The sequence below is a fragment of the Amblyomma maculatum genome, chromosome 1 (assembly GCF_055883805.1).
Source record: "Amblyomma maculatum isolate TAMU_Amacu chromosome 1, ASM5588380v1, whole genome shotgun sequence".
Taxonomy (NCBI): domain Eukaryota; kingdom Metazoa; phylum Arthropoda; class Arachnida; order Ixodida; family Ixodidae; genus Amblyomma; species Amblyomma maculatum.
In genome coordinates, this window is record NC_139344.1 from 367,894,610 (window position 1) to 367,966,698 (window position 72,089).

The window sequence follows — 72,089 nt, forward strand, 5'->3', positions numbered from 1 at the left end:
GAAAACGTTTTCCTCATTCGAGTCGTACATATTAACGAGGGTCGTATTAACAAGGCACGACTGTATTTGTAAGGACGAATTTCCGATTAGAATGTCGCGGGACGATCTATAAACTGCGCCACGCGTACTTGTTCTTTTCCGTACGGCTTAGCCAACTGCAACTGCACTGGTAAGCCCTTCTTTTTTCTAGTACCACGTCTATGCTAAAGAAAGTTACGTCGATATCAGCAGCACAATAGAGAGCTCGTAGCTAATTCAAAGACTCGGGGTGGTCAAGTTAGAACGTTTAAGCTTCAGCCTGCATTATTTTAAAGCTCTCTCTACTCAAGCAGTACCAATGCAACGATAGTTTTAATCTTCTTCTTGATTGCTACTGTGTTCGCTTCCAGCCCATGCATAAGCACTACCCTTGAACTTATGGCAGTCGTATTAGAATGACTCCTTTCATATCAATGTCGACGTTTCCTATTACGTGCCGTGAAGGCAGACTCGTACAAACGAGAAGCCCATCAAATCGGGGGGGGGGGGGGGGGGGGGGGGGGGGGGGGGGGGGGGGCATCGAGGCCACGGTAAATCAACGCCTTCAAAGCCGAACCGATAGTGCCTTCAGAGAGAAGAGACAATCTACTTGGAGGGAAAAGTCTCTCTCTAGTTGGAAATGACGCTGTCGACGCGTGAGCACATGCCGTAAACATTGACGCGTTGCCACTCTTTGAGACCAAAGCGGTAATTGCTGTACGCAGAACCATTGCTAAGGCAAGATCAACAGTAAGCACCGACCTCACTTTTTCTATATATATCGAAGTAACCAAATAACCTAAGTCTACGTGAAGAACTTGAAGCAACGAAGAAGAAAAAAAACAGAGGGTTCAAAAATTTTCGGTGAGCAGGACACCACAAGCAGGTAGGGAGATATTCTTGCGATTAGACAAGCCGGCGCCAAATTTAATCAAGCAGCAAAAAACACCTGCAGATGGTTGATAAGATTGCGCTGATAGCTGGAATCGTGGATTGTTTTACGATGGCCACATGAAGAACGCTTTAAATAGAAAGGATATGAAGGCAGCGAATTATCTGCCCGCATGAAATGGCGCTCAATACTTTCAGGAATAACAATGCCAATGCAAGTAGTGAAATCAGTCTGAAAGTGGCTTTCACCATTTCCGTTCTTAACCAGACTTAAGCGCAGTGCTGTTGTTGCTGTGGTTTCTTTTGCCGCTCATACTGCTAAAGTTAACAGGCTTCGACACTTTGCTTCCACAATGAATCTTGCCCGTTCTTTTGGTGATGCTAGCCGTTATGTTCAGTATTCACCATCTATTTCTCACTACAATATTCGCTAAGCTTAATTATTGGCGCTTGGCCTTTATCACCTACTCTATTTTCATTTTATCATGCATTGTGCATTTTCACTCAACGATCTTGAAGAGCTGCTAACGAGTTTTTAGAAACTTTATTTCTGGTTTCAGCACACAAGTGACAAGTCACTTTGGCAGAACGTTCTTGTCGGAATGAGCACAGGCCTTTCTTCTCTGCTCGAGGTATTTCAACGTGGTGCACAAAAAAGAAGCCACTTTATCAGCGCGTATCGTTATTTTGCAGATAATGGCACGCGATCGGAAAGTTCCTAATTAAACTACGGATCTCATTGTTGTTTGCTTACCTTGAATGTGCTCATAATGTTTCTTATTTCGAGAGCATACATGGTTACTTTCAAATCAACTGTTATGGAATCGTTCTGCTCATATCTCTTTGCCGTTGTCAGATGGGGAGGGGGATTGGCACCCGGAGGTGCCGTGCCCCAGAGTCACACATAACTCATCAGCCCATCATCATCCATTCAACACCTCCGGCAAAGTCCCCCCCAGGGCCAAGTGGGGTCTGGGAGAGTTTTTTAGTTCGAGGTGAGGGTCCTACCCGGACAAGGGGGCCGCCGCGTGATGCCCTCACAGGAGTGAGTGTCATCAAACGCAAAGACGGCCTGCAGCGCCATCGTGGCATCGAGCCAACGAGGCGAACCTTCATGACAGCACAAGTGTCACTAAGGACAACCAATCCCTGTGAGAAAATCATAATGACACAGAGAGTGTTCCACCCTTAACCGAAAAAATCACAGACGGTCCGCACCAAACCTTCGAGAACCTCTGCTCGCCAAGAATGCGACGTTCCCGCTGCAGGCAGAACCAGACCTCTTTCCGTATTTTTGCAATTACTTCATGGAGGCCCGGAACTCTGCTGTTGTATGCGGCCGCGCAGCGTGCCAGCCATACTTGGTACGCGCACTCCACGAGCAAGAGGACGAACTGGTTAACGGCCACGCCTGGCAACGGGTTCAGGTATTGCACGGTCTGGTACGGTATACCCGGAAGCTGGAAAAGGTTAGCTACACGACGGAGAAGCGCTTCAGGAAGGAGACACTGCGAGAATATGTGCACAGTGTCCTCTCTACCACCACAAGTCGGACAAGTTGGTCGCAGGCTGGTCCGTGTAAACGCCGGCGCCTTAATGGGGAGGACTCCCCTGGCGAAGCGGTACATAAAGGACGCTCTGCTTGCTTCCAAAAAATCCGCTGTGATATACCGCCAACTGGGCTTAACATTAGCGAGGTCGTAAAGACGAAGGTGAGGGGGGAGACTGGGAGTCAGAAGCCTAACTAGTTCCTTTAGGGGAACCGAAACCACATCAATGTCCGCCTCCTCCTTACGCAGACGCTCAAGGCAGGTAGCTGCCTGAGCATAAAAGGGGGAAGGAGAGCCCGATCGTGGCACGCAATGAGAATATGTGCTCTGGGCGAAAAGGCGGAGTCGAGTACTCAGAAAAAACGAAGTCAGGCTTCGAGTCAGAGGCATGTCCGAGTTCAATGCCACTTCGGTCCACCTGACGTGCAAGGCTGAGGCTACGATGCCAAGGTCGGAGATGCCGAGGCCTCCCCTCTCCCTAGGCAGCTTCACCACAAGTCTTTTGACCTTGTCAGGAGCTCCACTCCACAAGAAACGGAAAAGGATCCGCTCCAGGTGAAGCTTCGTCCGTGCTGACAAAGGTGTTACGCCAGCGACATAGGTCAGCACCGAGAACAGGAGGGACCGAGTGATAGTGGCTCGAGCCGTAAGCGGACACAAGAGCTTCTCATACTCTCTTGCCCTCGATTCAATTTTCTCTTGAGCAGAGGACCAATTCCTATCTGAAAGGCCTTGTGAATTGAAATAAAAACCAAGGAGACGGACTTCAGCCTTCACGGGAAGACCATGAGCGGGCTGAGGGCTGGATGGTGCACACCCAAAATAGAGGGTGGCACTCTTCGACCTATTAACCTTAGCCCCACTCGCCTTACAGTACACCTCCATGACATCCAGAACGGAGGAGACAGAAGCCTCATCCGGGACGACAATGGTTAGGTCATCTGCATAGGCAAAGATGGGAGCTGGTGGAGAACCTGGCGGGAGCGGAAAGCGAGCTATGCGACTGTCTCGAGAGAGCCTTTGTAACAGGGGTTCGAATGCGAGCACGTAGAGGGCAGGAGATAGGGGGCATCCCTGCCTGACTCCACGGCCCACGTCAAAAACTTCAGAGGTGCGTCCTAGCACAGTAACGGCTGAAACTGGCCTGGTATATAGAGCTCTGACCATGCGCTGGTCTATACCAGCTTCCTCCAGGACTTGGAATAAGTAGGAATGACTAACAACATCAAAAGCCTTCTCCTGATCAAACGAACAAAGAATACCCTGAAGATTTCTATGTTGAGCCCAGAGGAAAAGGTCCCTAAGGGCAAAACCGTGAAGCTGAGTGGAACGACCAGGAACACTACAAGCCTGGTATGGACCTATAATGTCTGGAAGAAAGGAAGTTAACCGAGAGTACAGGCACTTGGCTATGAGCTTGTAGTCGACGTTCAGGAGCGTGATGGGACGCCAGGCTCGTAGGTCAGTGCGTCTCGACTCATCCTTACAAAGGAGAGTGATCCGCCCTTCCCTCTGAGTACCTGAGAGCGTCCCCTCACCCAGGAGCCTGTTTACAAGAGCGGTGAAAGGCTTCCCGAGCTGCTTCCAGAACTTGACATAAAACTCAACAGTCAGGCCGTCCGAACCTGGGCTACGATTTCTGTGGAACGACTTGAGCGCCGCTTCTAATTCTGTCTCATCCAAGGGAGCTCCTGATAGGTGAACTGGGTTGGAGGGGGATTCAAGTGGAAAAGTAGCTGTGGTTGGAGCTGGAGCCTGATATAGGACGGAATAAAACTGCCGTGCTGCTTTAAGAACAGCATCCGGAGTGTTGGAGATGGACCCCGTAACCGGGTCTACCAATTCAGTGAGGGAAGTCTCTGTGCGCGCTAAGCGGCGTCGGAGGAGGTGTCTGCTGCACCAATGTTCCCTCTCCCACCGCTCAGCTCGCGCCATAGCCCTAAGACCATCCCAGCGTTGCTGGAGCAATTTTCGGAGCCGGATGCGCTGCGAGGCGAGTGCTTCGGTGACCCCTTGGCCAGCAGAAAGAGGCTTCGAAAGCAGGAGGATGACATCAGAGACAATGGTGATCTCCTGTCGTTCCTCACGTGCCCGCCTCATTCCCGCTGCCTTGAAACAGTCACGCACATCTGCCTTAATGCCATCCCATCCGGCACCGTCTAAGCCTGAGTTGGACTGCAGAGAGTTTCTAAGAATACCAGAGACCTCCTTAACAACCTCCTGGTCCTCTAAAAGCCGCGAGTTGAGGCGCCAGGTCCCCTTCTCGCGAGGGACCAGGATCCCATCACTGAAGCGAAGGATGACACACTTGTGATCGCTCAACGCGGAGGGGACCGACCACATGGAGTGCATGCCGGGGGCTAGCGTTGGAGAGACGTAGAAGCGGTCTAGCCTACTCTGAAGGCGCCTCCCAGTCCAAGTCATCCCTGACTGTCCTGAGCGGAGCACCTTCCAGGCATCAACCAAATCTAGCTCCTCGACCAGCTCCCTAAGTGCACGCGCCCCCTGCCTATCCCGCTCCTTGGGCGGAGTGCCTCGAAAAGAGAGGCGATCCGCCCTGTCAAGGACACAGTTGAAATCACCCACTAGAACTATCTTGGATGGACCTATTAGCTGGGAGTCAAGGTGCTTGTAGAAGGCACCCAGATCACGACCTCTGTTCGGAGCATAAATGTTAACTATGCGAATGCCAGAATCAAGGTCTACAGACAGGACGCGGCCCTCAGCATCTCTGGAGTGGCGCAAAACCGAGCCGCGGAAGCGTGGCATCTGCTGGTCTTCTCGCAAATTAAATGACTAGCTTATTCTAAAGGATAATATTCCAGTTCCCGCCTAAATATAGTCCGGAAAGGAAGAATGATTTGCGAAGTAATTGTTCTAGCAGAAAGCGTACACAAAAGACGAGGGCTGAAAGGCCACAAAGTCCGATGCATGTTAGTCCTTTTCTTTTGCTTTACATTTTCCTATACTCCGAAAACCACGACAACACGTGATTTAAGTAATCTGACTCATGGGAACAATAATGTCGATTCCCCTAAGCATGCTTTTTTGTTTACATTCTCAAAGTTAAGTTTAGTGACACCCGATAAGCAAACATGCAGCCAGTCTAGTTTTTGTTCCAACAAAGAGATTACCGGACATTACCGGCACCTGTTCTGGAAGCCACTATACAGGGTGTACGAGTGAAACATTTATTGAGGCAGACCAAGGAATTCACTTGCATACAGCTGCCAGTCATCTTGCGCACCACGAGCAATTTTTCTTTTGCAATTAACTGATAAGTAATAAGTAATTAAGGTATTTTTCTAAATTATAAATATTGCGCTTAGACAATAAATGTGATTTGAAAAGCTGAAAAGCAATTTCAGCAACCCCGAATTCATTTTATTCGCGATAAAGAAAGCCTCATGTGTACCTTATTTTTTTTTTTTTTTCGAGCTCCGAAGAAAGCCCGCGAAATGCGAAAGCTGTCCCGTGAGACGCGCATTCGCCTCAGGCTGGTTGACGCGGACGAAGAAACCATCGCAGACGTGTCGGCCTGCCTTTGCAACCGGGCCGTGGAGCTAAGGCCGCAGCTGATTTTGTTCAGTCAAACCACTATTGAGAGCAGCACAATCACGGCGCGCAAATTCGCTCATCCCGTGTGTTTTTCTTTTTTTTTTTTTTTTTTGCATTTCACGGGCTGCCTTTAGAGCTCGGAAAAAAGATACACAGTAGGCTTTCTTCATCGTGAATAAAAGGAATGGGAGTTTCTGAAGGTGCTCTTCAACTTTGAAAATAACATTTCTTGTCTAAACGCAATATTTAGTAAATTAGAAAAATTACCTTATTTGCCAATTAATTAATATGTTGGAGAACAAAAATTTGCTTGTGCTGCGCAAGGCAGCTGGCAGCTCTATGCAACCGGTTTCCCTAGCCTACCTCAAATGTTTTATTTTTTAACCTTGTGCTAAATTTAGCTGGGACAAGCTGTATAACATACATATAGCATACCTGAAATCATATGCATGAACATTTTACATATTATTTCTGTGCAATAAAACTGAACAGATAACTGTACCTAACCATTTCATTTTATGTTCTAACTCTAGGTCGGGTGGTGCAAACGTGATTTCGAGGAGCAGTCATTCCAGGAGCCCGAGCAGGGTGACGTGGACTTCAGTAATAAGTAAATATAAAAATGATATTTCGAGCTTTACTGAAATTAAATTAATAAAACATCCGGCACACATCTCTTCTATTTACTTAAGAGATATAAGAGCTATAAGGGCTATAAGAACTCACTGGAGAATCCTCAGAGGCTGAATAGTTTCGGTGCGAGGAAATGCAGGGCAGCTTTCCTGATCGAACGTTTCGTAATTCGTGTATTTCGGCAGGAACAAGACGAACTTCGACTTATTTGTTACGTCTATTTACTCAGTTAAAGAATTCCTCGAACAATTTTAGAGCCGCCAGCTACAAGTCACTCAAGTAGTGTCTCTTGCGCAGTGCGTCACAAAATTGAAGCAGGTCTTAATATTCAAAACTCGGGTTTCTATGAAACTGGCGTATTGAGCCCTGGCTCTGATGCACAAACTGAAGGCAATTGGGGAATAGTTATTTATAGTAAAAGCAGTCGACATAGTTATCTCGCAACAGGAGTGGGAACCCAGGAGTCTCGCAAAAAACAAAAAACAAAAAATGCAAGATCCCCACCATGTCGCAGTCACGCCCGTGGAGATCTAGTTGCCCTGCAAAAGGAGGCTCAGAAAGTGCGTGGTCTTTTATGCAATCCCTGGTGCAATTGGAAAACCCCTAGTTGCAAGTATGCTATGGAACTCAACAATATTGTTTTTTTAAGAATTTCATATTTCGCTTATTTCGCTTCTGGATGCCAGCAGTGGCATGTTTTTCTCCTCGACAGGTAAGTAAAACAATTCTGATTATCCTTTTTTTTTTTTTTTGCAATCAATGTTGATTGTTGTTTGTAGTGTGAGCTGTATCCCTTAAGATTTTATAAGAGAACTTTTTTGCAGGCTAGTTGATGCATTACTGAAACTGATTTACAGCGCAGACAGACAAACACAGGAAAGAGTGAAATGGCAGGACAGAGCGCTAACTCGGTCATTTTAGTGACAGATCAGTCGCGTATATACAGCAGATGCTCATAACAGAACCAAATGGCAAAAAAGAGCATGAAGAAATCAAAACAACTGATATCCCGCCATCACACGGAGTAAAGGCGTACAACTGTAGCGAGATCCTTCAGTTGTTTTTGTTGTTGTTGTTGTTGTTGATTTTATAGCAAAATTGAGGGGTTACTGACACTTGAGTTACCGGACTTGGCAATCTCATCAGCTTCGATAATCTTTCTGCCTACCTGTGTCGTGCATCTGCGCTGCATCACTGTATTATCTAGCCTAGGAGCACAATTACAGCATTTCTTAACGTACTCAATCATTTTGCTGCCACAATTATTTTTAAATATTTTGCATGCTTCCTTAACCTCTCGTAAGCACCTCCAAGTTTAACCAATACATCGCTTACCACAGGTCAGCGCGGTATGAAGTATACGACGTTCTTCGAACATCCTACGAAGAGCTTTTGGTGGCGTTTTGACCAGGGTACGTGCAAGTCTTTCGCATTCATTATACGGCAAATTCTGGATAGTTTTTCAGACGCAGAAAAGGACCACATTGACGCTGGACTTGTCCCCAACCTTCTTAAGGTTATGCGAAATCCCGTGAAGGTACGGGATAACTGCCACTTTATTTTGATCAGCTTTATTTGGCCGCCTGCTTACCGGTTTTTTCAGCAGGTCTTCGGCAACAAGGATGGCTGGTAACCTGCGCTTGAGAGGCACTGCACATGACTCTTGAAGCTGCGTCCTTTCAAATGGGGGCAAGACTTGTTCAGCGCGTTCGATAAGCACGATTTCACGATGCCTCTTTTAACCAGTTTGGAGTGTGCCGAGCAGTAAGGGATCAATGTGTGTTGCCTGTTGGTTTGAAGGACCAACGTCTACTTGAAAAATGAAGTCCTAGATCTAAAAACCCCGATGAAATCGTCTTTCAGTAATTCGTGCGTCAACTCTAATGGTGCTCGACACTCTAAAAACGCGTTTAGATGCTTGGTCACACATGCAGAAAAAGGTTCCTAAGCGAGAAAGTCATCAAGGAATCTAAAATTTTGTAACACAGCGGTGTCACGAAAGCGGGCATGCAGCATCCGTACGTCACATGTTGACAAAAAGATGTCACTTGGGCATGGTGCTAGGAACGGGCCAATGCAAATTCCTTGATTCTGAATGATTGTAACGCCATTCCGTTGAGCATACGTCGACCTAATGTACATTGTCAGAATTTGAAAGAAATTGTTCGCGAATCCACAATGATATTGTGAGGCTATAGCACCATGCCTGTCAATACAATCGCGAACGCTCGTCAAAATAGATTCGTGTGGAATGGAATAGTATAGGTCCTTAATTTCAATTGAAGTTAAGGACCCCCCCGTCCCACCCGGAAGAGCAGAAATAAATGAGGTTTTTGTCACAATTGTGCGTGTCGGCTTCGTTCTACTCGCTTCAGCAACCCAACCCAGAGGATGGATGGTGCTGAACCTCAAGTAAACCGGCTGTGCACGGTTAACTTCGGCTATACTGCGGACATGGCAACCAGAACTTACACTCGATAAGTAGGTTCTATGCATGGTTAAACCATGCCCATAGGCCAAGATTTGATAACTACAACTACCTGGCTTTTGTGTTTCTTTTGCTATTGAAAAATTGTTTTACAAAGTAACGTTCGTTAGGTAACATTAGAGTCCGCGCCTACTTTTACCCGTTCAAGAACACACACACAAAAAAAATGGTTTCCTAACTGGGGCACCATGTCAAAAAAAAATAAATAAATAAAAAGATTGGAAGAATACGCACCTAACAGCAAGCCAACCATCCGAAGTGACTGGTGCAGCAACATTTTGAGAGGTATGTATGTTAACTCCGTCTCAACTATTAAAGGGCCAATAAAAACTTATTTACTAGAATTATAAAATGCGCACTAGCGATAGGTATTATATGAATCATCTCTGCAACGCAAAAACATTTAAGCCGCTGCATTAGCGCCGAGGATGGGGGCGATCAAAAATGCTGCTCCTCTTCTCCCCTCTCAACTCAACCCACGCAGGCGCGCAGGAAAAAAGGAAAAAAAGAAACAAGTCGCGACGGCGTCCCACCACACCCCGTCCCGCACGCTACTGTAGTGTACAGTGAGCAGGCGCGCCCAGCAGCCCCACTGGCGTCAATGGGGTGGTTGCACGCGGTGATGTGTCGCCCAAATCGGCTGCGGGCGGTCGCCAGGAACACTTTTCAAAAATTACTTGCAAATTATCAACTCCACGTAAAGCTTTCAAATCTGACTCGAATACTAAAGAGCACTTCTACGAATTGATTGCATTAAAATGTTATTCCAAATAGCATTTCAGTGGCCCTTTCCTTCTATTACTCCACACATGCTCATTAGGATACAGTCTTAAGGTACAACATTGTATGAAAGGCCGCCAGATATAAATATAAAGTACCGCTACCAAGCCGGACGAACTTAAAGCTAGAAGTAATATGAGAGGGAATACAGGAACGCGTGGCCCCCGCGCTTTGCAAAGCGCTGCCACCGACAAGTCATAAGAGCCAGCGATAAAGGTCCATGCAAAGTAAGCTTGGTCGGCTGCTCATTCCGAGCGTACCCCTGGTTCCCCCCATTGTCTTCTTCTGTTGGTTGCAGCGCTAGGCGAAATGCGAAGTCCACGCGCTCCCGTGTTCCCTCTCATATTGCTTCCAGCTGTACGTGCCTTCGTGGCCTGGGGGCAGCGTGTCTCGGTGTTCAAGGATCATGGCGGACTGGATTCTGATCTCGCACTCCCATCTCAAAAGCGAAGTCCACGTTGGTGGTAGCGCCTGCCAATTTGGCCATGCCACGTGACATCACACGACCGCACAGTGCAAGGCCAATGGGACCAGCCAGAGCTGTGTCCGGGATTTTTCGCACACAACGCCGAGAGAGACAGAGAAAAGAACTATATTTGTCATAGGTGTCGCGAATTAGGGCAGATGCATGGGTCCTGTTGTGGCCACCAGGTGAAGGCGACGTCGACGCCGAGAGCGGCGACTTCTAATTTTGTGGGGAGCGGGGAGGCTTAAGAATCCTTGATAAATGATGCGATAGCATTCGAGTTCTCAGCTGCATTCTCTTAGTGTGCTTGTGTCAGTTCCCTGGAGGCATTCGCCAGTACGTCCCCCACAACCATAGCTGATTGAGGCAGAACGCCATATTCACCGAGTGGGCCAAGGCCGATTTTTAAATCCCCCCTGTGGATGGTACTGTGTGTTTGGTTTTTCGAGATTACGTGACTTCTGTGACGGCCTCACTAATAAAGAAATTTCTTCTCGGACGGTGGCGGTGGTTTGGTATACATGGCGCAATTTGGCGGGGTTTTGGTACATGACGCTGCCCTGCGATTACGTTGGCCGCAATGTTCCTGCTTGCAAAGGCTTGCAGTTTAGTCGAATGTTTGCGGAAGCTGCACATGCATTTTAATGAATGAATGAATGAATGAACTTTATTCTCATCCTCATGGTGCCCACGGTCTGGGCGAAGTAACTAGTAGGTGGTGCTCCTCAGCCGGATCTCAACGTGCACCGCAGACCGTGGAGAAAACCTTGCAGTAAGCTGTCTCCGCCTGACGGATGATGAGTCTTTGCTGATCCAGGTCGTGGCTCCTGACCAGCACATCCCAGGTGTCAAGATCTGGGATATGCTATGTGATTTAACCCCAGGAGAATCCTGACACTCGCAAATTACGCGATTTTGCGAAGTCATTCTGTGGCGGCATATTTCACGCTGCCCAGTGTCTTCATCGTGTAATAAAGGCTTTTTTATAATGTATAAAGGAATGACTGAAACATCAAGACTGGATAAGAGAAGACTCACTTCCGGATAGGCCACTCACTCCAAAGGAGTGGCCTGGGAGAAGCTTCAGGTCAACATCCTTTCCGCTCATGCTTTTCTCTCGGACGCCAGGAAAGTCATAATAATAATGCCTCGAGGATCGCGGAGGTTGTGCCGCTTGTTGTCGGATGTGAAAATTCCAATCATTCAAATATATTGCTTCACGTAAGGCCTGGAGAAAATAAAAAGAATTAGTTGTTGTGTATAGAGTTGTTCAAACCGCGACAAAATCTTCTGTGGAACAAGTTTCCTGCCCGCCTTCAGGAACGGGAATGAAAGCAGCAATCACTTGTCTTCATTCGAAAACAAAAAAAGTGTAAGCTACACGAGTTGTGTTAGTTACAGCGTCACTTTGTCGTGCGGCTATGCAATATTAATAGCCGCGTTATGTGTACAAGTTAAGCATCATCAGTACATTCTGACTGCTGCTTTGATAGTCAATTGCATTCGAAAGGAAGTTGCACAAACATTTTACTTATCACAAGCATGTGTCGTTAACGCAGTGCTAATTTGTTAACGTGAACGTAACATCGATGACATCATATTTCACGCATGGCTTTGTACAGTCATGTACAGTTTGTGAACTCTTCGTGCAACTGTATATTTTGCACAGCCGGCTCTCTGCAGTTTTCAGTTAGTTATGGAATATCATTCGCTGGGTGTATTGGCGAACTCGGCACGCTGTAGCTCTCTTATTTGTGCAAATAACACTGTTTCTAGTAGACATGATGTTGGAATATTGGGCAACAACTTTGCGATTTTCGAGTGATAAGGTGTCACATATCTTCCTGCTGTGGATTAAGGTGACCTTACTTTACCTGCCGATTTGTATGTTATTGGCAAGCATTTGGTTGAAAAGTTATTTAAAAATTGTGATATAACATTCGCCTGGACTCATTTCATAGCTAAAGTCTCGTTGCCTGTTTGTTGACGCACGTTTGCTTTGCTTTCTTATAAAATTTTAAAGATGGCTGTTTTGGGGAAATAACAAAAAACCGCAGGCTCTGCCGCCATTATTTGTTAATGGCGAGAAATCAAGTGATGCCTAGAATTCTGATTTGTAGTGCCCAGTATACCTACCCACATTGTTTCTGGTACTTCACAGATGCATTAGGCCGAGAACTCTGAGCGGCATGCATCGAAGATAATTTTATTATTTTTGGCTTTCCTACCTTTCATTGTAGGTTTAGGTAATGCAAGGCAGGTATAATATTGCATGGTATGAAGTTTTCAAACAAATCTTCTGAGCTGTTGGCAGATGAGGCGAAAATACTGTGATGCCAGCCTTCTAACAAAAAAGAAAAAAAAAAAGAAAAATGTGTATGAAGTACAAAGTTTAACATGCAGGTTGAAGAAGTCAATAAGAATGTTTTGACGCATTCTTATCGTATTCGTAATACGCGTGTGAGAAAATACAGAGTAAACATTCTCCCTGACAAAAGTGGTATCTGTTGCTGTAGATAAGCTCGTTATCGCGCTATCTTCATGAGTTTGCATTCAAAAGTAGCAACAGATAGATCAACAGCTGTAACGTTGCGTGCGATTTTCACCCGCCATGCTGGCGGCCAGATTATGCGAAGCTCTGCACTATAGCGTCTCTCACACTACGTTTATCGAAACAGCGCTCGGGAGAGGACAGAAATTCCACATAAATTCTAGCACTACTTCAGAGTCCTGCCTATAAACGCTATAAACGGTTCTCTTGCTTGACCTTGACGAATTTCATTAAGGCGGTGCAAATTATTGCCCAGTAGAGTTCAGCACGTTCCTCTGTTCACAAGCGTGCCGTCAAACCATCTCTCCCGCGCGCTTGATCGGACACGCAAAGCAGGCCCCAGTTGCACTGCAGGAAATCAATTGGATTTGTCAGCTTTTTCTCCAGACACATTGCATAAACGCAGACATTGTTTTCAAAGCACAGAAAGAGGGAATGCCCTCGTGCATGGTAAGATCCACCGCGGTGTAGCCGGGCTTGGTGACATTTGTCTGCGGCAAGCACTTCGAACGAATGCAGATTGGGTCATCCCCCATAGCTGCGAAGTCGAATACATGTCCATTATTAAGTTCCCCTCCTTTTCGGACTGTCACTGCAGAAATAATCACCACGCGCCCTCACTTACGGCAAATTACGCGTGCGATCTTCTCTCACGCTTAATGCAGAAATGAGGCAGCCGGAGATGTATACCCCGTCCGTACTTCCTGCCGCCGCCGATAGGTGACTTTCAGTGGCGTCCCTACTTTCGGGTGCCTCGATGCACGGTTTAACGGCAAGAGTTTGAATACGAAGGCCCCGAGCACCGCCTGTAGGGGTAGCGGCGCTGGCCATCAAGAATGTAGTGGCTAGGGAGCCTACATTAATTTTGAAGATAGCGAAAAAAACATGGACCAATAGTAGAAGAGCACACCACGAGTGCTTTGGTGTGTCCTACTCTTGGTACTTGTTTTTTGCGCCTACATGTTGCACCGCTTAGGCCCCCTAGTAGGGTGCCTCGATACACGGACTTGCGTCGAGGTACCCTACCCCTACTAAGGAGCCTACGCACGCATCGAGGCACCCTACCCGTACCCCGTACTACACTATGCCCGTACTAGGCAGCCTACGCGGTGCAGCATGTAGGCTCCCTACCCTCTACATTCTCGATGGCCCGCGCCGCTACCCCTACAGGCGGTGCTCGGGGCCTTCGCACCAAACTCTTGCAGTTAAAGGAGTCAAGTAATATTGGTTAAAGGGTTCCTGAAACAGTACTTCAATATTCTAATGGAAGAAATCCATCGACGTCTTTGTGAAGTATCCGAACCAAATTTAAAAGCTTTGCGTGGAGCTTACAATGTACAAATAATTTTTAAAAAATGCTCCTAGCGACCGCTCGCAACCGATCGGGGCGACACGTTACCCAAGCACAAACCTCCCATATGACGCAAATCTCCCATGTGACGTCATCAGGGCTTGCTGGGTGCGCCGACTCATTGGGTGTGTATACCCAAGGAGGATAGCTGTACCCAAATGACGCTGGAGGACCGGAGTGTGGTGGGGCGCCGTCGCGGTCGTTTTCTTCATTTTTTATTCCGCGGCGGAGTGTTCAGTTGATGGGGAGATAAGGAGCGTCAGTTTCGGTCGCCGATTGACGCGCCTAAACATTTTTGCGTTGTGGAGAGGAGTGATGGCGTACCTGTTACTCGTGTGCGTTTACTATAGTTTTAGTAAATAACTTTTCATGGACTCTTTATATTCAGGAAGATATGACCACTATAACTAGAATGTGGACTGGACTATCCATGATTAATCATGCGCGGTAGACAATTGCAGCTGCTCACTCACACTCTATACATTTCAATGCAATGAAAATTGGCTGCCCGTTATCAGCCAGCCATGTAATTGCATTTCGCAAAAAGTACAGTCACGCTGCAATGCACGGAAATTACGGAACCCTGAATATTCCACCACAGCCGTCATCCCGCAATACTTTTGTTATCAGCCACGATGGACAGCTAGGTCACGGTAAGGGTGCTTGCATGGTTACAGAGACGATATAGGTTCAATCTGGCGTCCTCCACTACGGCGTCCTTGTATAATAGTATATCTATTAATATCATAGTTAATTAGTGTGTCGCATATATTTGCACGTCACTGCGTACAGCGTATGCCAGTACGATTCCATGCAGCGATGTGGTTGTGGCGGTGGTGCACGTGGTGGCCGGTATACCTTTAAATCTCCACAGGTACCGGATAGGCGTCAACTTATCCACCTACACGGCGGCTAGTAGTTCTTGAACCCGGGCGGCGTGTTCGGCCAGTCGGATTACACCTAGCTGAGTCTCGGGGTGTGAGCTCAACAGTAGAGCCTCCCAAAATTCTGTTTTTGTCTTTTGATTTATATTTTCGATTTCTGGACACGTCCATGTCATATATGTACCAGACCCGCCTTATCCTGACAGAGTTCGCATATATATGAGAACTGTTCCGGATACCACTGACTAAGAGTAGCTGCGTGGATTCGGAAAAGTCGTTGCTTTTTAACCACCTCCAGATGCTTTCTTGGCTCTTATTTAGTATCCTATCGGCCGGTGGGTATTCTACTCTGTGTAGCCAATAGTGCTAAGGAATCTTTTTATACTGAGTAGTACTAGAAAACCTACAAGATCTCGGCGTAAGTGAAAAACCTTACAACTACGTGAGGGACTTTCCCTCAAAGCGAGAAGCAACCATCCAAATTGAAGAACACACGTCGGACAAATTTATGCTGGGCAGCAGAGGAACACCCCAGGGCTCAGTCATTTCACCCCTCCTCTTCAATGTTGCACTCATCAAGCTTCCACCAATGCTAGAAGAATATAAAAGCCTAAAGCACAGCGTGTACGCGGATGCGGGAGGTAATTAATAATAATACGTAACCCGTAGAGGCCTCAAATGCTTTCCCGAAAAGTCCGAGATAGTAGTGTACCAGCCACCCCGCAGCAGATTGAAAAACAACAACCGAGAATCGAACAAAGGCAAAAGGAGTACCCATCCCTAGAGTGGACACGATCAGGCGAAGATGTCACGATCCATGCAACGAAGAAAATTCTGGCCATCGCAACACAACAAACGAAAACGAAACCAAAACTGAAATTTATATGACTGGTTTGTCATACAGGGTAGTAAAATAATAACTTTGTTCTGCGCTATAAATGCTTGAGCATTTGTTACTCTTTTGTCTGTATCTCTGTACTAACAGTAGTAGTTATGAGAGAAGCAGAAAGGTGATGACCATGCCGACGACGCTCACCATCAGCGCCTCAGCACTGGCCTCAGTTCAGAATCAGAAAGCACATTGCCCGGCAACGCCGGTGGTTGGTGTATGCGTGCTTCATCGAACTTTTGAGTCGTGCAGTTGTTTCGTTAGCTCACTTTAGTTTCGTGTAGTAGCCACAATGCCTGAATCTGATGTTGAGAAATTTGACGGTATGCTGCTTGCTTTGGCACAGCAGCATGAAGGCGGAGTGCAGCAGGTGAGCTGGTGCTCACGCATGCTCTGGTCGTGGAGGCGGTGTGCATCCCGTAGTTGTCACTAGGCCTAACGACATAAACGCCCACATGAGCTATGCAATTCGCCCCGCACGAGCACGCTCTCGATAACATAATAGCCTCGCGTCAGAATTGTATACTTCACAATCATTAAAGCAGCTTGTGTTTTGTAAAACGCGCCACGCTTGTAAGCTGATTTTAATCGCTTGGTTAGGTGTTTTGAGACGTGTCGGGCTACTGTTTCTTGTATTGATTCTAGAAAATTCCTGATTGTTGTTACGCTAAGGGCGGTCCTGTAAAATACTTTTTTCTTTGCTACCACACATGAAGAATAAAGTAGTTTTGGCTAAATAATCGAATATCTTGAGGCATGATAGCGTTAAGAAGAGACTGATGGCATATATGACGCACGCGTGTTCTGTATGACAGGTGCTGTCAGTTATTATTTGTAGTGCTTTTGTGCCTGAAGATCTAGGGGAATATCGATTCAATAGCGTCTTGAGGCCTCAAATGTGCATCGTATCTCTGGCCTTTCTCAAGTAACGCTGTGCTACGTCTTGTCACCCAGCTCCTGGACACAATCTTCAGTTTCCTCGCAAGAAAAACTGATTTTTACACTGGCGGTGAATCAGGCTCTGCCAAAAAGGTGGGTGCTGAGATTTTTTCTTCGTCATGGATTGGTAATTGAGGAGATTAGCTCCACATTTGGCTGTTTGAGCTTCAAATTATGCACTCTTTTTGGCGTAGTTAAGTTTAGCCGTTAATCTTTTAAAACTGGGGGAAAAAAACCCTGGCGCAAAAAAATCACACACACAAAAGAGAGACAAAGGGGCAAAGGACAGGCGCCAACTTCCAACTGTTCACTTCAGAATACAGGCACATGCATTTATAGCGTCAAGCTACGCCCACAGCTTTTAAAACGTGCATTATCAAAGCCGTAGCTTATCAAGCTACGCCCACTTAACAAAACGTGCATTATCAAAGCTGTGGCTTTGCACAGAAACTCATACTCGGCCCCATACAAATTCACTGACGCACAAGTCTGCCTTTTTCTTTATATGAAAAGCTTCCAATAATAGCCTGGCCTCTCGTTAGATTTAGTAGATTGTTTTAAAACGCATCCAGAAATTAGATCTGCTTTTTCTGTAGACATTGAGGATTTGTTTTATTCCGTACCGCATGCTGAGCTGCTGGCATCTGTACAATCGTGTATTGAAGGTACGAGTGAAATAGCCTTTTTGGGTGTCACCGGTATGTCTCTGGAGAGCTTTCTGAATTTATTGGAGCAGTATCTGAAGGTCACTTTTATCGTTTTTAATCAATAACCTTATATACAAAGGAAAGGCATTTGTATAGGTTCCTGTGTAGCCCCTATTTTATGCAACATTTTTTTAGCCTCTTTGGACAAGGAACTTGCCCAATTGTTTTTAACAGGATCTGTTTTTAAAATTTTTAGACATGTAGATGATTACCTTATTCTTTTATCTACTGATTTTGACAATTCTTTTGAAGCCAATATGTCCAGTATTTTAAGTGTTTTTAACCTCGAAGGTCGTGGCCTAGTTTTTACACATCAGCTCTCAAGTGAGAGAACACTACAGTTTTTGGACGTTAGATTGGCTTTCCGAAAGGACCATTTATGTTGGGGTTACGTTCCTCGAACTAGCAAGGGCTTGCTACCCTTCAATACAGCGGACTCTAAAACTGTTCAGCGCGCCATCACCTCTTTATGCCCCGAGTCCTCGCTTTCAAAGTCCTGTCCGCACCAAATGCATTCTAGTATGGAAAATCAGATTGGTTGCCTTTTGGCTGCTGGCTTCCCCTCGGTGGTGTTGACTGCCGTCGCCGAAACTCTCCTCCAAAAAACAAAACGCTGCACCAGTCCGATGAGCCCTGAAGGGCGGGGCCCCGCGGTAGTACCTGAAGTTATGCCCTATATATACAAAGTATCACACAATATGAAGAAGGTGGCTAACAGGCATAGGGTACTGCTAATCTTTTCAGCCCCTAACAAGTTGGGTAAACTTGTACCCCGGATTTCTGGCACTGAACGCCCAGGGTGCACAATAAAACATCAGCATACTTACACATCCATTGTGAAAGGAGTGGTATACGAAATACCCCTGACCTATGGAAGGTCCTATGTAGAGCAAACAGGCAGATGTATTGACAAACGCCTTGGGGAACATGGCAAAAAGGTAGATAGTAATAAAGATAAATATGCCTATTTGTTCAGGCATGGATGGATGGATGGAAACAACTTTATTTAATAATAAAAAAAAAAAGTCTTCCAGGGCGGTCCCCTACTAGTCCAGGAGTCCATGGGCTTTTGCTTCACATAGAGCCTGATCTACCAGCCTTTTCTGACCGGCGGGTTGAGCTGTCCGCAAAGCAGCCTCCCAGGAAGAAAAGGTGGGATGGGGGATGGGGGGCACTGCCTGGGGGGAAGGACATTCCCACAGGTAGTGGAAAAGTGAGGATTTCATCTCGCCACAGGTGTTGCAGTGACGGGGCAAGCCAGGGTGAAGGCATGAGAGACGGTAGGGGGAAATGAAACACTCAGTCTGCAATTGTCGCCATGTAGCACTGGATAAGGGTGACAAGGTGCTGTGGGGTGGTGGCAGTGTTATGCGCTTGTGTTTGTAGAATGTGGTGATTTGGTGGTATGTAGAAAGGACCGATGCGGCCTCCTGCGCAGAGTTGGGTGCCTGATCATCCGGGGCTCGGGTAGAGAGTTGTCAACATGTGCAAGTGTGAGCCTTGACTAGAAGAGGCGAGGATTCTTGGCAGGAGCAAAAACATAGATGCCAGGCTATTATTGGAAGCTTTTCATATAAAGAAAAAGGCAGACTTGTTTGCGTCAGTGAAACGTCTGTGAATTTTTATGCGGCTGAGTATGAGTTTCTGTGCAAAGGTAGTGCGCGGTGGTAAGTCACGGCTTTGATAATGCACGTTTTGTTCAGTGGGCGTAGCTTGACGCTATAAATGCATGCGCCTGTATTCTGAAATAAACAGTTGGAAGTTGGCTCCTGTCCATTGTCGCTTTGTCCCTCTCTTTAGTGTGTGTGAATTTTTTGCGGGTTTTTTTTCCCAGTTTTAAAAGATGTTAGACCAACTAGCCTTGCAATATGCTTTATTTAGCCGTTAATGTTGGCTGCCATTTAACTCTGAAATTTTTCCCGGAAAGCAGCCCATGGCATTTCTGGCGGCATGACTAAAGTGAAGTGAAGGAGCTGTTCCGTGCTGTTTCATGTTCTATTGTTCTATTACCAGCATGAAGTTGTGTTGCATTGCAACGTATAATACCAAGAATAATTGGAATAATGCACCACTTTGTGTCATAGCTGCATTTATATTATTAACTTGAGTACTGAAAATCACCCTTTGAAGCTAAAGAATCTGAGTGAGAAGCATGTTTCTTTACAAAACTGAACATTTGATACAGCAAGTTTGAAATGTGGATAGCATCTGTCTGAATGTGTGTCCCTCGTTGCACAGACTATACAACGAGGGGCAGTGCAGAAAATTACTGTCTGACCTGAGCATAGTAAAATACCATTTCTTAGTACTCAGCCAGGACTACGTTTTTTTTCCCATTGATTCCTGACCAGGTCCCTTGGTGAAAGCCCATGCACACAAACAGCGATTGCCTTAGTTGTGCACTACATGGCGCTTTCACAGTACTCTGGTCCCGAGTTCACAGCTTTGGTGTTCAATGGTGCCTTCTGAGAGCTAATGCAAAACTTGGTGGATTGCCTCCTGTCGTGCTTGTAAAGCCTTTCTTTCATTATGTCACTGTAAAAGCAATTGTTTTTCTTTTTTGCATGTTTTTTAGCTTATACTTGACAAGTTCTCCCAGTACGAGTCGGTGGCGCTAGCGGAAAAAGCAGAAAAGGAGAAGAAGTCGAGAGAAGCTGAGGAACGCCGTAAGGCCAAGCTCAAAAAGAGCAAGGAGGAGCAGCAGTGCAAGGTCCAAGAGCTCACAGAGGCAGAGGCGGAAGCACTTCAAAAAGAACTTGACAGGGTAGGTGTTGCCGTGGGATAGCAGTGGGAGAAAGAGGCAAGAGCTGGGAGCATATCCATGTTCTCGAGTGATTGCGATCATTAATATTTTTGTCCTACGAAATACACTGCACAATTGCTTCACTGCTGTGGAGAGCATTTGGCTGTGTCAAGTTTCAGGTTCAACTCTAAATCGCTTTAACTTGTTGGTTGAGCCAGACATGTAGGGGTCGCATCATTCTTGTAGACAGAGCCAGAGGGGGTGGGAGCATTTTCAGCCCAAAGTAGAAGGGTTACTTCGTTATTTCAATTAAACTCTGCAAAGAAATGCACGAAACCAACTCACTAAAAGTTGAAGAAAAAAGAAAGTGATAGCGGAATAGCAAATGCATAAAAATGAGGGCAGGACAGGAGCAAAAGTGGGACAGCTGCTTGCTGCTAATATTGCTGGCAGCATTACAGTTAGCTCCATGTAACTTGATTTGCCAAATATTCAGATGGCACACAGCATTGACGCAGCCACATACCACCGCGCGTACTTGCTTTCCTAGCTCCCTCTTTTCACATACGACAACACAGTGTAGCACTGGCCGTTTTGACACTAATGGCCATCACAACAGCTGCACCAGTGCGGCGCAAGCACAAAGCGGGTACTTGACCAGCAACTAACACACTAGCACAGCCAACAGCTACCTCAGCCCATTGGCCAGTATTATACCACTGTCACACGGTCACTTAGGATTGCTATCGGTAACGATCGTGATTGAAGTTTCAAGCGCGGTCGAGACAGATCGTGCCACACTTGCCCACTTGATTCTAATCGACAAAGTTAGACCGCTACGCAAGAGATGGCACTACGTGCGCTATGAACATTGTGATTTGTTTGTATTTACGTTCTGTGTTTAATAAATCTTTTGAGTAACCCTCAATTTAGTGGATATGTTTGATTAATTTCTGCGAACGAGGGTGGCAACGTCAGCTCAACCGCGGTCGAGATGGTAGAGCAGGTGATTACGATTGAATTCGCTGTGTAGCAATGCCGGAGCCACATCAAGCTCGATTTCGATCGACTTGATCATGATTATAAGTGCCCCTGTGACAGCGGTATTAAATGTACTGCCTTGCTCCACGGTGCACCAACTGCTCTCTAGACAAGACTGCTCATCTCTGTACTATTAATGCTTAAGGTACATATTAATGTTTGGGGCAACGTTTTGAGGGAAGTTTTGAAACAAGTGCAGCTGTGATGATGTTACATTGGACAACCACTTCAGCATTAGAATATCCGGGTATTAGTGTAGTTTAGTACCTTGTACTGCAGCTTTCTGCAAAAGGAGAAATTTCCAAGGAAGAGTTTTTGTTTAACGTGTCGATAGCTTATTGGATGTCATCCTAGGCGAAGGCTCTTTCAAGCCGAGTTTGTTGCATTTATCCATACAGTCGAACCCACTTACAGCAGCCACAGTTGCAACAAGCGCTTGGTTATTACGAACAATGGTGGTGCCATCACCAAAATATATGTTAGAGCGATAGCACTGCATGCAGCGCTGATTGGAGGTGCAGGTCCGGAAGGAGGATGAGGGAGCAAGGGGTGGCTAGCCGGTATACCGCACCAAGTTCCACCGGTGCGCTCCAAACTCTGTAACATATCAAAGCCACTTTAATGTGACCTAGTATATTTGGCCGCTCAGTGGGAAGCTTACTATGAACTTTGGATACAAGAAAAATTTTTCACAATTGTCAAGTTGCTAGTGGGCTTGACTGCACAGCCTGTGGACAAGCCTTTGTCGGAGCATGACTTACGATACTGTAATGAGTTGGGCTGATAGCAAAACTAGGATCTCTGCATAATTGTTAGCAACCTACTGTATCTCAGTTTGATGTGTAGTTAGCTAGATTGCTGCAATTGTTTCTTGTTAAACTGCCTACAAAGGAGTGAACAAGGAAAACAATAATGAGAAAGAAGCACGGACAGTGTACTGCAGTCATTAACATCTCGTAGTGACAGGCAGAACTTCCTCAAAAGGTACACTTAATTGACTGGCCATTTGTTGTTGAGAAACACACTGAAAATGAATGACAGCAATCCAAATTTCTCGGTGAGATTTGAGTCTTTTGCTGCCAGGCAAACATCAACGTACCCAGAAAGAACCACTTAATTGTTTTTTTTTTTGTTGGAGCACAAATTGGATAGAGTTATCCTCGTTCTTGTTTGCGAAAAGGCCCTTCAGTCAACCTCTCCTCAGGTGTGCTTCGCCGGTGCACACCTGAGGGAAAGCAGCGAGGAAACGTGCACATTCGCTAGTCTCTCTCTTTTTTTTACCCTTGTGGTGAGCTGCATTTTGCTAACCCTGTTGAGCCACTTTACCAAGGCCTCGACCCCTACAGTACAGAAGACTCATTAATTCGACTGACTTAATTTCAACATCCCGTGTTGTCTTAAATCTGACTCTGGCCTGTCGCCTCAGCATAATACATACAAGCTCTTATACCCCTGCCCCTCTTTCAAGTTCAAATTATATTGGTGGCATGTAATAAAGATACATTGGCCAGTAATATGTTTTGTTTCGCGGTTAGCAAGACTATACACTATGTTTAGAAAAAAGAAAGGTTCATTTGTTTGCTGCTTTGAGAATTTGCAGTGCTGCTGAAGCATTGAATTCTAGACATTTTCACCTGTCTGCATTGCTCCTTTCTCCATTGTTTCAGGAAAAGGAAGAGAAGGCAAGAAAGGCTGCAGAAAAGGAAAAAGAAAGCAAGGATGAGAAAAAGGTAATTAGAAAACATACAGGAACATAACGGCAAAAGTAAATACTAAATTTGCCCCTCCCCCTTTTTCATTACTTTTGACGCTTCAAACATTTTTCAAGGGTAGGTAAGCTTTTCGTGGATTTGGACTCAAATGTGTAGAGCATATGAGCACAATGGGTAGGGTTTTAATTGGCCAGCACAAAAACTAATGCCGGGCTAAGACTGACTTCGAATCTCTTGAAGTTCAGAAACGTGATTCAGAGAACACGTGTTCTTTGTGCTGCTCCTCTGCACAAAGCTGTTCAGTGTTCCCTAGCTTAGGTTCTTGACCTGTATCATTTCTGTGTGAAAAAAAAAAAAATTATGTATTGGTGGTAACCTCTGATACAGCAGAGGTTCTCAAATTATTTTTCCCACAAGGAGACCTAGCAGTTATCAGTATGTACAAAGGAACCCTACCCTGTCATCACAATTGGGCGGCATCCCATAAACAAAATCAAACCAATTCCCTTATTGAAGTGTGTGTATCTGAAAGCTCCATGTAATCAACACGTTGCGGTGGTTGGCCTTGATGTAACAAACTCGTGGCATGGACTACCTCTGAGCTATTACTGAATTATGAAAAATTATGCAGAACCTCAACTTTTATGACGATAAGACGCTGACTGACGTGCAAGGAAAGTCTACGGTGCAGTTGGTACAAAACACTTGGTTTGTGCATCTATGTGGCAAACAAAGCAGCTTCGGCTTCTTTCACTTTTGGAATGTGGCACTACAATAGTTTATGCTCAGGGCAGGGAATAGGTACACGGGTCAAGTTGTGCACGATCATTGCAGCCAGGCGGTTGCTTGTGAGACTCTAGTGCCAATAGCTCTTGCCCGGTAGTGGCAGGCACAGTAGGGAGTATCGGCGACATGCGGTTAATACCCCTGTCACACACTCATTTTCAAAGGCGATTGAGTCGATAGCCTTCGAGATATTCAATCGCAATTGAACTCAAGGGAGTTGGGCTGCTGCTACACGGCAAAACTTGAAGGCTGTTCAAATAGTTTTAGTGTTTGGCGCCAAACTTTCGTGGTGCCACTATATAGACCGTTTTCGCGGCGAGGAGGAAAATAGCCTCGAACCGGAACGCGCTGCGCGGCTCCTCCTGTCTGGTATGTGGGGACGCGGGGATAGCAGCGGGGGCGGCAGGGCATTCAACGGAGAAAGGGCACACGTTGCAGTCTTTTGCACACAGAGTGTCCTGAATAGCCGCAACGTATCTAAGCCGATTAGCTGATGTGAGCGATGTGCTTTCTTTCCCTGTTCTTTCTTCTTTCGCCCCTTTCTGTCCTTCATTTCCCTAATCGTTTCATTTCCGCCGGCCGCAGTCTAGCTGCTAAGAGCTGCCGCGGTTAACGCAATGTTTTTTTTTTTTTTTACTCAGTTGTTTGCATTAACAAAAAAATAACAACCAAAAGGAGATGATTAACAGAAGATAAAAGAATAACAGCGGTGGCATGCGCGTGTGTTGCTCTACATTGTTCCACTTAATTGCAACTCACTCAATTGGGCGAAGACGAGCAGCTTCTGAATTTCAAGCCCCAACCGAAAATGTTTCGCTTTGGCAGCCTTTCGTGCGAGTTCCGAACACTGTGTTTGTTGAGCAGGGACCGGAAAAACTGAATACCCGTGCAACAACGGCAGACTTTGGGCAACAAGCGGATGATATTCCTTGCGGCAAATATTTACGAGATGCCGCCAGGTAAAGAGGAACTATTTCGATTCAGTCACCTGAGGTTATTGCAAGTATGAAAGAACCTGTCGCACTTGAAGACAACGATATACTAATAAATTGGTTGTCAACTTATTTAGTGAAATAGCGCTAAAATATATATATATATATATATATTTTTGAAAACACGCATCTCGTAAGATTTTGCTGCCGATAATAAATGGGAATATGATCATAGGAATAGCAGCGATTGCTTGCAGTAAGCAAACCTTGCGACGAAAAATGGACTATATAATTGTTGACAAATGTAACTTTCGATGAGGTCGTTATGGGACATAATTTAAGGTCCCTATTTTGTGTTATTTGTCCATTTTGTCTTGTATTTTTATGTCAGCATTACGGCAGCGTCAGACAAACGCAACTAACGCCCAGTCAGAGGGATTGCAGGATAGCAGCTTCCGCTGTTGAGAAGTCATCGCCACTGCCCGCACATACCGGCAAACAGGTGGTTGAGTCATGTAGGCAATACTGAAATCCGGTTGCCTGGTAGTGGACGCTTGAACACCCTGCCTGATTGTCACCCAACAAAAGTAGCCAGGGTAGAGTAAATGGATCCGAAATGGATAATGGATACTTAAGAATAGAGCCCCAGTGGAGGTGTGGGAACTTCTGCAGTAGCCGCTCAAGCAGTAAAGAGTATATGAATGATCGGTTGACCCAACAAATCTAGCGCGATTAGCATTGTTCCTAAACGTGACATAAAACGGCTACATTCGCTATCTTTCTTTCCTCAAATTGTTACGGTAAGCCGTCTCTAGAAATCATTTAAGAATAAAATGTAGATCGAAAGCTGCCATCACTGCCAGTGGTGCGCCGCCGCCTCTCTGTGCCACATAAAAGTTACACACTAATGGTAATCAGGCTAGTAGCCTTCAGCCGACCTGATCAAGGGCATATTTTTTTGTCATTTCTGACCGAATGGCTTCGCTGCTACTGAAAACGTTTTTTTCTTTCAGCTAGGTACTTTAAGAAAGCAAAAATTTGCACGCGGAAGCTCCAAAATGCCGATTTCCACTACTTGTCGCCTGTTCCGCGGATGGGACCCCACATACCAGCATGGCGGCTGTTCACAACTCGGCCGCTAGATAGCGCCACATACACAAAATGGCAGCGCCCATGATAAAACGGTCTATATGTTGTCGGTTTTGCTTAAAGAACTAAAATCTTTCTACAAATGCAAAAGAAAATGTAACTGTTACTATTTTTTTTAAGTAACTGCAGGTTTTTAGTTGTTATTATGGGACGGCTTTTTATTTTCAAATTCGTTGACGTTCATACGGCTGTGCTTTTGTTTGCTTTTCTCGGCGGCGCAGGTTACAGTGGTGATGTGCACCCTCTTCCAGCTCAAACGTTGCAGTGTGCAAAATATAAACTATCGTTGTCCTAAAGTTGGTTTATTTTTGAGTTCATAAAGCTAGAATAGTGTTGTTGCTTCAAGCAAGCAAGCATCCATAGCTACGCACACTTTGCACCCTTGGCATCTGGTCTAGACTTGCGTCGTAACTGAAGCCTGTAACTGTTCTGCTTCAGCTGGATGGTGGTTGCTGCAAAATTAATGTTGTGGAAATCAGAATACTGAGGCCAGCTTGCCAAAATCATTTTGGCCTTTAGTGCAGTAAATATCTTTGGAGTTATCACTGACACTGCTGTCTGTAGGTTGCTTACTTCAGTTGGTCTTGGTTTGCAGTTTTGCTTTTTTTTTTTTTAACACCTGTGTAGTGTCGTACGTGAGAAGGAATATTACCATGTTTTATGCTATCCTGGACTGTTTGCCCTGCGCAGGGTGACGATGATGATGAAGAAGATGAGAAGGACAAAGGGAAACTAAAGCCCAATGCTGGCAACGGCTGCGACCTTGAGAACTACAGGTGGACCCAGACACTCTCAGAGATTGAGGTAAGCATGGGCTGCTTCTTCTATAGCTGTTGGCTTTCATGATCACTGTGGGCGTGAGTCGCTGAAAGGCAGCGCTCAGTACGGGGCACATATATTTACAACATCAGCTGTGCCCGTTAAGTGTGTGTCTTACTCGGGCTTCTTGAACGGTTGCACGCGAACAGCTGACATTGTTCATATCAATACGGCGCGCTATTTTCTGAAATGCCAAACTGACGCTGAGTGAGCGACCACATTGCCTTTTACTTCAGCGAACACCAACTTTATTGTGGAAAGGCATTGTAAACTGCCTCCACATGCTGCTATTCATTGCTAATGAGATAGCTATTATGCTATTATAGGTTGCACAAATAAGACAGGGACTGAAAAAGTAAATGCAAGCAACTGCAGGAAGTCGATACGGCTGTCTGTTCTAGAGCACAAACACATGTTGCCAGACTGTGCCTCATATTCTGCGAAAGACCACCATACATCTTTTCAATAAGTGGTCCCTGGGTGTTGTCATAGTACTCGCTGGACTGCATTTTGTGTAGAAAAACCGGTTCCGCTGCGGCTTCCACCGTGCTAGCTACAAGCGCAAAATGCAGTCCCGCAAGCAATATGGTGGCTCCCAGTGACCATTTATTGAAAAGGTGTATATAAGACAAGGGGCGGCTTTGGCATTCATTTAAAAAAAAAAAATCTCTACTTACATTCATCTTTATACAGTAAGCTTGAGTCTAAGCTTCGCCCACATTCAGGCTTAGCACACAGAAATCCTGTGCAACATAAAATTACTCCATTGTTCAAGCTCGTTACCTCCTTTTCGTGCAACGAAAACAATTTACATGTGAAAGCCATGCTGAGGTTATATTTCTTTTTAACCAAGAAAGTTCAAGAAATACATGGTTCTAATGGACCGCAATTTGCAAGAGCAACCTATCAATCACTCTGCCCTTTCATGAAGCAAGGATGTCACTTTAACAGAACAGACACTGGTGCTGTTTAGAATAAGTGTGCTTTAAGGTAAGTGCGTCCGCTATGCGCTGGCCTGATTGAGCGTCACAGTTACGCGAGATTCAAGTTGGTAGTGCTTTGAAACCAATAGTAGGCAAAGTAGCAAAGCATGTCTTCTCCTCTGCAGCGCACTTCAGCAGTCTACAAGCCATATTGTGAGCTGGTTTTTATGCTGAGGATGGCATCGGGGTTTGGATGCTTTGTCTGTTGAGCATCGCCATCGCCACCTCGCAGCATCGAGAGGCTGTTGTGTCATTAGATCTGCGGCGAAATTCGATCAGGCATTCCTGCATAGCACACCAAATCTTCAACTTGTTCGGTAAAACTTAAATTTAGGAATTAAGGGACCGGGGAAACTTGCTGCAACTTGCTGCATCGTCTGGGGGCTTTGAATTTTCTTAGTTTGAATTATCTAGGTTTTACTATAACTGTAGGAATCGCGAACTTACCTATTATAATGCATATGCAGTCACGGGTGATACCATGTGCTCTGGCACATTTGCATGTGTATTTGCCTCATTAATACAGAGTGAGTTCTGGATGATGTTAAGTTTTGATAGATTGTTACTACCTCTTTTTTTTTTTCACTCTGTCAGCTCAGGGTGCCCATACCGAGAAATCTGAAGATCAGAGCAAGGGATGTTGTGGTGGACTTCGAAAAAAGGGTAAGTTATCAAATTTTCAGTGTATGTAGTGTCTTGTTTCGTTTCGCCTAGTTGCCTTTGTCAATTGCTATACAAATGTGAGAGTACATATTCTGTGTTTCATATTTCTTTTACCAAGTCCCTTATCTCTTCAACTTTATCTTGAGTATGTCAGGCATCTACAAATGTGTAATAATTCTACCTAATAAGAATTGTTAAATCTGTAGTGTGTATTCACTGTATACAGCCAAATATTGATATAATGAATCCTGTGGGACCACAAAAGATTGTTATCTTGAAATATTATTGTAATCAGTGGTCAGATCTAGGTATGAAAATGACGTACCTTGGCAGTAGGCACGTGTATAAACAAACAAAACCTCAAATGAAAATATTGCACTATCTTCAAAGCTGGTTTATTTGAAGAAATCAGGCATTTTTTTCTGCCGTGTGCAGCAAACATGACCACACGCTACATTACACCACTACAGCACATACACTCTCCACTTGCGCAACACCTCATTGGGTGTGTGATTGCACCGAGCGATGAAAGTACGGATTTTGTCGTGCAAAAATGGATGGAGCAATGCTAGCTGTCTGCAAAGGCCAATTCGCTTTTTCCCTACGTCAATTTCCAGCAGTGAAAGCTGCGTTCCTATCTTCTTGTCACTTCGTTGGCTAAAATCATCAGATCTCACACAAACTTTGTAAAATGATAATCCGCGACAAAAAAGAACACAAAAACTGTCTCGCACGCATGAATGACACTACCAACCTTCCAATGACACACAACACAGGAAGAAAAAAGTAGAGCGGCTAGGCCTGCTAGCTACCGCTTATGAAACTAGAGTCGACGACCGATTTTTCGGACTATCAATGGACTACGAAAATGTCTGAAAAATTGGGCAGTCCGGAAAAAAAATGTGCACCAAAAAAGCTAAATTTATTGCCTATTGTTACGAAGCGGCAAGCCGATGAAGACAGGAGACAGAACATGACCGATGGAGATGGTAGATGACGTTTAATGAATGTTCGCAGGCCTAGCGCGAGCGCTCCTGCCCGCGCCACTGCCCGCTTCTTCTTCCTTGTCGTCCGTAACATTACCCGGGGCCACCGAGCGATCGTCCCGATCGTGTGAGGAAGCTTAGCGATGTTAATGATTTTATGGCATGATGATGGGTGTGTCTGGATGCTTTAAGAAGAAGAGGAAGAAGAAAGAATAGAACGGCTTGGCGGTACGATGTCTGAGGCGTGGGTGATCCGCCTCCCTTGGAGCTGTCAACCATCCGTCACCAGAGTCCATGGGACCGATGGCTCGAGGTCACGTCGGGCAGCTTGGGCGGGGGTTGCGTGTTCATGTCCATCGGGTCTTTCGGGTCATTCAGGTCTTTCGGGTCCTTCGTTTCGGTTCTGATTGGTATGTCTGTTCTCCTTGTCTTCAGGTCCGGGCTGGGGGCTGGGCGGTGGTAGTTTTTCAGGTCTGGGCTTTAAGGGCTGGGGCGAAGCTGCTCAGCGATGTCCCTGAGCCCTCGGTGATGGTCCCGGCTTGAAGATGGCCTCGATGCTCCAAGGCGAGGATGGGGATGTCGTACGTCGCACCTCCAACCAAATGTTACGGTACGGCAAGCCGATGAAAACAGGAGAACAGAGGACAGAGAGATGGTCGATGACAGTGAGATGACGTTTAATGAAATTGTTGCCGGGCCTAGCGCGAGCGCTCCTGTCCGCGCCACTGCCCGCTTTTTCTTCCTTGATGTCGTCCGTAACATAACCCGGGGCCACCGAGCGATCGTCCAGATCGTGGACGAGGAAATGCACGATGTTGATGATTCCATGGCATGATGATGGGCGTGTCTAGATGCTTGAAAAAGAAAAGGAAGAAGGAAGAATAGAATGGCTTGCCGGCACGATGATTCGAGATGAACCTTGGCAGGACACTCTCGGGCCACACGTTGCCACGACTCTATGGCGGAGGCCAAGGCACGCACCGCATGGCATAGGCAGGGGAGAATGTCTTGAAGTGTAGCGGTGTCTTGGGTCGTAGGGTCCTTGGTCAGCACATCAGGTCAGTGGGGTCACATTAGGTCATTCGGGTCTCTCCTTGTCTTGTGGTCATGTGTGGCGTCTCGGGTCAGTCTCTCCTTCGTTGTGTCTTGTGGTCGGGGTGGGGGGGACGGGGCGGAGGAACGGCAAGGTCTTGCTGGATCCGGCAGGCTGGGGAACAACCATGCAGTGCCTCCTAACCTTTCGCCGATGGCGCAAGAAGTCGTAGGGCGCTGATGCTCCGGACCAGGATGGGGGGGTGATGAAGTACCCAGCACCTCCACCAAATGTTACGAAGCGGCAAGCCGATGAAGACAGGAGACAGAACATGACCGATGGAGATGGTAGATGACGTTTAATGAATGTTCGCGGGCCTAGCGCGAGCGCTCCTGCCCGCGCCACTGCCCGCTTCTTCTTTCTTGTCGTCCGTAACACTATTATTTACTTCTAGGCCGGGAAAATTCATGAATGCTTTTCTGCACCGCGCTCTGCTTCCGTGTTAATAGGTCCACCTAAATTTCGCTTGCATCAGCTCAGCTTGCGTTGGCTGCGCTGCTGCAGGTGAGTCATCGTCGTCGTCGTCACTCTCAGACTCCACAAGCACTTGGCGAATAATTCCTGCATCTACGAGCCCAGCGCACAGTTCCAACTCGTGGTCCATATCTGTGAACTCTGAAAACTAGACGGCCGATGGAATTTCGACATCAGCAGTGCAAAGGTCATGAATGAACTGCTCACTGCCTGACAGCTGCTCAACGACGCTCTCCTCGTCCAAGGCAGCAGACTCGTCATTCAGCAAAAATCCCACGCGGCAGAAGCAATTGCGCATCGGTGAGGGTACTAAGTGCTCCAAGCAGATCGACAGAGTAGGTTTTCCCACTGCCGAGGCACATCACAACCACCAACCACTGAATCACAACACATTCTTGAAAACTGAAGTCGATTCAAATAAATGCGAGCCACAGTAGCGACAGAACGCAGTTCTCGCATCGACCTTGGCTAGGCCTACTCGCTACGCTCAACACACGTGAAACGCACGGCTAACACACAGAGGAACAGGCAGTCGAAGCAGTCACGCTAAAAGAAAAGAAAAAAACACTCCGGCAGTGACATTGCCCCGGAAACGTAAGCTGCTAGGCAAATAATATAGCCTCGATCCAGCGTGTTTAGCTGAGGAGCGGCACTCAAGGCCTGCACCGGTTTCGAGGCTATCGAAGGAAAAAGTAAACAAACAAGATGGCGGCGACACCGCTCAAAATGTGTGGCAGTTGGCCGGCTGACGCTTGGAATGTCCGAAAAATCGAATAGCCCTCCTTTGAGTGTCCGAAATTTTGAGCAGAGTAATACATTGACTTTATAAGGTATGTCCTGGGGCCGGGAAAAAGTCCGAATAATCAAGCATGTCCGAAAAATCAGTCGTCGACTGTATAGCTTTGTTGTGGCGCTAGGAGCTGGCATAGATATGCTGATGATGATAGCTACAGCCCACGGACTGTACACACAGACACTGCAGTTTCTGTTTCACGCAAGAGTTGCGAGCTGCGGCGCTATTAATTTTAGCGGAATTCGTAACACTGATGTTCCTAGATTATACAAGAAAAAATAAAATGCGTACAATTCTGAATTAAATGCTATTTTTAAATGCTTAATTCTGAAATACTTTTACCTTGAAAACGTAGGAAATCTGCTGGAGATTCCAAAAAATTTGTTAATGTTCCTAGTAACGAGACTTCACTGTATGTGGGGAATTGATTGTGTGCCAGCTTTACCTCTCCTTTGGCAATGAACAAGTCTCTCCGAAAGCAGCCCTGCTCTGTTTGCATTTATAATGTCTATAAATTAATTTGTTGATTTGTCTTCAAGGTGCAGCTTTAGCGTTAAAAAACTGCAGGCTTAAACAAGAGTCTGCAGATGCTCTGTGCATGTCGTTTGTTATCAGCTACAAGGACTAACATTCTATTCACGCGACGAACTGAGCTTGGTTTTCTTTATCCGCTTGGTTTTCTTTAGCCAACCATACATTGTGTGGCCAAGCTGCTTGCCTTTCCTGCTTTTCGTCTCTGTTTCGTGCCTTTCCGTGCTAATATATTGAGTGTGGGCCCATTTGGGGAGGGGGTTTGTATTGCACAGCCGTAATACAGTTCTTGAATTTTGAAATTAGTTGCAGCTGTGGAATGACTGCTGCCGTGACGGAAATGACACAGGTGCTGTAGCAGAATGAAGAAATTGTAGGATGCATCACTGTGTCTTATTACCGTATCTACTCATTAATGCGAATTTTTTTCATGGTATTTGGCTATCAAAGTCTACACTCGCATTATAATTGAACACTACTGCAATTCGGTTGGCTAAAGCCACGGTGTACAGCCATATTAAATCCGCCACCACTCTGCTTCCGTTTCCGCGGCTTTACGATGTTATGTTGGCAACATGGCTACCAGGGAAGCCAAATCCTAATTCACCCAAAGTCAAAATGCACTTTTTCTCATGGGGTCAGAATCACGTCGTCCCCTTGATCACGTGCTTCTCACATTTTTCGCAGTGGATTAGCGTGGTTATTGTTATTGCATTTCACACGATGGCAAAGCGCTGTACACAGTATGACGCTCGCCTCAAAAAGGCTATTGTGATAGCAGAAGGTATCGAAATTCTGCAGCAGCTGAACGGCTAGACGTTATTAATCTACCTTACGTGGGTGGCGGATGTAGCGGGAGGTGATTTTTAAATGTGGGCCTGGCGGCAAAGGCTTCCGAATCATCTGGGAGGACGAGAGTGAAAAGAAAGACACAATCATTAAGCGCTGTCCGTCTATCCCTGAATCCAGAATCGCCAGTTGTACGAACAATTAGTAGCAGCACCCAACCCACACTGTACTGGCGCATTGAGTTGATGATGCGCAGCCGTTAATAAATCCGGTCGGCCAAAAACAGGCCTGCTTAAAAGGGGACGTAGCTCTTAAAGCTGTTCTTCCTAGTTTTTGACCAAATTTGATGAAGCCTGGTATTTCGATTCAGTTTCTTGCGCTGATTTCAAATATGTAACTATTTTTTAAATTGGCCAATTAGTTCAAGAGATCAATTGAATTAATTGTCTTTAATTTGCAGGAACAATAAAAAAATTATCGCGCTACAAAAAATTCATATGGACACACTGCTAGATACTAGAAAGCATAATGAATACAATGTTAGGAGCACATTTTTAATATAACAAATATTAGCGATGTTATAGCAGTTCAAAGCTCATTTTTCCAAATGTGGATGCCTTCCTGTTTGATTTAGAGTAGAATTTAAAAATTTGAACTGCTTTAACATCACTAATATTTTTTATATCAAAAAAGTGCTCATTTGTGATTGAGAATCTGATAATCAGTGATGTTGTGGCAGTTGTTTGAATAAACGTTCCGAAAACGAAATGATCACCGAGTGTGCTGTTGTATCTTTCCAGTGCTCTTTTTTTTTTTTTTTTCTTCAGATAAACGTGCGGGTTTTCTCGGGAACTTTTTTTTTTTTTTCGTGGAGTTCAAAGTTAGGGGTGCGGGTTATATGCAGGGGCGGGTCATACGGCAGTAAATACAGTATGCTGGAAAAAGGCTGGAAAAAGAATGAGCATTAAATCTTGATCTCGTTGCTAGTGAAACTAGGTCATGCATGACTTCAGTGCCTTGTGAACACTATTGTCCGTAATCTCGCTAGACAAATATGCATCTTTGCTTGCTTTGAATACTGGCAGAATTAGTACACAGAGAAATATGACTTTTTTCTCCCATTTTCATGCTGTTGCTGACTTTTTTTTTTTTTTTTTTTTATTCATTGCAGCACCTCAGAGTTGGCCTCAAAGGCTTTCCTCCAATCATCGATGGTGACCTGTACAATGAAGTAAAGATGGAAGAATGTTGCTGGATCCTTGAAGACTCTTCAACCATCCTAGTCACAATGGAGAAGGTGAGTGCTAATGGCAGGAGAACGCATGAGCTTCTTTGGTACCAGCTGTCGCTGAATGCAGTGCATACAGGTCAAGACGCCTGCTGGTACTTCGCTGGTTGTCATTGCAGTTAATGCGCTAGTTGCTAGAGCGCTTGCACATTGGTAGTTAGTCAATGTGCACTCTTAATTTGGACTGCTAGTTTATTCGAACTGATGCTGTGGTTTCGTGAGCATGAAGTGCATCAAATACTAAACTCCACCCTGAGAGCCCTGCCGCAGTAGCTCAGTGGTTATGGCACTCAGCTGCGGAACCCAAGGACACGTAGTCAAATCCCGGCGACAGCTGTCACTTTTCAGTAAAAGTGAAGAGCAAGATGCCTGTGTACTCTAGTGTACATTAAAGAATCCTGGCCGTTAAAATTTCTCGAACCCTCCGTGCAGCATCCCTCATAGCTGTGGGGCGTTAGAGCCTATAAACCAAACCAAATCACTTTATAAGGAGAAATAATTGTTTTGTTGGAGTTCAGATTATTGTGAATGAGCTGCAGTTGGTCCTGAATATATCGAACTCAGAGGGGCTATGAAATAGATGTGTTTTCTCTTCAGCATAGGAACAATAGCAGCGGGTAGGCCTCTCTGTAGCCGGGAGGCACAAACGCGGTACAATGCTAGCAGCTTTATACGTCGATGCACCATGGACGATGCTTTGAAAAAAGTCATCATTAATCATAAAAGGTCTGATTTAACACACGAATAATACGAGGCTGGGGGTTCCCGATAAGCTGTGTGGTAGTCGGTTGAGCTGCTGGCATTTGCTGCATTGAATCATCTGCTTGCGCCATCTCTGTCCTTAGATGGGTAGCCCAGCTATTTTTCTGCTTCGGTTGTGTAGGAGAGGAATGTTATTTGCATTATGTGCGGTTTTTACGGTACACTCCAAGCACGGTAACCTCAATTTTAAGCAGCAAAGCAGGTGTCATAAGAGCCACCACAAGCTTTCGACCAGCTAGGCTGACTTCACCGCATAACAACCAAAGCACCGAAGACTGTCCCTTTTTTTTGCATGACAGCAGTGTCATGTTGGAATTAAGCATGCCAGACAGAAGGTCACCTTGAGTGCACCGAACATTTACTTCACCATGGCAGAGAGCCAATTGCAGGCTGCAGTGAGCGTTTACTCTCATTTGCCATAAAATACAGGACGGAAGGAAGGAGGAACATGGAGGACTAACACATGCAGTTCGATGCATTGAACGTCAGCTGTGCAGGAGTTCGATAAACACAAACCATACTATAGACACTTTTACATGCATGGGATTTCCAAAGGGATATTATATATTAAGATCGTTCGATATACACTGCATCGGCTTTATATATTGCAGGCTGTAATCAAAGTTACATTGCACGGTCGTCGCTGTAGTGAAGCACTCTTAGCTGGCCACGTGTAACTGATGCATTGCCACTTTGTGTCACGCCTGAATGTGGTTGAGATGCGATGTTTATTCGCATCTACACCTTGTTGGAGATGTTAACCGGGACGAGCTTTCACATACATGGAAGCTGGGGATAATCATCGCTATTAGCAGCATTGCTTTGCTGCCACACATAGCAAATCTCTGTTAACTCGAACTTGTATCTAGAAATTTCGGTCAAGTCGGAAGCTTATTGCGCCGCGCCATCACCTCCCATAGAAGCCATTTACTTGCCCCTGTTTATCTCAAAACTTTTTTAAGCGATAGCTCACTGCGCTGTGTAAATCCAACGCCTCGTGTGAGGCGTAAGGTCACACTGCGCATGCGTGCGAAACCACAGGTGTTCAGCCAGCACGCATTCGCTGCACGCCTTGCAGCTCTGCATCACCGTTGCGCTTGACATCATCACTCAGCTACACGTCTTGCCACTGCGCACATCATCGGTTGCAATGCTGGGGGGATATAGCAGCGGCGTGTGCACTGCGAATGTCTTGAAGTTTTGATCAGTAGAGCTGAGGGCGAAATCCACACTGACAGGTGAAACAGCTCGAGCGATCACTTCATTCTCACTGTTTGCAAAATTTCATCACAAGGAGTTAATATATGTGGAATTCCACTATTGCATCGACTTTCTGTCCATCGCTTCAGGCATCCTTGGTAGCTTGACGTGGCCATCATCATCATGCCACTTGTGCGCGGGGGCTCATGGGCGTAAGCCACTCCTTTTGTGTGTGTGTGTGCGTGTGCGCATGCATGCATGCGTGCATGCTTGAGAGGACCAATAAAATAGGAAATGGTTCACATGAGTTTTAACCTAATCTACCTACCATTGCCCATCGTGCGTGCTCGTGAGATAAAGTGCTGCGATTTTCTTGTGCCCCGAACTCGCTTGAAAAATTCAGTGATTGCGATGAACTGTACGACGAATTGTTCAAGGCTACTGTTTGCGCTAGTGACACCTAATAGCGCAAAATCACTTTTGAGAAGTATTCACCTTACGAACTGCATGTATCTGTTACCAGAATGGTTTCTAAAGCTGACATTGTTGAAATGGTCATTAACAATGGAGATCATGTAGACAAAGAAGAGCCTTAAGAAGTTCCTTCAGCTGCTGTGACAAGAAACTTGCTATGCTTGCCCCTCAACAACGTCAAATGCAATGGCAGCGACCAATGGTTGATGTGATGGTTGAGCAGTTCAGGGACGCTTTTCTCAGATCAATTGCGAATGTGAAACAAGCAACCATCGCCCAGTTTTCTGTTTCGAAATACTGTATTTTCATGACTCTAAGCACTCCCCCGCCCCTAACTTGGCAAAAAAAAAAAAAAAAAGATAGAAAAAAATTTGCATCCGAATTTCAAACGCCCCCTTTTATTTTTGCGAAAAGTGCGTAGGCAAAACTGCCGCTGCACTGCATATAACATAGTGGTAGCTAACTTCATGTCGTCCGCCGTCCAGTGGAGTTCAACGTTGCATCATTCAAGAACTTGCAACGGCACTGCTTGCACTAGCACTAATCTGTTTCGCATGAATATTCGCACTGGTAGCAAGCAGGCATGTAAATATTCAGTTCGTTCAATTCATGTTCGGTTCGATTTCAAAAATGTACTTTTTATACTTCCCTAGCACAGTAGCTTGGCTCTGATATATCAATCCAGGATATTCTGATTGTTGGCTGCATCAGACATTCAGATTATCCACATGAAAATTACGTGAAAGGATAGAAAGCTAAGGGCCGTATGTCAAACATTGTCATCCCTCTGCTCTGTTGTGAATGATGCGATTTGTTCAGTCTTCACATGGAGACGGGCGATCTACACAACTTTGGAAACCTGCTGGCAGTGCTAGTGCTATGTAACCATTTTATGACGTGAGCTTCAGGTGTGCGTGACGATGGCATTGGTTTCTTCTAGTCATGCGTCACGCCACATTGCTGTCGTGTGGTGAAGCCCATGGGCGAAATGTTACTGCAAGATGTGCATCACTAGCCTAGGTTCACAAGGGGTTCTTGTTTCTGTGTTACAAATAAGCTTATGTATTGCCATCTTTGACATATCAAACTATTTCTTTGCCTCCATGAGTTTGATATATCCAGGTTCAGATGTAAGTACTGAAGCTTTGGTGTCGCTCTTGAAATGTTGAGAAGAAACAAAACTTTTGCCTCTGCCAGGGAGACCTGTCTAGTTCCTTTCTTGCAAAACATTGTGAACCTTTAAGTTTACCTAAAGGCACTTCACAGGCTGTCAAAATCAGCCAATGGCAGCTAGGTTCACACTCACAATTTATGCCGAACGTTCTGAAACGTTTCCAGCCTGTTTGAATATCATGTCTTAGTATGTACATATGCTTGAGCGCAGACAAGAGCCAGGCACTAAGCCTGTGTGCTAGCCATGTTCTTGCACAGTTTGTTGTACTGCTTTTGATCGTTTGGCTCCAGGTGAACAAGATGGAATGGTGGAGCCGTTTGGTGACAACAGACCCCGAAATCAACACCAAGAAAGTGAACCCTGAGACATCCAAGGTTGGTAAATTTAATTTATTTGGCTGCCGAAACCTCTTTAAATGTTACAGTAGCTATAATTCATGCAAAATGGACTCATGTGGATTTGCGGTAGTCTAGGCAGTGGAAGCTCTGTCGGGTAATAGAGAACTCTTCTCATATATGTGTTGTCAAGCAGTCTGGCCTTCGCAGGTTTATTGGTTGTTTTGTTTCTCTTCTGTAGCTTTGATTATTGGTTGAACAAGTTTCTTTTGCCTTTCGCAGCTGTCGGACCTTGATGGCGAGACCCGAGGCATGGTGGAGAAGATGATGTACGACCAAAGGCAGCGAGAAATGGGCTTGCCTACGTCTGATGAGCAAAAGAAGCAGGATGTGCTCAAAAAGTAAGTTCCTGCACTACAGAAAATGGCAGACCAGGAAAAACTTGGTAATGTGTCGTGACTGCAGCCAAAATATCAAGAAAGAATGTCGCTGAAGCATTACTCTTGAATGCATCATCTAAATCATCTGCATCATCTACCAGCAGATGGTGACTGTGAAGTACTCTTCTCTCCATGCTCTTTCACCATCTGCCACATGTTGGAGAACCTTATGCAATGCCATACATTATGCCATACATTGTTTTCTTTTTGTTTGTTTGTTTTTAAAGCTTTAGAAACGTGGAAGCAGCAGTCTGTCTGGCGTGTGTGCAATGCATCTGCTGCAGTTCCTATCAGCTCTTGCTTGTATGGTGCGTAAGAGCCCAGAACTAGCACACGTATTATCCTTTATTGTACCTAAACGAAAGCAGAACAGAAACGGTCAGTTAACTTTTAACTTTATCACTGCCACTGAGAGAGCCACTCGGGCATTATTTAGCCTGGCATCATGGGTGTTGCAATGCAAATTGTGGTAGTGTTGCAGTTCGATCGAAGAATCCTGCTTTGCAATGCTGGATAACTGAAAGAAGCAACATGTGATCTTGTGCATGCCTTCTGACACTCACATAATGTTGAAGGGCACGCCATCACATTAAAGACCTGCTTCGTCAGCAGTGGCACAACAGTTATGGTGCACGACGACTAAGCCAGGTGACCCAGATTTGATCCCGGCCGCAATGGCTGCGTTTCTATAGAAGCTGAGCACAGGGCGCTCATATCTCGCACTTCTTTACAGAAGTCATTGGAACAGCGTCAAGTTTTTTTTTCTTTGTGCCGCAGCTTTGAACACTCGGCGACTCGAGTGCCTGTTAATTAACTGTGTCCAAAAGCAAAATGAAAAAGCGTTCTAAAAGCGTGCGTCGTTAAGTGTAAGGCTTAACGAAACATAACTGTCGCAAGTTAAGGTCCCCGCAATGTCTTGCATGTCTGTTTTTCCTTCGCCCTTCATTGCGGGCATGAGACATTTTGTGCTCCTGTACAACTAGAATTGCCTCCGGAGTTAACGCACTGGGCACATTCTACCATTTCAGATATAGTTATAGGTTAGGTAATGCATTCATCATCTGAGCATCATCGAAAGCAGTCACATTCACCAACCACCTAGTTATTTTCAGGACGGGAAGTCGTGAAGATTATAATCATTGTTCTACAAGCAGTACCCTTGTTTCCTTTCCCCCCCCCCCCTCTTTCTTTTTTTTCTTTTTTTTTTTTTTCTTTTCTTTTCTTCTTCTTCTTCTTCCAAGTAGCCGTAGTAGTCTGACGGGACAAGGAAATTAAATTGGCTGTAATGAAGAGCACTCAGACGTTCTGCCAGTAAGGAAGGACGAGGTTAAGAAAGCCTTAGAAGCTATGAAAAGTGGGAAAGGAGCTGGGTAGGATCAGGTAACTGCAGATTTGTTGAAGGATGGAGGGGGTATTGTGGTAGAAAAACTCCACCCTGTATACACAATGCCTGACGACATCGAAAGTACCGGAAGTATCATGGAAGAATGCTGGCATTATCTTAGTTCATTAGAAAGGGGACACTAAGAACTTGAAAAATTACAGACCAATCGGCTTACTGTCAGTTAAGTACAAGGTATTTACCAAGGTAATCGTTATTAGGATCAAGACAACCTTAGACTTGATTACCAAAGGATCAAGCAGGAAAGGGTACTTTACCATCCCTACCGGTACTGACCTATGGGGCTGAAACACGGAGGTTAACGAAAAGGGTTTTAATTAAGTTGATAATGCAGAGAGCCATGGAACGGAAAATGGTAGGTGTAACGTTAAGAGATAGGAAGCATGCAGAGTAAGTTAGAAAAATATTTCAAGTTACTGATATTTTAGTCAAAATTAAGAAGAAAAAAATGGGTGTGGGCAGGACATGTAGTTCGAAGAGAGGATAGCCGATGGTCTCTAAGAATAAACAATTGGATTCCAAGGGAAGGTAAGCTTAGCAGGGCAGGCAGAAAATTAGGTGGGGGGATGAGATTAAATCTGCAGGGGTCAAACTGATGCAGCTAGCACAGGACCGGGTTAATTGGAAGAACATGGGAGAGGCCCTCTCCCTGCAGTGGCCGTAGTCCGGCTGATGATGAATGGCAGTCATTACTGCTTCATTTTATATAAGATGATATATTCAAACAATGCAGAGGTCCTAAGTACAAGCCAAAAACAATGCACTTGAAAAGATGACCAAGTCATTTTGAAGCCTATGCTACATCCGGTCAGGTGCTAAAATAGTAAATAAATGCAGCTCAGGCATGGCACACATAGGCCGGTTTCACATGCAAGCGAAAACACTAGTGATTTCTGCCTTGGCGGCACAAAAACCTGTTCTCTCGTGGCGGCAAGAGCGACGGAAGCGTAGTAGTTCCAACTCATTGCAAACTTTTCGCTCTTGTAGCTGCCGCTAGCCGCTCAGTTCGCTCAATCACTTGCATGTGAACCAGCCTTTATGCCTCTGTCACACGGGCAATATCAACGGCCATCGAAACTTTTGAGGGTGATCGAGATGCACCACTGCTATCCGACAGGTAGCGCCATGGGTAACACACCAGTAAAAATGTTAAGTGAAGCAGGATCAAACGAGGCAGATATCGCACTGGGTGCTATTTTTAATTGAAAGTTCATTCAGGGAAGGGTATGCAATGACCTCGTAGGTCGGTATAAACCCACAAGCACCACAGGCTACGGCGGAGCGACAACAGGCTAACTTGTCGCGTTATTTTTGCACCAGTGATGCTGCCACAGCTCAGCGGTCATCGTTTCCGCTTTCATAGTTGCCATCGTCAGAAGCACACGTGGGGTTCTTCTTGTTCTCGGTTGTCGCAAAGAGCTCTCAAAGGCGAACACGAGCAAAACTCTGTGGCACACCGTGCTGCCATTGAACACCGTCAATTTTTTTACTTCTGACCACCGTCGATTCTACGGAATGGTTGTTTTGATTCCCGAAAAACTAGCTGATGAACTGTTTAAGGGGAGATGCAGGTCATAAAATGTGGGTTTTTTTCGAAAATGACAGATATTTTTTTTCTACTTGTTTTATCAAGTCTAGTATCTCTACTTTCATGAAAATAAAAATCAAAGCTGTATTTAGATGGGAAATTGACAGAAATTGCATTTAAAGAGTGCGTGGTGGTTTTTAAATGACCGAAAGTATGCTATCTTCAAGCATCCCGCAGCCGGCATGGCATGGTTGCTCGCCGCTGCGGATTGCGTGAGGTCAGCCAAGTCGCATTCTCACAATCACCACAGTTGCCCGGCGTCTACAGAGCAAGAAATAATTTTAAAAAAGCATGCCTTCACCGCGTTGTTTGAGCGCTGCGACTGGTTTTTAAATTATGTGGTACGAATTGGGCATCGCCATTGGCTGCCGTGTGCGTGCATGTGGCGAAGCCCACTTGCTGGCTCCATGCTACATCGAGGTGCGTTTCAGAGTGACGATCGTTCGGCAACTTTATATTTGTCATGGATGAAGCACAATCGAACCAGCGCAGTCATCGAAGAGTGAAATACTGTTCTGTTCACAAATATAGAGGACGCCGGCGAAAATCGAAGGTGAAGACTCGTCTAGTGACAACTCGACCAGCGGCAGTTAGGCCTAGCGGAACCAACGCCCGATCCCTCCAGCGTTTCAGATACCTCCGGGAAGCTGCGTTAGAGTATGTGAGTGCCTAGGAAAAAAAGATTGGGTATTTCTAGAGTATGTGAGTGTCTAGGAAAAAAAAAAGATTGGGTATTTCTAAGGTGAGGAAATAGCCTGCGATGAGACGTCATCTGTCATTACTGACTTGACAGTGCTGAGCGTTCTTGTGAGTGGCACGATTTGCCCAATTTGCCAACGTTCAGGACATCCTGTGTCTGGGAACCGACCACCAAGTGTAGACTCGCTTCATTCCTTGAACTACTCTGTGAGAACTCTGCCTGCCAGCAAAGTGTCCTTTCCACAACATACTCATCGCGGCGAGCTGCGGCATGCAGGGACGCGAGCAAGGGTGCGAGCCAAGATGACAGCGGGAGGTCGCGTGAAGTCTTCGCCGTCAACATCAAAGCTGCTGTGGCGGCCTGTTGTATAGGAATCGGATACAAACAGCTAGTGCGATTTTCCTCAATTATTGGACTCCACAAGCCGATGCATCATAGCTTGGCACATCCAGAGAAAGAACAAGGCAGAAACAAATTTCCTTGAAGCTGACTGCGGAAGTGAGACCAAATCGCCGCACTCTGAAGAAAAAAAAAAGCACGTGCCAGAGCCCGCTCGCAAGGTTCTGAGGAAGCAACATATGCTGCAGGAAATTTCTAGTGGCACTGGCTGCTTTATGGACAATTTTCATCTTTTGTGCCAAAGTTTGATGTAAGCCCTCTTTATTAAATAAATATGCAATTTTAACTCCAAATGCATTTTTCTCAAAATGCAATTTTGGGCAATTTTCTGACTCTGCCCTTCTTGCCAAATTCCAATGCAATGCCATCATATGATGGAAGTGATATGAGGATTTTTGTAGCATGGTTTGAGTACATCTGATTGTAATGCACATGTCGTTTTGAGGCTTGGTATCCACACACAAAAGTGCACTTCAGAAATGTATAAATATGTTACTCGGAATGTAAACCGTGGCGATCGACCGAGACTGCTTTAGTCGAGCATTAGTCAGCCCATGCGCTTTGAGGCATTGCTCACTTCGTTGCATTGTTGACGTGAGCACCAGTCAGTAGTGTAGTCTTTCTGAAAGATGTGAATTTAAGATGGATTCTTGCTGCAGCATGTTTCCTGCGCAATGCTACATATTATGCTTTTTTAGACGCCATTGGGAAAGTGTACGATGCTTTGTATCGAAAGTTGTTTAGGCAATGGTTTTTATGCTATTAAAGTGCTATGTATGCTTCAGCCTTTTGTTTTCCTCACAGATAGTGCCACCTGGCATATTATAAGCCAGCAAGTACGTGAGATAGAATCAAGTTGATTAAGAGTTACAAGTGTGATCACACTTGAGAGTTCTGGAATCAGTCTATTTTTCTTGCTGTCTATATTTTATGCTTACTATATAACCGACTCTGTTTTGACTAACCGTGAAAGAAGCTTACCCAAATGCAGCCTCGTATAGTGTGCAGACTTGGTTCGTGGTGATGACGCATCAACTGAATATTTTCCCGGTGCTTTTTCTCTCTATTTTTCTTCTAGGTTTATGGAGCAGCATCCAGAAATGGACTTCTCCAAGTGCAAGTTTACATGATCACCTGGCACTCATTCCATAATATAGCACTATTTCTCTGTAATAAAATCTGTCAACTGCTTATCATCTTGTACATCCGGACACCTTGTTATCTTCTCAATTTCAGAACCAGAAATGCATAAAGTTTCATTAAGTGTCTATAGTTCTGTATTAAGAAAGATAGGAGTGATTACAGGAGAGTAAAGTGCATGCCCCCCTCCCTCCCCCTCATTTCCCTTAACAGTCAGGCAGTGCTCTTGTCAAAAAATTACCATGGGCCCATAACAGCATTTGTTGGCCGAACAGGAGTTTGTATTGTGAGCCCTTCTCATCACTAACCAGACTCTGAGCAGCACCACCACTAAATTCATGATGAGCTGACATATCAGGAGCCAGAAATGACTATGATTGTGACGAGCCTTGCTCTGCCAAGTACAGAAAAGTTTTAAAGGGAGTCTACTGTCAGAAGTGAGCTCAAATATATTAGCGTATTCTTTCCATAAAGCAACACGTATAAACAGAACTTAATAGAACTTACAGTCTCCTTATATGTGGGGCTGCATACTCGTCAAGCCACTTATTGGCAGCTTATTTTCCATGGTCCTCCATCTGTCGAGAACATTGTGGAAATAAAGATTTGATTTGAATTTGAATTTCAAACGTATTGAAAGCTGAGCCAGAGCCGATGGTAGGACTACACTGTGTAAACGTCAGCTTGGTTCTTAAGGGGGTAATCTGTCATCTTGACTGTGATGACAGGGGTTGCAGGAGCTTGATATTACGGGAAGCAGCACTGCCAAATCGAAAAATTCGGCTTTATATTATCTTGGCATGTTTTTCAGATGCATAATTAGATATACATTTATTTGTATTGGGAGCTTTCAATTGTTCCAAAGAAAATATGGCCAACAGTGGTTCATAGACTGTCCCTTCAGCACCACACAGAGCTGAGCTTCATTGCTCAATATTGCTGTATGGTGTGCGGGGAGAAATAACCCAGAGTCCTCCACTACAGTAGCTTTCTCACTCCCTGGCAAACTCCATTAGGCTACTGGCTTTTTAGCCTAATTTATATCTCGTTTAGAGGGATCTCCCTAAATATTTCATCATATTAAATATTGTGACTGCATACTGGCAGCAGCTATCGTTTACCGATACAAGGCACTACATGTCCTCATTAATAGCTGTAGCAGTAAATCATTGCTTGCATTTAACAACAACACGCAAACTAAATTTACTAACACCGCCTGATTGCGTTGATAATAAAGCAGTCTGATTGGCAACTGAGTTTCCGCCTATACTTTGCACACTAGGGAGAGCAATTTCAGGTACATTAGCACCAAGGCATGCATTGTGAAAAGAAGTGGCAGGGACAGTCCGAATATGTACCAGGCGAAACCTAGCCAATGCATCACCAAATTTAGTGCTGTGTTTGGATACCCATTACATTTTGCTTGAGGGCATTACTGTATGGAAAAGAGGCAGATTACTCAGAATTGCTGTAGCTCTCCAGTGCGGCTGCTGTGCACGTTAGATGAAGCTCGGGATAGCTTGCACTTCCAGGAAGTTCCAAAACGTTCACTCAAGGATCAACATACCGTTTCCAGGAGGAAAATTGCATTAGTGCGCTTTCAGTGATACCCTGGCTTTCACTTATCGTAGTAGCATATATTGAACCGAATGGTCCACTACAGTTCATCTTGCACAGTCTAAATAAACCACCCCACTGACAATGTAGCTTTTATGTGGCTAGGCACGGCTGTTAGGACCACACGCGACGTATGTCACATTGGCTTGACCTTTTCCTATTGCAGCAGCCTACAAATTAGTTGCTACTACGGCGCTATTTTCGATCAAAAGGAGAACCAATCGACGACGTCGTACGTCTACGTACCTTGGCTGTGAGTGCAGCGCGGAGGCATGAAGTGCGCAATTAATTGCTCTAGCGTAGAGAACTGGGGTAAAAGCCAAAACGTCGCTGGTGCATGCCAAGGCATGAGCATCGTCCAAGGTGCACTTAATACTGCTTAAGTCAAGGTGCGCGCAGCGCGTGCCACAGAACGTAACCGCGCAGGCAAGCACCCTCTCAGACGCGCGGGAACGGAACTGCTGGTGGCTTCCCCAGGTGCAAGTTTTCCTTGGCTTCCATGCTGACATTACATGTATTAACTTTCAACCCGAACATTTTATGTTGGCTTTTTCTTTTTTTCATCTTCTTTGAATGATAAAAGTGGACTAGTAGTTTTAAAGCAAAATTTACCTCAATATTTCAGCGCGTAACCTTATTACTGCTGATTTTGTCAGGCTTGGAGATCGGTGATATTTCAATGTTTTAGTCGTCGCGCTTGTACTACTGCTTGCACTGAACTTGCGAGGTTGGCCTATGGAGGTGGTATTGGGCGCGAGCGCCATCACTGGAGCGAATTGCGCTAGTGTCGACCTAGGGGAGAAAGTGAGATCACGTGACTTCTCTTACTGCTGCTGAAGCAGACGCTCGATTGGATTTGTGCGTTTTAAAAGCAAATAATGGAGTTTATTTCTGTAGTTTGGGTTGATATATAGTGCCAGCCTTGCACTTTTTGATCTTGTATCGTTAGTGAGGCTGCTGAAGTGTATTTAAGCTGTTGCTACGGTCCGTTACTATTCTGTACCCGGACGAAAGCGAGGGAACCCGACGCAAGCTCTCATTGCTACCCGAAACATAAGCTCTCAGAATTCTCCTTCCTTAATTAAAATTTGAATGGTCAAATCAGCGAGTGATCATTCTCATGATGTGCACTGCAGACAGTTCAGCGAGCGAGATTTTTTCCGTAGAGTTGGCGCTAAGAGTTCGGTGAGCGACAGAAGAAACGACACGCGTGTTTTAATTTGCGCTTATCTAACGATATGCTATTGCTGGAAGGATGGAAAAGATGCTGGTTTCTTCATAGAGCAGTACCCTCCCAAAGAAAGGAGGGATTTTGCGAAGGCCAGGTCAAATTATTTACATATATACCTTACCGGCTTCCAGAGAAGCATTGTGTAAGGGAAGACAAAAAAACAACAACATGCTGAATGAAGACGTTGACACGGAAGTGTCACTGAAGTGACCTAGAAGATTCTGCAGCCTCGGGCAGCGGTATGCATGGTGAGTTGTCTAAAAAAAAATTATAGTGTCACTGACCAAGTCAAAGTTTATAAAACGTAATGATGTTTCGGAAGCCCTACGGCTTCCTTGTTCACAATGGGGAAACCAGACATAAATCATGCGTTTATAGCTTCTTCAAAATGCATCGTAATGATCTTGCATAATCAGATGGTAGATTCCCTTGCGTCCGATTGAGTGTGCCATGAGTGGTCTGAATCATTAGACTCTCTAGATACAAATGCCTAGAAACGATCTGTTCTCTGGCAAGCACACGTGCCTCGTCCCAATTGATGGCGTGTCCAGTTTCTTGCACGTGTTCGGCCGGAGCGTTAGTAGCAGTGTCCTTTCGCCACATCATTTTTGTGCTGCTGTATCCGTTTGCACCAGTTTCCTGATTCTGGGCAACTTGCACGTGGGCAACTTGCACGCCATACTTTCGGCACGGCCGCTCAATGGAGGCGCACTTGGGTGCGGCCCGTCGCGTCAGAAGCGTTTAGGGGTAGATCGGCTGGAAACGCTGATTGGTGGACACGCCGCGGCCTGGCGTGACGTTTTTTGCGTCGGGCTGAATGCTTAACCGGACGTGACGTAGTCAAAAACTGGGTTTGCTTGTTTTTTTTCGTCCCTAGACGCTCTAGGGAATCGCTAGGAGCCCCCGCTCTGGCAACGCGCGCGATTCCGGCATTCGGTTCGTGGATCTCGCTGCTGCATGACACCGGCGCGTTCGGTCACCGAGGTGCTCGACGATGGCGGGCCTGCGCGTTTACGTCAATGCGCTTTCGGCACGCCGATCCGTGCTGTACGTTGGGCGGAATGACGTTGATAATGGCGACGACCTGCGGGAGATCGCAAGCACCGTCAAGGTAAGTATAAACGAATGAATCGAAGTGTCTAAAGGTACGTCCGACGTATCCATTCGATTCTCGTAAAGATACGGCGGACGTCGATATACAGGCTCATGGCTATATGCACGTCGAACGCGGCTACATTCCGCTTGCTACGCGTGAATGATTTTATCCTCTATGATATCAGCTAGCCGGACTCTCGATGAGGTGCTACGAAGAGTGCATCCGTTCTAACATAGAATACGGTCTTCACTTAGGGTTGTGTACGGCAAGCATCGCTGTCACGCACATAGCTGCAGGCGATGCTACGTACTGCACCAGCTCCACCAGCTGGCATCGAGATACGCACATTCACGAGCAGCTTTCGCTTCGCACTAAACTATCACCTCGATCTGCCCGTAATGCGAGCGAGCTATTCCTAGCATTTACGCTGTCTTAGGTCGTGCATCGACCTCCGAAGATCTAGCGCTGGCACAACACACACGCACCTCGCCGTGCAGAACATTCAGCAGTCCAAAGTATGTATGTGAAATGGCATTATGCTTGTTCCTCACATGCAGACCGAGGAAACAGGATGTTTCTAGCTAAATTCTTCGTTTAAATTCTACCTCAGAGTCGTGGCAGAAGACATGCCGAATCTACTAGAGGCCTGCGCTGCTACTGCGGCGAGCTGCACATCGACTCGTCGAGGCGAAGACCTACTGCACCGCACCGCAAGAGTGCACAACCGGAAAGACGGAAGCGCGAATGATCCGATTTCCATGTGAACAGCAATGTTCTTTGTGCTTAGCCTGCATCTTTTTCTTGTCATTGAATTTTGCGTACATGTAGTTTAAACCTCCGCATGCTCGAGGTTAGCGTGACCCGACTGAACGGCCGCGCAGCTTTGAAACGATCGGGATCGATATGCATGCATCGCCGGACTTAGGTACACGGTAGAAAATGTGCGCTGCACATTTCGTTGCAGAAGCTGACTCTTGGAATTTTGCAGAGTGTGCCATGCAAGTGATCGTTGCTACAACCACGCATCCATGTTCCAACGGCTGGCCTACCCCGAGGCGCATAAATGTTCAACCGTGGACGTATCAATGATCGAGGAGAGGACAGATTTTCACAATATTGGGCGCGAAATCGATAGCTACCAGTGCTCAGTGTTAGAGAAATTCTGCCTTGATCATGCGCAATTCAGTGTTTCAGGTGTGGTCTGTAGCTATAAGGAACAGTTCGCCTGTCAAGTCAGCGGCGCCAGCGATGGACCGGCGGAGCGATTTTCCACGTTACACCGCTGTCTAGCTAGAAAGCCTACCTAGGCGGCGTTTGACATTCAGCTGCTTTTTGTGGGCCCCGTAATTTAAAGCAACGCCTTCAGAAACGCGTTAAATGTTAAAAAATGTATTCTCTTCAACAGTTTCACTCCAGGCTGTCAAAGCAGGCGGACGTTGATAAAACAGTTGAGCACTCGTCTTTAGAAATCTGTAGAATCGCCTTCAGTTTGTAGAATTATTGGAATAGGTCACTTTCCGATCGCTGGGACATAGACCCGCATGACAGCGCTGTCACGTGAATAAGGACCACACCAGACCGAAAGCTTGTCTCATATAACATAGCTAACCAAGGTATACCTTACAGCATTGTATTGATTTTTATGGTGCATAAGCAACTAATTCTGCCATGCACCAAGAACAAGGTGTAATGTATTTATTTTGTGTGTAATGACTAAAATGTTCTTTAGGATGTAGCTTGTTTAGGAACATTTTAGGAAACCAAAAATGCAGGAAATTTGCACGTCTCTCCTAGAATCATGCTGGTATGGAAAAGGATCTGTTGCAAAATTGTACAAAATGTTTCCTCTTATTTTCTCGACTCTGGTGCACGTGTAAGATATGGTTTATTGTTAGTTCATCTCCACACTCCTTGCATATTGGTTTGTCCTCTTTCATAAGTATAAAGCTGTGTGTGAGGTGCGGATATGTGTTTTGTGAAGATGACCTAAAATGGCCTCCATGTTGTGTTTTTGATTACTGCATGATTTCCATTCCTTAATGACAGGTTTGACAAGTATAGTTTGTAGTTTATTTCATTGTTTCAAAAATCCTGCCATTTCACTCTCACTTTTCTTTGTACAAGCTTCTTGGTATCTTCATGCAGCATATTCACCCTCTGTAATTTAGCATTTCGTCAAGGTAACCTAGTTATTTCTTTTCATCACCTTTCAAGACAACTGTCCCGATTTCATAAAGTGTAGGGTTTCTGACGACAGGAACTCCTTGGAAGTCGTAGAAATAAATGAGATCCACAATCATGAGCTATCTAGGTAGATAGGTGTGCATATACATGTCCATCGCTCAGTGGAATGGTGTCAGTACGCTGTTAGAACAGGTCTTGTGGTAACAACAACCATTGTCTGAGGTGGTCCTTTAATGGGCATTGAAATGCTATGTAACTACAGGTACTGATAGAACTCTTGATCATGTTATGTGATGGTGCGATCCTTGCATGCATATTAGGTATACATTTCAGAATCTGCAGTGCACCACTTGACCATTTGCCACCAGTTTGTGTGAAAATGTATTTGTCATGCATGTTAACCAGTATTTAACAGATGACCCCTGTGCACAAGCCAAAAGTGCCATGAGCCAAATGTCACGAGGCCACACGACATGGCAGGAGCTGTTAAGTCAAGCTTACAAAGTTATATTTGAAATATGTTCTGCGACGTTTCAGCTCCAATTAAGAAAGGTTGAGGCTTACAGAGGTCTATGCCAGGTTGTCTATCACCTAACAGGGCAGCCTACGACCGTATGCTAATGAGTATATCTGAGATAACAGAGACATGAATTAAGGAATTAGTAATTATGTTTGTAGCAAAGGGCATGTAAATTAACGGGAATCCACAGTGGGATCTGCAGACAAGAACCATTAATGCTGGCACACCATACCCTTAAAGGTGGAGATAAGGAGTCTCCCTAATTTTTTTTCTGCTCAACGCTTGTCATTTCCTTCGTTCTTCCAGATGAGGAAGATGTGAAAATGATAGCATCGAAAATTCCAGAGACCATCGTTAACAAGGATGCTGATCCCAATAGCGTAAAAAAGGAATTTCAGAAAAGATGGGTAACCAGTAATGCTGGCAACAGTTGAAGCTAAGTGGAAAGGCATGAAATTGAAATGTAACATATGCAGAGATATGTTGCGAGACGACCAGTCTGTGGTGTGCGACATCTGTCTCCGTTAGTTTCATCAAGTGATTGGCCAAAGCAGATGGGGCTTGTGGTTTTGTAATAAGTGCAGTGTAGTAGCATAGATGCAACCTTGCCCATTAATAATTGGAGTTGAGTAAGTGCATTGTTTTGTCTTTGTAAGATGTTCATGGTTTCCATGCAAACATTATGAGAAATTTTTTCCTAGAGAATGTTTGCTGAAATGTGAATATAATGTGCAATAAAACTAATGTTTTATTGCTATTTACTTTTTCTTGTATACATTAGTTCTGTGAAGAAAACCACAGGCTAGAAGGAAATGTAATGGCATGCATTTTGATACTTGGCCCCGTTGTGCTGGCTCAGTAGTTAGAGTGCTTGGCTGCTGAACCCAAAGATGCAGATTTGGTTCCAGCCACAGCAGAGGCATTTCAATAGAGGCGAAACAATAGGCTGTCATGCACTGTGCGGTGTCAGTGCATGTAAAAGAACCCCAGGTGGTCGAAATTATACCGGAGCCCTCAACTATTGTGTTCCTCATAGCCGTAGTTATTTTGGGATGCTAAACCAGATATATAACACATCATACTCTGAGTAAGATGCTATTCATGGTCAGTTAATCATACACTAAATGATCAATTTTTTTCTGCATGGTACAGCAGCTGTTGTACAATTTTACTTTAGCCTTCATGAAGAATATCACACTGGCTCCACATGGCTTTCTGTTGACCCTTGATATGCGTCACAATCACACACCCGAGTATGTATTTGTCTAAAGGCACCTATGCATGCAAGGAGGGGACCATTACTTTCCACTTGTCAGAACTGAAATGCATGATCCACATCATTTCTGTAATTCAACTGCTTGCTATTTGAACTGTCCAGCATTGATGCAAGTTTCAAAGAACTGCAATTAGAAAATTAATCTAAGCAGCAAACCATGCCATGAACTGCTTCGGTTTCATCTTTAGCAACTGTTTGGGAACTAAAATTAGCCAAATGTTGCAAAACATAGATGAGAGGTTACAAAATCTAAAAAACAATGCAGCCTACCTGTGGCATGTAGGGTTTCACATCCTAAAGTGACATATGTAGCTATGAAGAATACCGTAGTGGAGAGCTCCAGAGTAATTTGACTGCCCAGGCTTTCTACTTTGCATTGACATCTTGCAGAAAACAGAAGCATTTGCATTTCACCTGCACCAAAGTGCGACTGCCATCACTGGTATTAAACATCACGACCTTGGGGCAAGTAGCCGAACGTGCCACTAAGATGTCGCAGCGTGTACATACATGCTATACATGTCAACCTTTCTAGCATTAAAGCTGTCACATGCATGGCAGATATTCATGTTCAGCTTTGGACTGACAAGTTTAAAAGTGTACTATTTGTGTTTTTCTAGCATGAAAAACAAAGGAAATTAAGGAAAAGCGAAAAAAAATGAACATAATATGTTGAAAAAACACTAGTCATTAACACATAAAGCATATTCGTTCCTTTATTAATGATAAAGTGGCCTTCAACAATGGTATAAAGCCTGAAAATTTCGAAAGGTGCTGTGCCAGGCAGCTATTTTACAGAAACCTGAACCATTTCACCTGTAGGAATGCGCATCCCGGCGGTGTGGGCTGGGCACTTATTTTTCGGTCCACTCCAACATGCGAAAACTGCATCATGTGCATTCCCATTTTCCGAGTTTTGAGCTCTGTAGTACAGGCTAACAAATTGTCGATGACTTATTTTCGTCTGATTGTTGCACAGCGCGTGTAAATAAATTACTACTGCACCTAATAAACACTGACATGCACGTGCAACATCGCCGATCATAAACGGACACACTGATGTCCGTCCGGGCATCGGCGCACTCATCACAGCACTCTTCGTAGTTTCACACAGCACTCTAGTAGGACGTAATCCGTAATCACAGCATCTCACGGTAAGCACAAACCACACCTCCAGTTGTACAACAAACACGAATGACGCGATGCTTGGGCTAGAGACACGCCGGCGGTGCCCAGCTTTTTCAGCGCCGCTTGTACTACGTAGAACTTGCAGCACCAAACCTCAGTGCGAGCAGAAAGCGATGCGTTACGTGACGCATCTCATCACATATGGAAGTGAGGAAACTTTGAAGAATCAAAACTACATAATTACATAACGACCGTCGTAGACGTTAATCCACATGATAACGAGGACCAAATGAGCGGGCGTGCGGGCCGCGGGCTGGCCGTCAACACCGCGATTACATGCGCTTGCGCTCTGGTCGTGCTTGCCACCCTGCCGCGGTCCAACTCACGTAAACCTATCATCATGCCATCACGTAGTATATCACCCATTCTAGGCACTATTCTTGCCTATTCTTTGTGATTTCACATTTCACGCATGCAGTATGTATACATACTTCTTGCACCTCGTACGTATGTACACCATGCGTACACCTCATACCAACTTCGATTTGGCTACATATGGCTACCATGTTGTTGCTACAACCACATCTGGGGATCTCGGACTCGGATCCGTCCGGCTTTCCCGACGGATCCCAAGGCCCATATCGGAGAAAAATGCGTTGGGTCCGTCGGAAGAACCCTACCGATCGGGTCCGTCCGCCGTACCTCTGAAAAATATTTCCCGGATCCGTCCGACGGATTCCGAAGAAAAACGCACCGGGTCCGTCGGACGTACCTTTAAGACCACTGATCGGGTCCGTCGGACGTACCTTTAGCCACAGCCAAGTATAAATTGCGCAGAATTGTCTCTCATTTTGCTTATTTATAAGTACTGTGTCGCTTGTCTCTCCCCACGTGCTTCCAGGACCTCGTGCAGCAGCAGCTCGTGGCATGGACGCTCCTCGTGTTCAAAAAAAAAAAAAAAAATCGGCCACGGCTATGGAGACCTCCACGAAAACATCCGCCGTCGGCAACTAAGCGCTGCCTGACTGCTATGCTGAGGCGCACGTCTGCCGTGCGCATTCTCAACCCTGATTGAGGTACAAAAACGCAGATTTCTTTGTCGAAGGTTTTGTAATATGTTGCGCATTCATCAAATCGCTATGTTCATAATGCAACTTTTTCTACTCTTTTACAGCACCGTTTCCTGTATGCTGCGAAGAGACCGAGGATTTTCTTTGTACGCAGCAGCCCATGTCAGGGATCGCGGCATCGATCAGCTCTCCAAGATCATCGCCGCAACCCTCGTAAATGTCTACAGTAGAAGCATCGCGACAGCATCCAGGGCAGCATATAACCATGGCACTGTGTACGACGTAGTGCACCGCTGTTGACGGTGCACGGCAAAGGGCCACGGACGAGTGCAGGGCGTTGTGTTCGCCACGCCGTCACGTCGCTGCGCATCCAAACGGCCCTTTTCAGGGCCGCCCCAATGTTTCCTGGCAGACCGCACACCTGCACCTCCCGTACTCCTCTTCCCTCTCTACGTTGCACGTGGCTTCGTATCAATCGTCGCGGCCACCAAAATAACTTGCGCGCTAGGCCTCTTTACCAGGCTATACGTAAATACACGCATGCTTAATCGTGTCAAATTTGACTTAATAAAGTGCTACAGTGCTTATTACCTGCTTCCCTCACGCATTCTTCCGAGTCTTCGTGCAGCAGCTGCAGAACACGTGGCAAGCGTCACTCTACTGCCGCGACGAACGCTAACTAAGCCCACACAACAGGCTTAACAGCTAGAGTATTCTGCGGCTTTGTTCAGCGATGTTAATGGAAGTATCGACATTTTATATAACAACTGCATAATCGTCTTGAATATTGCTTCATAAAGTACTGTACTGCTTAATTCTCACTTACCTCGTGCATTCCACAGCTGCTGCAGCTAGCACTTGGCCAGCGTCGTTCTCTCCAGTGCTGCAGAGACGACAAACTAGGCCTCGCGATAGGCTACAATATACACCGCGGCTTTGTGCCGCTGTGTATTTTTTTTTTTTTTTTTTATAAATGCATCACATTTCGAAGGTTATAGTCGCCATCCAAGGATCACTTAACTCGAGAGCACGGGAAAAGGCAGAAGTGTACGCACCTGGATTCGATGCCATGTACAACGCCGGTTTTTTTTTTTTTTTTTTTTTTTTTTTTTTTTTTTTTTTTTTTTTTCACGAAAGCATCCTACGCGCTAGGCGTCCTAGACAAGGTTCAAGTGCAGTGTGCCTTTGTATAGTAACCATGTATGGGGTGAGCAGTTGCCATGTTTTCAGTTCACTTTTGTTGGCTGTTTCTTAATTAAAAATGGTCTCTGTGTCTGTCACTGTGTCTAAAGAGCTGCCCTAGCCGAACCACGTACGTAGCGATGGATTGCACCGCGGCAGTATGGTTTTGTTCCAAGTTTAACAAAACAGTTGAGGCCAAATCAAAATCGGAAATGACCATTTCCAACTGGATATTGGCCCCCAGTCAACAATTTGGAATCCAATTCAATGGCAACAGTTCAGCTCTGTGCCAACATTTCGTACAATTAAGGGAGTCGAAATTATGGAAATGGCACGCATTTGTGAACATCAAACATGCTTCACATCCAATTAACATGTCATGCAATGCTAATATAAAAGCTCAATATTCTATCGGGGAACTCTATGAAATCTGCTAGAGCATGGAGCACACGTTCGTAGAGATATTTTTTTTAATTACCAGCACTCGCAAAGGTATTGAAAATAATTGAATCAAGTCCCATTCAAGGAATCAGATGAACAGTAACAAATCATCCTTTATATATTTTGTTTAGTACCTCAATGAAGAGTATTAGGCACACTTTTGCTGAATTTGTACATAAATGACATAATTCATATTGACAACAGTGCTCAGCTCATCATGTATGCTGATAATAGTGTGTTTATTACTGGCTTTGATCTCAATGAGACTGTTTTACATTGAAATTATTTACTTGAAAAATCGTTTGCCTGGTCCAATTTCATGAAGAAATAAACACGGAAAAACTATTTTATTTTGAGTATGAAATAAGAAAATGATGTAAGAGATGGCTACCGATCTATAATAAAAATTGTAAGAGATGGCTACCGATCTATAATAAAAATATTGACCTTGTAGAAACTCGCATAAGTCTTGTGTGATTTTTTTTCATTTGAGATAGGAAATTCATATAAACAACACTGCAAAAAAAAAAAAAAGATTTCTTCAATGAGTGAGCTTTACCTTGATGTGGTACTGTCCTTGCCTTTAATTATGCAAGTCCCCACAGATAAGGTATTGCAGTTTTATGTGGGCAAGCACCACAAGAGCATATATCAATAAAATGATAATTCTCAGTAAATTAAATGTGTGTTTCTTACATAACAGATATTGACTGCCGGTTTACGACATGACACCTCCGTGCAGAATACAGTATAATTACCTTTAACTATGAATGCCACTTGTTGCATGTTTCCTATTTTTCTTGGCGGGACAATAAAAGCTTTCTTTGCTCGCAATTTAGAGCCACTCCATTTTTAACTCAAAACTCCAACCTCTGGTTTCTCCCGCACTTTCACACTTGGTGCAACCTGCAATCAATAAAACACAATCTAATGGTCTCACTGAATGAACTTAAACAGGTATTGCTGAAATTGTGAAAACAGCTATGAATACACTTTTTAGGGTTGTAAAATCAGAAATGTTGCAAAGTTAAAGAGCACTGCAGAATCTGCATTGGAGCAATGCAAAAGAACGGATGCTATTGCAACATTACATCACCCTCCGTCGATTGACATCACTCATTAACCTCCACCACTTCTCAATTACTCACAACTGCTGCGGACATGATTTTGCAGACACGTTCTGCGGACGTGGTCTGCGGACAGAAATCTGTGAAATCTGTGCGTTTGCCAGCGCTGTGTTAATGTATTTTATGTTATCACTTATACTACTTGAGAATTCATTTAGTGTTCTATCAGTGTGTTGTGTTACCTTGCTAACAAGTTTCCTTATATCTTCTTTGCATGTGTTATTGTATGTAGTTGTATCCCCCCTACAATAATGCCTCGTGGGCGCTGTAGGTACTTACAATAAATAAACATAGCGAAGTAATACTTTCGCATTAATAGATCTTCTAGACATAGGGTCTCTAATTCTTGCACTTTTTTTTTAAATAATGTGTAAATTTTTTTATCCTACTCTGCAGCTACTCCTTTGTAAATGGGTCCAGGACCTAAGTGCATGAGTTGCTCTCTGAAACATTTAATTTAGCTCTCGAGACTATCTAATATGCTCGAATTGAAATCATTGACTCCAGATTGGACATTGAAATTAGTTGCAAAATTTTTAACTGCAAAGCCTATTGAAATCTAATATGTTTGGGTGTATTTTTACTAGGGAGCAAAATGCACCAGCTTCCTTTAACATCTTAGCCAGCGCACACACAATGCATCATTGAAATGTAGTTTGAATTCCAGTTTCACCATGCATAACAATTGTCCATTCAGTTTGGATGTTCATTAGGAATATCAATTCTAATCCGTAAGATGACCATAACTTAGCAGCCCATAATAAAAATAAATTGCTTCTTTATAGAGAGTTAAAACTATGCAGTTGGGACTAAGTACTTATTCCAGCTGGGAGGTCATCTGGAAACTGGAAGACATTTGATTATGGAAATTCAATTAGGACTAAAAATTCTAATTGGAAAGAATGAAAAGATGCCTAAATGGAATGAGGGCTTCTAGAGAAAGTGTAAATTCTGGAAACTCAATTGGATAATACAAGACTCTTTAGCAGGATCTAGAACACATCTTTTACAAATGAACACTTGAAACTTAGAGCACTGGCTGATGCTCACCGCCGCAGCTCTCAGAATAACTGACAGCATGGGCAAAACTACAGTAGGTGTTAGTGCAGTATACACCAGTGTTGTCACTGCGAAGTGAAGAGCCACAAAGCAGAGGACTGCCATCCTTACTACTGCCAATATAAAAGTCCTTCTCAGAGCCACCCCATTGTTTCCTGGCAGATCATGGGCCTTCAACTTCATTGTCATGTTTCCTCGTTTTTAGTCTTTTGTAGGATGTATTGGGCCTTCTGTGGTCTGTCATGCAACACTGCATGACTAATCCACTGAGTGCAAAGCCGTTAACCAACAGAGATATCTTTTCACTTCATGTGCGGCACACAAACATCATGCATAAAACAGGCCACATGTCACTATTCCATCTTTCTTTACACTTTCTTTCTTTAGCACGCTCTAAAACCATTCCTGTAAAAAGCTAGAGCTTCTTTTACGCAAAGTGACATGGCAAGTATTGTAGCTTGAAACATTTTCAAAACGGAAAAATAAATGCATGAGGTGGCTCACAACCATTGTTTTTTTGTAAAATTGTGTTGCTTCATAGGCAGTAACTTGGACAACACTGACAACATTTCTACATTACTTTGAAACAACCCAGGCAAAAATCCTAACTGATGTAAATGGTTTAAGGAACAAACTTCCAGTTCATACCAGTTGGATAACAATGGATCCCTAACTGGAATTCAACTGGGATCAACATTCATGCGTATAAGGTACCCGTTGCATGCGAGCCTTGCTACCTGTTGATGGTTTACAACTCCGAAAGAACACAAAAACGAGGGCACAAGTGCAGATAAGGCGCATGTTTGCAGTCTCCATGACCGGTTGTATTCGTTCCTCTGTATCCCATGAAAGCACTCCATTTCTAACCCCCAATGACGTAGGTCTGCGACATCCGGTGCAATAATGCGGGGCAACTGCCCCCCCCCCCCCCCCCCCCCCCCCTTCTTCATGAACACACCTGAGCGCAATACCATCAACTACTTTGTCGTCAAGGCTTTCTTCGATTGGGGAAGTTCGTTTTTTGTATCGCACAACATTGTGCAAGCCGAGGCATTTTTTTTCCTTCATTTCTTAAGACTTCAACGTAACAAGCATACCCCACAACTGATAATAGCTATATTACGAGGGGCATATGTCATATTTTTTCTTTTCTTAAGAAAGGTGCATTTGTGAAGAATTAAGTAGAGGTTTTTGACAGATGAATTTCTAGATTGGGACCACTCAAATAAAAGGGCATATAAAAACCACAAGAATTGCAAACTTTGAGCATGTAGAAATACTTGGTAACACGTACAGTAATTAAAAAGTGGCAAACTGGCAGATGCGACCAGGATTATAACACGGTGCCATTGTGAACAATTTCGTTTACATCAGGCATAGCGCAGTGCCAGCAAAAGCCTTGAGAACTGGCCAATGTGCTGTATTGTAGTTCATATTTTTTATGCTTCCACAAACTCTCCATAAGGACTGTTGAAAGCTTTGAACATGCACAAGACAACTGCAATTACATCGGCCACAGTGACAAAGAATAAAGTAAATACCAACCAGCTAGAATGTTAGACTGAGCGTTCACATGCAAATATGGGCGTAGAAATGTCATTTGAGAAGTAAGCATGCTAATAGTGAAAGGACAACTCGAACACACAGAAGAGAACTGAAGTTACAAAAACAAACAAGCAGTCATAATTGAGGCCTTCAACAACTGCGCTGTAAAAGACAAATTTTGCAGAGGGACAAGTGCATAATTAATCCTGCCGCACAAATGAAATAAGCATACCCCTCGATCAATTATAGAAATCGCTTGTGTACAAAAAGTGGGAAACACTGAAGTCATCTTGCTTTGAGCGACTAATTTCAGATATTATAAATCTTGTTTTGAAAGCTGGTATTGATCTAAAGAGCATAAAGCAAAAAAAAAACCGACATGCCAACATTTTCATTTTCCGGTCTTTAAGGCTTCAAAGCTGCTACTCGATTTGTCAAAATCAATGTTTTTTGCCAGCTCACCTACGAGAGATGATAATGCCAGATCTGAAAGCGTCCACTGACCCATCATAGGTCCTCTTCCTCACAGGACACAGCCTCCTCCTCTCACAGGATACAACAGATACTCATATATTAGGAATAGTTGCAGGCTGGGAGAGGCTCTAGAAAATCTCAATCTGGGGAACTCCAATGCTGCCCAACCGTTGGCCTCTTCGAGTCCAATGCTTGCCACTTTAATTTGAGGTGTCTCCTCAGCCAAGGCATTTTGATGAAATGTGTTCTATCAGACAGCTTGTTGTAGAAGGATGTAAGCTTCGGAATACATACTTTAAGGCTTGAGAGGTCCCTCAGTAGAATAAAGAAATCTCTTCACTTCAGGACCAGATATGTTCTGCGGCTTCTAAAATCGCTTTTGATTTAATGCAGAGCTCGGCATAAAATCTACCAGTGCAGTCAAGCATCGCCCCTTTTATTTTCTTCCTGCAATGAAAACCCTGAACCTCAGACACATTCTCCTACCATACTCTTTTTGAACTTCTGGTGCCTGTCTACTGATATTCTGAGCTCATTTGATTTTATGAATTTCTGCTCAATAGCCTTGCACACTGTGGCCACACATCATCTTTGAGAAAGAGCTTTAAATCATCCATCTTTGCCACTACTTTGTCAAGGTATAGGTGCTTTGTCTGCAAATGAAATTGTGCAGCATTTACTACTTCAGGTACTGCATGCTATAGGTGCAAGCAACATAAAAAAGCAATGGCACAGACTACCGTAGCCTCCTTGCAAATAAAAAAGGTACCAATGAGCAGTGATGCCTTGCTAACAGAATACATTTAGTCTCAAAGTGGTCTTCAGCAGCAGAGTGATAGTGGGGGTCGTCAGGTTTGATTTCATGATGGACTGACGTGTATCTCTCATTTTAACAATAACCTTCTCTTACAGCAACAAAAGAGAGAAAGCATTCTCTTGAGGAAAAGAACTTAAGGCCCACAGTATTGCAGCATGTGAATTGCCTTGCATATATTTCTCTAACTGCACTCTTTGCATTACCACCCTCTCCCCCCCCCATTCCCAGCCACACTTTCCTGAGCACTGCACCCAGTGCAGTCCTCACACCCCTATAGGGCCCGCAAGGTTTCTAACCCCTCCTTTATGCTAAAAAAATGCCTTTTTATATCCTGAAAAGCAATCCCACAATGTCTGGACAGCCCGAAATTCAGCAAATACTCGTTTTACTCATCTTTGCACCTTAGTAATGTATAAGAAAGGGTTTTCTTTTTTTTTTTTTTACTGTTGACATATTACAGGCATAAAAGGTGGCACATGCCCAGAAAATTTTGTTAAAAATTGGCTATAGTGCATGCTACCTTTCTCTTTCATAAGTTTTTTGCAAACTGAAGTGGTGGACCACATTAACTTATTCTTCATTGCATTATGTCATCATTGTGCAATTAAAAAAGTGTCCACTTAGATATATTCACAAGTGCTGTTTGATAAATAATTGTCTTTAAACTCTGAGGTTGTGTGAAAGAGATACTAAATGGAAGAAAAAATAGTGTAGCACATATATAACTTTAAATGTGTTTATAAGTGTAAGGTATAGCCAAATAAGAATGTAAAGAATTTCTGGACTGCAAGCAATCAATGTAACGAATGACAAACATTTACTCAAGGCAATGAAAGTTATTAAAGCATTTCAATGTTTTTATGAACAAAAATAAATGCAGCGTTTGAATATATAACAAACAAATTTGTGATGGCAGTCAGCAGTCTGTTTCAGGCTACAGGTCCAGTTAAAAATCACAATTGACACATATGACGGATGCAAAACTTGTTGCTGTGAAAGAAATGCAGAAGACGTAAGATGCTGCTTATTACATATTAGACATGCGAAGGCATGACAAGCTTAAATGGTCTATGCGTTGCATTAGAACAAGCACTAAGTCATTAAAAGATGCATGCATCACATGGATCTCAATTTGACAGCAAACATATGCTGACACTTAGAAAACATACAATGCCATTACTCTTCATGTGATATATACGCTGCAATATTTTCATGTTTTCTAAAGGCTACGCACAGTTCTGTACTACTTAAAAAAAACACATCTTATAATGCTCCTATAGTTACCCATATATAACATGACCTCCTTAGTAACAATGTAGTACAACATTTCTTCTTGTTGGCCTGAAATCCTGAGGCTGAATGATCTGAAATCCGGTTGTAATAATTGCGACTTTATGATATGCTCCATCAACTTTATTTGAGGTATGAAGGCATTATGCTCCAAGTGCAAGATGGGGATTTGCTTTATTAAACTTAATCTAAAACAAGCCCTGATCAATGTGAAATGACTTACATAGTTTTATAATAATCATAGCCCAAATGAGAATAGGGTATTCATTAGGCGCCTAATTGTTTTTAACAACAGGGTAACCAAAACAGTGGGAGGTCATCCTTTAATACTACAGCTTATTTAGTTTTTTTTTTTTTTTTCCTAATCAACATATCACTCCCAGCACCACAATTCTGACCTAAAAAATTTGTAGAGTCGAATGACCTAGTACGCATCTCTATTCCCTTTGTCCTCAAAGCTTTTTCTTTTTTTTGCCCCCTACAGTCATCGACTAGCTAGTTATTGCAGCTAGGATGTGCTTATAATAGCGCCGGCGCCGCGGTGTTGCCGGCCCGCATCATTTGCATTCGCCGGCGCATTAGTTTGGAGTGAGGAAATTAGGCCCTTTTTAGCCAATAAGAGCGGTCACCGAGCGCATTTCTGGTTAAAACAATTCATAATGAACTATTTCGCTTAGAAAAAGACCGAATTATATCGGGACGCGTGGCAACGGGACGGACGACCGTTGCCGACAGCCTGCGCGCCTGAAAGACATCGCACCGAGAAAGCTATTTTGCAAGGAAACGTGTTGCAAATATACGAAATGTGCAGAAGAGCGGAATCACCGCAAACATGGTGTGCAGTTGTCACTGGAAAATTCGCCCGGCCAGCCTACGAACAGGTCACACTGCGTTGGCGAACCTCGATTGTTTTTGTCGCCGAAAGGTCTCACACAGATCTAGATAAAGGAAAAGCAGTTAAACTGTGATTTCCCCGGCAATTCGTGTGGTGCGACAAGCTGGTTCGGAAACCTCTTCGCGGCTCGAAGCGTGCATAAGTTATTTGACGTCGCTGCCGTTTCCACAGTGTCCGCACTAGGCCTCGTGCCTCTCCGCCGACGGCCATCGACTAGGCAGCTGCCGTTTGCTTGCGGCGCGCCGCCGACACCGTGTCACCGTCGGCCATGCTGCCGAGCCCGGATCTGAAAAGCATGGGGAATCCAGGGACAGTCTAGGGAAAACACGTGCGCCCTACATCCGGACATGACATCATAAAATATCACGTGACCCATGACGTCGTTTGTGACGTCATATATGACTGGGCCAATCAGCGTTTCCAGCCGATCTACCCCTAAACGCTTGTGTCGCGTCGCCCAGAAGAGCCGTATTGCGCCTAGTTCTCATCGCCACCGCAGCGGCGCCACCGCTCCGGGACGAGTTCGGGCGGAGAGCTGCGCGCAGCGGCCGTGGCTGTGCTTTCGTTTCGGCGGTCGGCGCTTGCTCAATTTAGGATTATTAGCGGCGTTTCACTCAGTATGTGATGCTATGTGCAAGTTTGCTATTGATAAGGTGATAGCGGCAAGTCATCATCACTAGGCTTTTCCAAGTCATTCGTGGTCTTCCGTTTACAACGAGAACGGGGCAGTCGTGTGCTTCGCTGAGTGCGCACCCATTTAGTTGCGTTTCAACCACTGTAATAACGTATTAGATATTTGCAATCTTGAAATCGGGACATGGTTTGGGGCCATTTATTCAGCGTGCACTTTTCTGGACGTAGCGTTCAACATTATTGTTCAGCCTGTTCCTCCGTTTTCACTGGAAATAATATTAAAGTGGGTACCACCACCAAAACATACTAGCTATACACAAACTGTTGCAAAAGAAACAACACAAGACAGCCAGTTCAACGACACGCCCGCAGGCTCTGACAATTTTTTTCTCGTTTATGAAGCCGCGTGATGCACAGAAGACACGCAAGCTTATTTTACAAGCGAAGAACTTTTCTCGAAAAAGGTTTATGTGCAAGCGTGATTTTTTCCACTGTCTGATTAATGTTGCCTGTCCAGTTGGTCAGCAGTGGTCGCATTAGTTTAGTTAGGTCCTTAGTGTGACTGCGGTCTTTTCTCTCGCAAATCAACTCTGGAAATTGCACAAAATAGGGAAGAATGGATGAAATTAACATGTTGCATAGCTTGCTGCTTCTTGTGACCTGCAGGAACTTCATCACCTTGCTAACAAAAGTGCATGGTGATTTTCAGATACCATAGGCGTCCATCATCAAGAATTTTGATAAGTCCAGGGTTTTGCAGGAATCACAAGGCACAAAGTTAATAAATGGATGGGGACTAATAAAATAAAATTATTGACACTCTAAAGTAAGCAATAGAAGTTATTTGAACGTTGGTAACATATAAATAATGAGAACACGGGCAGGCACTGAAAACAGAATAAATAAAAATGTTTCATGAGATTCTGTTAAACGATTCATACTTTCTCTTCAAATGGACGTGCAAGGTAACCAGCCAAAAATTCAATCGGTGCTAACTCTATGTCAGCTGCTGGTTCACACCACACATGAATGAATCCAAGCTGACTCGAAAACTCTCTCGCAGCAGACGTGATATGGCAATTGACAAGGTACGACTTTCATAATCACGAATGCCAAGTTTTATAGCTGTCTATTGTTGATAGGTGCATTTGCAGACTGATGCTTGCAAGATGCCAACCTGCACAAAGCATGGCAAAATGTGTATCTCAGTCGATATATATATTTTTTTTTTCGCTAGTTGTACCTTCAGTATTTTCTTCGAGGTGAAAACTGCAGCCCTTGCGTCAACTCTGTCGTTCCCGCCTTTGAATTGCCTTAGGCTGCTAAAAAGCGATACTACAGGCCTGCTGTTGAGGGCCTTGTTTAGGGCGTATCGGAAGCTGAAAATAAGATTCGGTTAAACGCAATGCACTTGTAAGGCACACAGAAGACGTTGCAAGATACTTGATGTGATCAAGAAGGTACTTAATTTGCGCCACTGTGGATCTGGTTGTCATGATTGTTGCTTCGTACGTTAATTTGCTTGGTTAGCCTTTGCTTCGACGTGCCTCCTAGGACCTGAATGTCTTTGATTTGGCAAAGTCCAACTCTAACCAAGAGAGTCACTCGTCATCTGACAAATAGAGTGGCTCCTCTTGGTGTCTCTATGGCTTCACTTATGCGATGTTGGGCAAGGCATACCATTTTGATATCATCGTCATAAAAGTGATCGTGGCGCAGCTATCTTGAAACACACAGGATAACACGGGGGGTTGTCCAGGAGGAAATGAAGTGTAGCTATAACAAGTGGGGAAAATAAAGCTATTGACTAGCGCACATTAATTTTTTCAAGGTTGTTTGGCTCAACATGAGCCCGCATGAGTAACTCAACTTGTAATGTGGGCAGTTCGGGGACACGGAGGGGACAGCTGAAGGAAGCAGGATCTTCAGTTTTATGTTCTTCCTGTAATCGTCATCTGTGAAGTGCAGTGAGTATACCAGTGACTTGTCACTCGGCTCCCACCGGCTTCCTTTTCCGTCCTAACCTTCCCGAGATATGTTTTTCAGCCATGCTGCTCGACGTTGTGAATCGCACGGGAACCCATGGTAACCGATCTTTTCTTGCTTTCGTGGTGCACAGTTGTGCACAGCAGTTGCCTGGCATGGTGCTGCATACGCTTAGGACGCTGTTGACACAGGCACCGATGACACGCATGCAGAACTATCAGAACCACGCGGTTATGCTGAGTAGTCAAAACGATAACACGCGCCAACCCAGCCAGCGCGCTCCTTCCGCGTCGTCTGCTCGCCCGTGCCGGCGGCGCCTTGTCCTGGAGTGGTGGCGCCCCCGCGGCGGAAACTGTAACTTCTCCCAATACGCGCTTCCCCAGCCATTGAGGCGCGACGCGACGGGCCGCACCAAGTGCGCCTCCATTGAGCGGCCGTGCTTTCGGAATACCCGACCAAGCACTTCACTGATCTGTGGGATGTAAGGGATGCTTGCGCGTTTTGGCTTAGAGGCATCGGAAACTTCAGAAGGTGGCGGTCGCTGTAGGAGTTTCTTTTTTGCTTTTTCCCCAAAGCTTCTTAATTGGGTAACCATTTCTCGTCAAATCCTTTTCGACAGTCTTCAGCTCTTCCTTGAGGGATTGCTCGTTAGAGCACGTGTTTATTGCTCTTTCGATTAAGGAGCAGACAACAGATCGCTTGTGTGCCATCGGGTGGACAGAATAAAAGTCAGGATAACGGCCTGAGTGTGTAGGCTTTCTGTACACAGTGAAATTCAGGCTCGTGGGTTTTCGGATCACACGAGTGTCGAGAAACGATGCATAGCAAGTGTAAGCAAGAAGTCATCATTTTTCATTATGGCGAATTTATAGCACAGCCTATAGCGATACATGGACTTCATTGGTATAACGTTGTGTTGATGGAAAAGGCTTGCAGTGTGGAAGAAATACGGCACTTTACATGCAATGCGTATAATGCGTTTTTGTAAGACAGTGAGTTTGTTAATATTTTCAGCTGTTGTTGTTGCCCCCACCATACATCTGTAGTTGGCTGTGGAAGAGAACAAAGACTGGTAAAGTAACATGTTAACTAACGTAGGAAAATTAAAGCAATTTCGGCGCATGATACCAACTGTTCTGGAAAGTTTCTGAACTATGTAATTAATATGGTCATTCCACAACATATCTGCAGCAAAGTAAACGCCGAGAGTTTTCACAGACTGCACAAATTCAATTCCGGTATTGTTTAATTCAATTAGAGGAGGTCCAAAGTGTTTATGACGTGGGTGAAACATGAGTGCTGCAGTTTTGCTAATATTAATCCTTAAGTGTTTATCAGCCGCCCAAGCATTTATTACTTTTAAGGTTTTATTAGCTCGATTTACGAGATCAGCAGTTGAAGTACTCGAAAAAAACAGGCTAGTGTCATCTGCATAAATTATGTACTTAGCAGTGCTGTCGATGTGGACAATATCATTAACATAAAGAACAAAAACAAATGGACCCAAAATGCTCCCTTGCAAAACGCCAGAAGCTACCGCTTTCAACTGGGAGCATTCACCGGCAATACTAATAAACAGGCACCTATGTCGCAAGTATGAGGAAATCAGCATATGGGCTACGCCTCTGATGCCATAGTGATCCAATTTCTTAAGCAGAACAGAGTGATTAACAAGGTCAAATGCCTTTGAAAAATCTAAAAATAATAGTACCGTGTTTTGTTTTTATTCAAAACTTAATATGAACTCTTTCTGAGGAGAGCTAACTCAGTCGATCTGTTTTTACGAAAGCCATGTTAAGCTGTAGTGATAAATGTTACAGCTTTCAGTGAAGCAGGATAGCCGTTTAAGAGTAACTTTTTCGAGGCCTTTTGAAAACACAGGTAAGGTTGATATCGGGCGATAGTTTGCCACTTCATTTCTGTTTACTTTTTTATATACTGTAACTTTTGCCCTTTGCATAAGGCTCGGGAAAATGCCGGACACCAAAGATAGGTTGAAGATATGGGCAAGGCACGGTATAAGAATGTCGATAGTAAATTTTATGGGTTGTATCTGGAAACCTGACACATAAAAATTTTGTAATGACTTCATTTACTGCAATCGGTGTTAGAAATATTGTTTCACTATTTCGGGCATTCACATTAGACAGATTTAAGTCACCGTTTGATGTATCAGCAAAGGAAAGAAAGTAGTCATTAAAGGCATCTGCTAGGTCAGCACCTTTTAATTCAATCCCTTCATGAATAATTTTTGTGGTCGGTTTGGAAGAATTATCAATGATAGATTTTAAAACCTTCCAAACCTTTTCAGATTGTCCACCAGTTGAATTAAATCGGTTATAAATATAATCGGTTATAAACACTTACATGGAAGTCGAGCTAGTGTGGAGGCCTGCCCGATGTGTCGAGTGCTCAGTGACCTAAGACATTTGCGGGTGGGCCTCAATCAAACTACTGTATATTGTTCTATATAGTGTATATATTTCTTTTCTATTTTTACCTACCCTTTCCTTTCTCCCTATCGCTCACCTCTTTGATTTCCTCTACCCCTTCCTCGCTATTCCTTCATTTCCGCCGCCCCAGTTCAGGTGCTTCAGATATCAGATAGATACCGGGGCTGGCAAATATATTTTCCTTTGTTTTGTATATAATTAAAATAACCACTCACTACCACCACCACCACCTACAGGTTCCCCGTCTTCTAGCGGCCTGTAATATAATTCGACGGTTTACAGGAGAGCGTGTGCGTCCCGTTGCGCGCCGTGCGGTTGAGCAATTAATCGGGGAAACGTATCCGTCAAACATGTTAATTAGAAACTGGAGTAGCTTGGTCCTCAATCCGGAGAATTGCTGGGACTTTAATGATGAAATTATAAAAGAATTATATTCATGTTGGCGTTAAAGAAAAATAGATCAGTGGTAGAATAGCTGTGCACAATCGACTTTTTCCTCCTTTTTAAAATACGATTTCTAAAATGTACAGGGGACAAAATATTTTTTCCTCACATGCCTTCAAATTCCATTGATTAGTATATCTCTAATTTAGATGGCTGAAGCCCGAAATGATTCAGGGAATTAATAGTACAAAGGGTGGTCACCACCAAGCCATCACAAAAGGTAATGGACCACCGCCTTTGTAGGCAGATATTACCGTTTAAAATATACGCATGTAATAAGGCTTGCCATCGACAAGTCGGTTTATTTTGCATTAACTGAAATTGCCATACAATTTCATTTTTTTCTTTCAAGGTTTTTGCTGAGGAGCGAAGTGGAAGTGATGCCAACGCGATTTAAACATAAAAGAAACCAACAATTGCTAGAGTCATGACAAGACAGACATCAAAGCGACGCAGTAACTAAGAGACCCTGGTATCACTGGAAGCAGCATCGAGGGAAGTAACAACACCTGGCCTTAGCAATGATCAAGGACCAATCATGACTTCATGCTCATTCAATGGAGTAGGTCCACTGCATTATTCCAAAGCTGTTTCACAAGCAGATACCAGAAGAAAAAAAAAAGAGAGAGAGAAAGAGAAGCAATATTAGATCGCAGATCGTATTACAGTTTGTGCCCGAGGACCTGTGCCGGCTCATAGCAAATTCCACGCAATGAAAGAATGTATTGGGGGCAGAAAAGCATCAACTTCAGTTATTTGGTTAAGTGGTCGGTCCGCGTATCTTTACTTTGAAAGGCACACGACCATAGTGAATAAAGAAAAAAAGTTGGTGCCACCCAAAGAGAAATTGTGGAATTCATCTTTTTGAAGCGAAAAAGGACCTGCGGTGATGAAATCAGCTAAAAAGTAAATTACTCTATGTTACGAATTATAACTGTGGACATAACATTAAAGAACATAAGATTCCAAGAGTCAATACAGAAGCTTGCAATAATATGCAATGTGTATCAGTTCCTGTTGGAAATCACATGTTTGGCATGTTTACAACTATACCATTTACATACATCTTTGTACCTATCAATAAAAAGCCTGCGCGATGCAAAAAGTACGGCGTATTAGCGGGGTTCGGTGACATACAGTGCCAGCTTGCCACGTGCTGGACGCCTCTAGAAACTCCCATTCACCATTTTTCGGCGCGCAGGATCGCAGATGGGGAAGTGCAGAGGGATGGGAGATAAAGAATGGTGAAGGTACAGAGACATCCACAGGCCTATCGGCGCCCCCTTCACGATGACGCCCTGTGGTCACCTACCCCTAGGCCGGCACTGGTCCGGGCGCTGCCCCGACATCTCTGCAGACGGTCTTGTCGATCATTTCCTCGAAGTTCTTTTTAATTCAGATCGCAAGTCAAGAACAAAGCGTAACGACGTCAGGGCGCGCATCGAGCCGCGAAAAACGCTTTGCAGCCCTTTTCCCTCCATAACCGTTGCACAGTTTGCGATCAGCTTGGACAGTATAGCATTCATCCCACGTACGATTTATCCTTGCCGTTTTGTTCGCGTATCGCGCCGTCATCAGATGTTTCTTCAGGTTATGATACTTTCGTTATTATATAACTTTCCAACCGTCCCGGATTTTTCTGTTTTGTATATTCTCGGTCAGATGGAATGCCACGCAATATGAAACTCTCCATAACCGGCAACTCGGTCTTCTATATGATGGGTATGGTTTTATGGTGCGTACGTAAGAGGGCGGCTAAGATTATCATTCGCCAATCACAGGTTTAGGTCTGTATTTGATATATAGTTGATTTGGTTTGGTTTAACCTGCCAAAGCAACTGAGGCTATGAAAGACGCCGTAGTGGAGGGCTCTGGAAATTTCTACCCCCTGGGTTTTATTATTGTGCACTGGCATTGCACAGCACATGGGCGCCTTGCTTTTCGCCTCCATCGAAAAGCGGGCTCCGCGGCCGGGAGTCGATCCATGCATCCTTGGGCACCGTGGTCGAGCGCCCTAACCACTGTACTACAACGGTGGGGCTTAGTTTATTTCAAACGTGGTGTGATGGAGCTATAGGACTAATCGATGCTTGGGTGTGTCCAAGGCCCATGACAGCCCTACCTTCAGCGAGCCTAAAAACACACGAAATATCTATGATGACTTTATCTCCTAGAAATTGACTAGAGTGAAGGGTAAACCTTTGGAGGGAACATAATTCGACCCGGCTACTCCGGCTCAATAACCAAGGGAGGGCTAACCACTGAGCCACCGCGGCGGGCTAGGGTGAAAGGTGATGTGCTCGGCGCAAAGCTGCGTAAAATGTTCTTTTCTTAGTCGAGCAAGAAAAAGCGTAGTCATCGCATTATCAACGGAAGGTGCGTGTCCAGAGAGCTTCCTGTGCTCAATTACACTGTCATGCGCGGGAAAAACACCAGCTTTCCTCGTGCTGCAGGGATCAGGACTACAGTACAATTACGCTGCTTCTTTACAAAAGCTGTTTTTCATTGCCTTGTCCGTGGCTGTACGAACTCACCATGGCCCAATAACCACCAAACTAAAACTAATAAAAGGAGAATTGAATTTAGGTTAGTAAGCTAGATAATTATCGCAGCTTTATAACGTGTTCAAGTCTGTCGTGCATGACAGCTGGGCCGTGAAAATACCATTCTTCTATTTCGAATACCTATACCTTCTGTTATTTTTAAAGCAATCGCTAAACTACCCGACATAATTTGACAAAGCTTAGCGCTACGCTGGCTCGTTTCTCGTGCGGCAACCCAGTTGGTTGCGTCGAAGGAAAATTTGAAAGCTATGACAAAGTCTTGCAGGTTCTACAGGGAAGCTTTTCGAGAAAAGATGCATGAAGTACAGTTGTTAGACATAGTTTATAGTCGAATATACTTGCCACTTGTCTTTTCATTACCAGCATCAGCACATTTGAAGGAAAGTTTGGTCAAAGCATCGACACGAGCAGAGACTCATACAGTCAGATCGCACGGATGCAGCTGATGCACTTCCCCATGTATATGCACTACAGTCGCATAACTAACGCCGTTATATATGAGTTTGCCTTCGGAACGACCAAACAACCACTCTCGTCCTTGCTTGGCAGCCCTTAATTCTTACGTAAACAAGAGGCCTCGTGACGCACCGTTCTAAGACTTCACACTCAGCGCTGCCGCGCCGTGGTGGTAGAGTGGTTAGCGTGTTCGACTATACTGTGCCTAAGGATGTGGCATCGAATCCTGACCGCGGCGGCCGCTTTTAAAGGGAGGCGAAAAGCAAGGCGCCCGTGTGATGACCAGTGTCAGTGCGCCTTATAGAATCCCAGGTGGTCGAAATATCCCGAACCCTCCACTACGGCCTCTCCACTATAGCCTGAGTCGCTTTGGGACGTTAAACCCCATAAACCAAACCAAACCACTCAGCGCTACTTAAAGGCGATATATGCACGTTTGTGTAAACTGTGTACACGTGGTACATAAATATAAGATATTGGTCAATTTTAACATGCGTAAC

The 72,089-nt window shown here is 44.7% G+C and overlaps 1 protein-coding gene and 1 long non-coding RNA gene across 2 annotated transcripts; both read left to right on the top strand.

The window, feature by feature from the left end:
• The first annotated feature begins 16,221 nt into the window (after positions 1–16,221).
• On the top strand, positions 16,222–44,164 carry nudC (nuclear distribution C, dynein complex regulator). Its single transcript, XM_084591757.1, has 10 exons — positions 16,222–16,429; positions 17,014–17,091; positions 20,281–20,469; positions 23,157–23,219; positions 26,759–26,872; positions 28,465–28,533; positions 34,371–34,496; positions 38,388–38,471; positions 38,715–38,833; positions 44,040–44,164. Exons 1-10 carry the CDS (start codon positions 16,352–16,354, stop codon positions 44,089–44,091), a joined length of 972 nt encoding a protein of 323 aa, XP_084447883.1. The 5' UTR covers positions 16,222–16,351; the 3' UTR covers positions 44,092–44,164.
• A 9,819-nt stretch (positions 44,165–53,983) lies between these two features.
• Positions 53,984–55,344, top strand: LOC146208081 (uncharacterized). The gene is made up of 2 exons (XR_014704652.1): positions 53,984–54,229; positions 54,328–55,344. It is a non-coding gene; the product is annotated as an uncharacterized LOC146208081 (long non-coding RNA).
• The last annotated feature ends 16,745 nt before the right edge of the window (positions 55,345–72,089 follow it).

What these genes read in the sequence shown, in the direction of transcription:
- nudC (XM_084591757.1), top strand. Translation starts at nt 16,352, where the DNA reads ATGCCTGAATCTGATGTTGAGAAATTTGACGGTATGCTGCTTGCTTTG. An exon ending in AAAGCAAGGATGAGAAAAAG is followed by an intron (nt 23,220 to 26,758) that starts GTAATTAGAAAA and finishes TGCCCTGCGCAG; the next exon opens with GGTGACGATGATGATGAAGA. An exon ending in TCCTAGTCACAATGGAGAAG is followed by an intron (nt 34,497 to 38,387) that starts GTGAGTGCTAAT and finishes GTTTGGCTCCAG; the next exon opens with GTGAACAAGATGGAATGGTG.